This window comes from Gallinula chloropus (assembly GCF_964237585.1).
Source record: "Gallinula chloropus genome assembly, chromosome: 8".
Classification (NCBI taxonomy): Eukaryota; Metazoa; Chordata; class Aves; order Gruiformes; family Rallidae; genus Gallinula; species Gallinula chloropus.
The window spans coordinates 6,990,961-7,063,049 of record NC_140093.1 but is presented as its reverse complement, the minus strand read 5'-3'; the positions used below and the strand labels follow the sequence as shown (position 1 = coordinate 7,063,049).

At 39.4% G+C, this 72,089-nt stretch overlaps 2 protein-coding genes across 2 annotated transcripts; one reads left to right on the top strand and one right to left on the bottom strand.

Annotated features, from left to right (window-relative positions):
- Window positions 1–29,581: 29,581 nt before the first annotated feature.
- On the top strand, window positions 29,582–37,576 carry SLC16A14 (solute carrier family 16 member 14; the record flags this gene model as incomplete). Its single annotated transcript, XM_084267452.1, has 4 exons — window positions 29,582–29,843; window positions 30,766–30,909; window positions 34,818–35,810; window positions 37,428–37,576. 4 exons carry the CDS (start codon window positions 29,582–29,584, stop codon window positions 37,574–37,576), a joined length of 1,548 nt encoding a protein of 515 aa, XP_084123578.1.
- A 3,590-nt stretch (window positions 37,577–41,166) lies between these two features.
- FBXO36 (F-box protein 36) lies at window positions 41,167–67,320 on the bottom strand (the record flags this gene model as incomplete). The annotated part of the gene is given in 6 exon segments (XM_084267178.1): window positions 41,167–41,232; window positions 41,236–41,376; window positions 45,217–45,282; window positions 45,286–45,389; window positions 50,074–50,182; window positions 67,225–67,320. Coding segments are annotated over 6 exon segments (582 nt in total).
- Between the last annotated feature and the right edge of the window lie 4,769 nt (window positions 67,321–72,089).

Here is a 72,089-nt window from a genome sequence, read left to right as displayed (position 1 = left end):
TTTAAGCTTTGTTATAATCCAAGCACAAATGATGACTTGGTGTTTCAATGAGTGCACCAATGGTAAATATTGCAAAGGCCAACATATGCAGCAAGACACTGGTTGAGTGTCATCAAAGTTCTTCTCCTACTTACTGTTTGTACTCTAAAAATTACAAACTGTGGAGTTCTTACATCAAGTACTTTTACTGTATAACAGATAGCACCCAGGTTACAGAAGAAGGAACAAAGGTGATGGCACCAGAGAAAATACTGAACTCTTCTCTTCATTTGAAAGCATTTTGAAACTATCTTTGGAATTAGCAAACTAACTGAAGCAATAAAATTTAAATCAACTGTATAAAGAGGTGTTTTTTACTATATTTTGTATATGCAGTGATACTGACCATTTCCCATCTGATATTTTACTGAACATATTCATGATCTTTAAAGCCAGCTCCCAAGTCCTGTAAAAAAAAAATAACAACAAAACCCCATATATATAATAATTTGTACAGTGACCTCAATGCTATTTTTCCCCACAACCACAAGCACAGTTAGCAGCCATTCACCATAAGAGAGCTCTGTCTGCACGTATTTGTGAGCTGATTTTCCCATAACCTTTAGATGTGATATAGTGGTTTTCATGGCTGAAAGAACATAATACCAGAACCTGTAAAGCATATCCTTAACTGTCTCCTTTTGATGGCCATTTAGCAAAAGATGAATATAGAGGGTATGGAAATGAAAAGTATCCTCATCAGAAAAAGCTATATAATTAATTTGATGCTGTTTGATAGGTCAAAGCAAGGAACAAATAGGAACACAGAATAAGCTGCTCTCTGAGCCTTCTTGATGTTCCCTCAGCTGGCAGACGGGTAGTGCAGGGACATGTGCTGGCAATACAATAACCCTAATAGCTAAAATATTTCAGCCTCCAAACGATGATTTTAGAACCCTTTACAAATACTATATTTTCTAGAAAAATAAGTTACATTAATGATAGTATCTCTCTAACACTTAGCATGACATAATCTGCTCTGAATGATTGCTTTCAAATGCCAAAATAGACAACTGTTCTGAACAGTATTTCAGATAAAAGTTTTGTCAGTAGGATATGATTTTTCATTTAAAGAAAATATGGCTTTGCCAATTGTCACTAGCACTTGGCTTTATTTACCAACGTAACCCCCCACACAGACACATATAAATATATATATAAATGTTATGTGCAGAGTCTTTAAAACTCTTCTCTTGTAAACATGGGTGCTCCACTAAAGTTTAGATGTCTCAGAGTCTTGTATTTCTAATATTTCAATGCTTCCCCAACCTCTGATATTTTCTTAATTTTATTTAAATGTAGAATCTTCTAAATGCAGTCTGAAATGCTGAGTTTCCTTGAGATAGCTTGCAGTTTATTTTATGTTTGATTTTTGGGCATCTTCAATAGATGCTCCTTGCATTTATCCGAAGTACACATTACTGAGAAGACTGAATTTCAAACTTGAGAACAGAGACAAGTGCTCAAAGAAAGATATTTCAGAGGCAAGGAGCACACTGTAAATGATCTGAGGAGTCTCAGCTTTTTCCGTGTGGTTGTCAGTTAGAAAATATGTTATGTATGCAAATAACTACAATTGAAGCATTTCCAAAGCAGTTGGGTAACTTCAGAGCATAAGTCCTGTTTGCAAAAGTCACATAATAACTTGGATGCAAGCTTTCATTTTGCTCACAGCCAGTTCAACTGTCAGCTGTAGGTTTACCACAGCAAGCCGGTTTCCAGGCTAATATGGCTGAGAAGACTGGCCTAATTTTTATTACATCTTTGACCACCCTGTGGTTGGTTGTTAGATAACAGCAAGCCATAAACACAAGTACCACATATCATTTCTGACCTGACAAAAACAGCATAGCTAGATTTTATGTAATTCACCTGTAGTTATCTTCTTTGAGGATACTTCTGAATACAGAGTGTGTACAGGTGGGACACAGTCAGCACGTCCTCGCTGAGTCTGCGTGGTTCCTGAGCGACACACGGTCTCCGTAGATATATGTGGCCTTTGAGCACATGAAGAGATAAGCGTGCTTTAAAATGATCTGCACATGCTGCAGAAAGTTTTGGGAAAAACAGAGAGTACAGGAAGTTTATTCATATCAGGGACAGACATGGCATGTGTACTTGATTTTTGCAAAAAGAGAAACATTAGTATTTTTTCTTTTATTTAAGCAAAAGCGAAAGCAGTGGCCAGCAGTGGCCTCGCAGGAGGCATACTCATCTCTTCTGGTAACACTAATGCATCACTTCAGAGTTATGGCTCCAGAGCACCTAACTACTCCACACAGGCCAGCTTCTGTTCTAACTGGGGCTCTGTGCAGTCATACAGCTTCAGTTCGACAGTGTCAGCACAGGCCTCGGGAGCTATTTTTGAAATGCCCTGCACTGTCACAAATCAGCCTCCTGGGCTGCTAGTATAATCTCTTTAGCAAGAGGAGCATTTAGATGCTTCAGCCATAAATAAATAAACAAGCAAATAAATAAATAAATAAATATACAGTAGGCACCCTATCTTCCATTTATTGTGGAGAATGCCAAACTCATTGAAAGTATGCACTAAATAAGCAGAAAACTGCTATTCTTTTTGCTAGGTTATGCAGAATAAACATAGTAAAGTTAAACTACTGCCTCCTGTGGTTGTCAGGGGTCCTCCAATGTCAATTTTATATGTGCATAACTAATGAGTGCTTTGTTTTGTTGTTCATCTATCAGTTGGTCATTTCCTACATATGGGCAAAAGGAAACAGTAGCCTTAAGCATGTTATCTGTCTCTGAGATCTATGTGCTGATTTAGATCAGTTTGCAGGTATATTGTAAAATTTCAATTTATGAATTTTTGTAGCTCCTGTAAGGGAGTCATGGGGCCTGTTCACACACGTCTTTACCCACAACACACTCAGGCATGGATTCATGCCCAGTGTGGCCAGCAGCTCCAGGCTTGCCAGCAGTGTTCCTGGTTGGCATTTAACAGGAACCTCAGTTCTGTGCTTACATGTAAGATGGCTCTTAGAGGTAGTCTGCACACTCACAGGATCTTTAGCAGGGAATGATCAAAATCAGTGTGTCTTACTGCAGTGAATCTTTTGTGAATGACACAAACTGGTTCACACAGACACTCAGCATTATCATATTACAGTAAAACTTTGACACACTATATATCCTTATACTACTTGTCCAGTTAGATCCTCAGAGTGTATTTTTATCTACTGTATATATGTCACACTTTGCAAAAGTATTTTTTGTTTGTTTGTTTAAAACATGCAAGATTAAATGCATCATCTGGGATGGCATAGCTTTCTCTGATATAGCCTGTCAGAGCATCCCCAGAATTTTTGCTGGAATCTTGAGAGTTGAGGCACTGGGATAGACATACTTATTTTTTAATCTGCCAGGGAGGAAATCACTGCCTGTTCCTCTTACTTTGACTAGACAGGCTTTACACTAGTGTGACTACATATAGCTATTATGCTATATTAGGTTACTAGTAATTATGTGTGGTTAAGAATATAGTAAGAAAGCCCCAGAGTTTAATGTGTCTGGCCAAAGAAACAGGATTTCTGAGATGCCAAAGTTTTAAAGCACCTTTGAGCTGTCCTCATTTGTTAGACTCTGCAACAAGCAAAATAACCAAAAGCAGCATTGGAGCCTCCTGGCAGACTCCAAGAGATAGATTACCTTAATTTAGCAGTTCTTCTACCATGTCATGGGTTTCACCACAATTCCAGGATATCTAGTAAGGTCTAGATTGCATATCACTCAATGCCACACCAATATCTTTCTAGGATATTCTAGGATTTTTTTCTAGGAATATTTATGTTCTGGGAAATTTTCTGTAACCCTCTGCCATAGTTGAAGTGGTTTCTTGGATAGAACAGAATCTTCATCTTGCAGATTTTCCATTATAAAATCTTAAAAATGTTTAACACTGAATGAAATAGGAAATGAAATCTGTGCATCAGCAATGTTTATACACGAAGCTAAAGCTTTGTTTTAAAAGCATCACAGATTTCATTTGGAGTTTTGACTATCTATAGAAGTAAAAACTCTTCCAGTTTGGGACTTAGGCAAAATAATAAACTTGTAATATGTTAGTTGCATTGTATCAGGCAGTATTAATGTACATTAGAGTGATATTACACTGGTACATGAATTAGGAAAGATTTAAAGGAAATTAAAATCCGATTACCACTCTGATCTGTCTCGTGCTCTCTTTTAAAATCACTTTCTCTATCAACTTTCAAAATTCCATCCTAATCATGTTTGCAGATTTTTCACAATCTGAATAACTGAAAATCTGAAAGCAATGTTTGGTCACTGTGGAAATAAAAAGCTTTGTAATACTTACATATTTAGCTGCTGAAGTGGCTTGGTATGCCAAATCAAAAAGAACACACTCCCAGCAGAAGGAAACTCCACCCTCCCAAGAGGGGAAGGCCAATCTGACATTCAGGATCTACTGTTCACTGTTCAGCCAGTATCATGGTGAAGCGTCTGTGTCTGAGGAGACTGTGTGGTTCTTCCTGCAGCTGGTGATCCTTCTAATGTGACGTGAGTCTCAACAGTGGTGGTAGCTCTGATGGTACTGACTCTGCTCCATCTTCCTGCTGACAGTACGGAGGCAATTTCACCTATCTAAAAACAAGTAGCTACAGAGCATCCCACCTTTCAACCACTTCATGCTCCAGAGGAATCAGGGACAGCCCCATATGGATGTCTTAGGCTAAAATAATGGGCTCTCTTCCACTAAAGCAAAAGGGTAATGCTGGTTTCAGTGGGATAGGACTGGATCAAGATGCTAATGTGGGAACTGGTGCTGGATGCTTTCTACTTTGTGTCCCAGTTTTATTGATTCATGACAAAGAATCTTGTAAACTATAGGTAAAAATCTATGAAGATGGGAAACATTCAAAAGTATTTTGGTTTTGTACCAATAATCTATTCTGAAATTTAGGAATGTCATTTGGAAAAGTTTCACTATACAAAAAAAATTATAGGAACACTGCAAAGTTAAATTATGAGAATGCTGAACTAAAAATAATTCACAAATAGGAAAAATTGGTAAGTTTGAGAAGTTTGAACCTACAACAGCAATTTTTAAAGACATGTAATCTAATCTTAGGGAAAAGAGTCACTGAAGAATATCAAGAGATTTTCAAATATATCCTGTAGAGTTTAAATATAAAAGTATACTTTCTAGAAATAGTTTTTCTTACTACTGAGAATAATCTGGTGTATTCCCATTCTTCTGAAGTTTATGGTATTGGATACAGTTTTATTCTTTCAGTGCCACAGAAACTGAAGTCTTAAATTCATCCTTTTATTCTTACGACTTCCATCTAGAGAATGTCCAAGCTTTTATTTGGTAAACATGAATTTTAAAAGGAAATAATATCCATTTCAGCAGTAATTTATGTGGATCAACATGTGATAATTAAACTAGTATGATGTAACTTGACTGTGAATTCGAAAAATTTAACCTACCTTGTATTTTGTCTCTGTTGAAACTGGTCATTCATGCTTCTGTTTCCTTCTCTGCACTGTTAAAATACTGCTTATTTCAACAGAAGAAATAAAAGAAGTTAAAGAGAATCTAAAATAAAGAAGTTAGTTTAAAACCCAAATTCTCCAGTATATCTTATATATTTAGAGTGAGTCTTTCTGTAGGAGTGTATAGTGTTTTTATGCCACCATAGACTCGACAAAACAGTAACAGCAAGAGGTACAAATATTGTAATAAATATATTAACCTCACAGCTACAACAGATTTACTGTGGTTGTCTGAAATTTTATAAAAACGGGAAAAGTAACAAAACTCAGATCTTTTTACTTAGAATGTAATTCTCTTAGTAAGAAATAAGAAATAAATCCTCTTAAATAACAGAATATTAGAAGTAATATGAGAAGTCAGAGGAAAAAGACTAGCCCATGGGAAATCAGTTGAGTGATTCTTACAAGGTCATGGCACTCAGTAAGGTAAGTATAGATGAGCAAGATGAAAGGTGTGATTGAGCAAGCATACCTCTTTCTACATCAGCACTACTCACTCTCACTGCTTATTACTCAGTTCTGCATCTGAGATGGGATCACTCTTGTTTTTATGGAGTACTATAACCTTCCATTTATCCAGAGAGGTTCAGGAGAGCATCTGTAAAGTGCTGTAGAAATAAATATGTAGAGAGAACGATATTGCTGAAAAATTAACTCACCTTTAATGAAAATTCTTTCCTAGGACTCTCTTTTTGAGAATCTCAAATGTACAGTTATTTTTAACTGTGGAATATAAAACACATGTGGCCTAGAAAATCTGTGTGAGACTTGTTACAGTGTAATCAGATGTAAAATGTGATATGAATCAGGTTACCATGCTGCCGTGCAAGTCTTGTGTAGCCCTACCCCTTCTGGTCTAAGGGGCAAGAAATATCTAAATAATGAACCTTTGTCTGATAAGTAAGTTGTGATTGTTAAAAACTGAAGTTTAACTGATGTATTACTAGTGCAGTCAGTAAACCATGAAGAACCATTTAGACTTGCCAAAAGAAACGGGAAACTAAGGGAAAGGTCATTCCAGCAAGGGGAATTGCAACCACCACCTTATGGACCACCTACCCCAATTATACTACCCACTCAAAAGTTAAAGATGGAGAAAAGAACTGAGCCTACATTCTAGTTTACATGCTAGGCAAAGAAATCTAAACCAATACTTTCATGGAAAAACAAGGTATATCTCTTATAAAGTTGAATGTGTTAATGGTTTATGTATAAATAACCATTGATTTCGAGCTTTGGATGTGGTGACTTAGGACAGACACCCATTACTGTGAAAATATGCAATAAAATACCTCTGCTCTGTTTGTATATTAGTGTATTGCACACTGACTAAACAAAACCCAAGTCCTGGGACAACAAAACAACCTTAAGACCTCTGTATTTTTTATCCAAATTTTGGTTCCAAGTCTTAGAATGGCAACAGCCTGTCCCTAAAAGAATGGAAGTCTTAAAGTTATCCTGTGTATCCTGTGTAGAAAACAGCATTTGGCACCAGAATATTTCGTATAATGAGATGTGCACTGGGTAAAGCATGTCTACCATATTCTCTGACTTGCCCCTTAAAGCTCGTCCTTTGCTCTAGCCACCACAGATTTGCAGACAGAATTTTCTTCTGCTGGTTCCTCATGCTGAGTACCTTGTGGGTATCTCCATGCACAGTATATGCTGAATCTGATTTACATTATGACAATGCACTACATTTTTGTTGATACTTGAAAGGGGCTGCAACATGGTTACAGCAAGACACCTGCACTTGCCTGCTTTAGGATTTTCTGGTTGATGGAACTGATGGAACACATCTGAGAATCAGGTTTATTGCTATTTCTCAGGAAAAACCGGTTAGGCAATATACTGCCTATTACCACCACAAGTGGTATTGCAATTACTCATATTCCACTTATCAATATCAAAAGGTAAGGGCAGAGAGGATGGGGGCGTTACATATGTCAAGTTACTGTCCAGCTGAAGATTATCATGGATCTACAAGCTGTCCTTTCTGGGTGACAGTGAGCAAAAGTTGCAAAACTGGTAGGAAAGCCAACACCACAAAGTCTTCTTTCACCTTCCTTCTTACAAGAAGCTGCTACCAATATTAAACTAGCAATGAGAAGCAACACCAAGTTCGGTATGTGCTGAGACCATGAGCAGGCCTTTTCACAGCATAGTGCATTTGGGGTTGCTGTAATTGAGGTTTGCTAGGTGTGCTGCAAAGGCAGGAAGTGCAATTTGCACCTCCTTGTGCCAGAAACTGAATGAGTCAGATACTTCAAGCTTCTGTGTTAGCTTTACTTCTGTGTTCTCATTGTTCTGACTAATACGATGCTATCAGAGCAAGCTAAGTATGGTAAAAACAGCTCCACAGCCTCTACGTTAGAGCACAGCCAGACTCATGTTAGTGTCAAAGCTGAAAAACACCCACAGTGGAGCTTTGCAGGCCACTCCAGCTCACTGTAAGCAAAGAACCTATTAACTGAACTAAGAAGCACATAAATCAACATTCATTTAACAATACAACACACTGTACTGCTATCAAAGCATCAGAAATCATCAGTATGTCAATTTTCAGGCGTCACATTTGAAACATCTTAAGCCAGAAGGAGCTAAGCAGATTGATATAAAGACTTCTAAAATATTAAAAAACTAATAACCCCACAAAACAGGAGATTAAAATAGGCAGCAACTTGAAATCCAAATCTTGCTCTGTATACACAATGGGGAAAGGTATCCAGAAAAACATTCTGCATCGTTTAGGCCCCTGATGTGCAAATTGGAGCATCAGTGTCATACGTATTAAGACATTATAGACTTGGTCCAGTGTAATAGCAATAATGAAACCTCTGCCTTTCCTGAGACTCTCTATATAAAGACTGGCAATTTTCAGTCAGTGTACACATTTACAGAATCCAGGCTTCTTTGCAATTTATTCCATTATTTACTATAAATAAAGTATTTAATAAAACATTTTTATATCAGTGGGTAGTACTTCTGTTTCCCTTCTATTTTTAAATGATCTTTAATAAGTGATGAATGAAACTGGGGAGGAAATCAGTTAAAATAATTTAATGCTTGAAATATTTAGTAACAGTTTTATTTCCCTGTGCTCTCCCACTGAAACCATGACTTGGCAATCGAGTGATGACTGTTCTCCCTTTTGATCTTGTGTAAGTGAAAACCTCAATCTGACAAATGATATGGCAAGAACAGTTATCTAAAACTGCCTGGACACACTCTCTGGCAGAATCAGGCCAAGGGACTTGATGCTAACTCTACTAAAGGTAATGAAGGTTTGCAGTTGGCTGTTGACAGCCTAAGTTAGATTTGATTCTGTAAAGCTTCTCTAATTTGGGGAAGTGAACATCATTTAGTCTTACTAGTTAATCCACAATGATTTGGGTTTTTTTCAAAATTGAGAATAAGGTCAATGGTGAGACCCAGAAGCTTCCCCACCTCCCCATAAGAACAGCAGGGAGAAAGACTAGGGTAATTTAACTTTGACACAGAGGTCAGGCAAATACTTTCTGTACTATATTCTGTGCTCTCAGAATACTGCAGCTGACTGCAAGGAACCCTCCCTCCTAACAGATGTCAGGAGTATTTCAATAAATACTGAAACCATGGATAGTTTTCTGAGCCTGACATGAACACCAGAGATTTTAGGGTTTACCGCACACCATTTCTAATCTTAGCTGCTGAGGATTATCAGCCTTACACACCTATCAAGCACTGCCCGCTTTTTTGGGTCAGAGTCATCAAAATGGGGTCAGAGGACATGCTCATTATTTCCAGTCTTCTCAGCAGTCTGCCCCGAGTTTGTCTCTTGCCTCCTCCATGACGTAAATGGCATTGTTTGTGAAACAATATGTTTATAATGAATTGTGCATACTGAAGATACTCCACAAGCACTAACAGCTGTTACTTAGTGCAACAAACCTTTATAGAATTCCAAGGATATAGACTAATTATTTGTTGAACAATATGCCACATTTTCTATAATGGCGTTACTTAGATGTCAAAACTTCAAGAAATTTGCAACCGCTCTACTACAGGAATTAAAATACATAATTTAATTTGCTACATCTGGACCTTTCAGAAGGATTTTGGTTAAAATAAATATTAAAACCAGTGTCTCATTATTTTCAGAAACCACAGCATGTCTGATTTCAATGTGGCCTGCGGATTTAACTGGTCTTACACCGATTCACACCATCACCTGCTTGTGACATACGTTACTGAGCTGATGCTTCTACCCGTGACAAAACAAGGCTAAAGACGTGCGAAATACTATTTTGTACAGAACAAAGCAAGCAGCCGCGAAATTAAAAACCTCTCGCCACAACCAAGCTCCGCCACAAGCAGCTCGGGCCCACCCCGCGGGTCACGCAGGCCGCCCAGGCCCGCCGGGCCGCGCTAACAGCCCCCCCTGGTGTGGCGGGAGGGGGCCGCCATTGGAGCCGGCGCTCGTTCTCCTGCTGTGGCGGCCACCCGGGCCTGGCGGGGCTGCGGGGGCGGGAGGCAGCGGAGGAGCCATCGCTCCGACAGCAGCAACGAGAGGAACCCGCTGCAGCCAGCCCCTTCGGAGCAGCGGTGTCCCCACCTGTGTGTCGGGGGAAAGGGGCAACCGGATGCGCTGAAACCTTGCAGGTTCTAGGGACAGTGAAACGTTGTGGTGCTGTTCGTGCCAGGACGCCTCATTAATACTAAATATAGCTTCTCATTACAGTCTCATTACATTGCTGTTAGGAAGTAAATTAAAAAAGACTGACTCGGGGAACTGTCAGGTCAGTAATGAACTGGGCCGGGGAAAGTTTTTAAAGAGAAGCCGGTCTGCAGTGTTTACTCTTGGAAACAAAGCCTGCACACCTGAACATACCAGGAGGCTGAAACAACCTCATCTCAAAGTTAATTTGTTGAAAAAACGTTTCAGAACACGAAGAAAATGTGCTTCCAAAATTACGCTTATAAAGGTTAACAATAATTCCCTTTCCTAACACATCAAAACCAAAGCATTACAATCATAGTTGCATTACCTATTAGTGCAACTCCACCGATGAGCAACTGATTTAGAGCAGAGTACATTTAACAAGGCTCTTTTTCCTTTTTCTTCCCATGTGTTCGGTGCCACTTAGCAGTACCCATCACAGCAGCAGTAGGGGCATCTCCAAACAGCTGCCAGGTCCTTCAAAATGACCGACTACTAAGGCTCAAGACTCCATTTTGAAGCCAGGGAAACGTTAACAAACAGCTCTGAATTCCCCTGCAGCCGGCACACACTCTCTCACAAATAATAATGTTTATTATATTCTTATCAATAGAGGAAAGGAATACAGTGCTAAACTAGAATTCAGTACAAATAGTATGATAGAATAAGGCAATTAGTTATGTAGGAATAGGCTTAATAACAAGGTACTTAAAACTGTGTATCAGAGGTGTTTAAACAAAAAGTTATAACCATACCAAGCTGCCCATGTCCCGTGTATAGCCCTTTCCATGGCTGAACTAATCCTCAGCTGAGTTAATCAGCAGATAGTTATAAATGAAGGCTTGACAAGGGTAAATGCACAAATACATTAAAAGTAATTGAAAAAAGTATTTTTTTAGTTTAAGAGAAAAATAAGTTATTTTATGGTTGAGTTCTAAGAATTTAGATGTTTAACATAGAACACTGAGACCTTTTCTAAGAAAGGATGAAGACGAGACAGTGACTCCAAGATGGATCAGCAGAATCTAAGATCCAAAGCAGAACCGAGACTGAGTAATCAGCGACACCCAAAGAAAAGAAGATGTAGAAAATTTATGGACTGTTAGCCAACCAAATGAAGAACTGGGTAGAAATTTTCAGGGGGCTTTGTCTATTGCATTATTGTGTTAAAAGAGTATATAAGATCATAAACACAGCACCTGGGATGCCAGTCACTGAAGTGATGGCCCAACTCTGAGTTGTTAATAAAAGCAAACCTAGAGTAACCTAAAGTCTAGTGAAATTCTTTAACAGAAATTGGTGACCTAGATGGGACTTTAGGACACAAGAGACAGAGATCCAGACATCCTTCTGGAAAAGACGATTGCCAATATTCAGTTTGCCAGCATCAGGACAGGTGAGTCCGAGAGACTTAGGAACGAGTAGTTCCAGACAGATTTGTACTGTGAAAACTCTTGTATTTAAATTTGCAGAGGAAAAGAAAAAGGAAAAGGAATGGGAACTGCACCCAGCATAGGAAGGGGCATGTCCCTTGCTGAGGTTCTGGAAAACTGGGGAAAGATACCTCTGGCACAGACATTGTGAAAGAAAAGATTAACACTGTTGTGCCACAAGGAATGGCCGTTCCTATCAAGAACTAGAGGATGAGGACCAATGGATACTTTGCCTCCCAAACGTACCTTTGATTCACATAAACAAAAGTTTCTATGAATTATTTCGAATGATTCCAGTAATCAAGACATTATTGGTATATTTGGTATAACTGGGCACATCAAAGAAAAAAACCTCTAGAACTGGCTAATGATGGGGATCATACATTTCCCTCTGCCCCTAGGGCCAAGGAATCTGGATCCACCCAAAAGGTGTAGGCATGTATCCTCTGCATCTGGAGTACATCCCTAATCCAGGAGCAGGACCTGGAGCCCTGCCAGATGTTCCAGCTGTAGTTCCTGCTGTAGTGAGAGGTGAACCTTGGAAACAAGGAGGTTTAGTAACCTGGCAAGCAAAAATGCCACGGTTGAGAGATGACACAGACAAAAGTGTGCAATTACTTTCTGGCATCATAACCGATTATTTCCCTAATTTGAATGAAAATTTTATTGCAGGGATTGTTTCAATATGAAGAAAGGGAAAAGATTTTTCAAAAGGATCAGGAAATTGCTCAAAGAGGACAAGGGTTAACTCCCTGGCCCAGACAAAAACCTGAATGGGGCATAACAGCCACTGAGGGAAGGAGATCTTACCAGGCTGCTGTCCAACAGTTAGTGGAAGCAGTCGGACAAGAAGAAGAAAGAGTGACTAATTGGACTAAAGTCTTGGAATGTAGACAAAAGCCAGATGAACACCTGAGTGATTATTGGGGAAAGGTTAAAATACCTTATTAAAATATGGGGGAATGACTCATGAAAATTTTCAAGAACCTTTAGCTGTTAGTGTTTTTGTGTAACAGTCTGCACCTGATAAACACCTCAGGGTGGCAAGGAGAAACTGTCAAAAATCTTGAGTATAGCCACATTCATGTTTGATGGAAGAACTGAAGAAAAACAAAAAGAAGAAAGGGAGATTGAAAGGAAAATGAAAGGGAAATTAGCTTGTTAGCAGCCATTATAACTCAGAATTTCAGTCAAAGAGGAAGAGATGGGCTTTCCCTGTAGAGGGTTAAGAGGTAGAAGACACAGAAGGAAGAGGCATTTCTGTTCGTTCTTATTTTAAGTCACTTGAATGTTTTTGTTGTGGTAATTTGGGACATTTGCAGTGGGAGTGTCCACTTAGACTTGTTGCATCGGGAAGAAGAGATCCTGTGGAGAGACCACTGAGACCTCATTCTCAATAGAAGGAATAAGTACTGGACTCCCTGGGTCATGGATTTGGCTGGAATCAAGGTAGATTGTAGTGATCAAATTACTGCACTGGTGTATTTGCTGATTTTTTAATAGATACGGGAGCTACTTTATCTTTATTAAATTTTAATGTACTCAAATTTCCACTGAAACTGTGGTTGTAAATGGGGTAGTGGGGAGGAAAGAACTATGCCTCTCCCTTCCATTACCGGTGGTATTAGATGGACAATTAATTTGGGGAAGATTTGTTATCTCCCCTGATTCCCCCTGTATCCTTGATGGGTAGAGACCTATTGTAAGAATTTGGCACTTGCATCTCCTTGGCTCCTTGGGGAATCTGGTTAGTAATAATTGGGTCTCAACTAATAGAAATTAAGGAAAAAGGCAAAGAAACTGTGATACCAAAAGAATTAGATGATATCCCCAAAGAATTGTGGAGTATATCAGGAGATTAAATTGGATTATTAAAATCAGCAGAACCAGTGATGATCCAAAGAAAAGGAGGGTCACCCCTTCAATTTGTCAATATCCTATTGTGGCTGAAAGTATACCAAGCATAAAGAAGCAAATTGAGAAATTTTTGCAGGAGGGAATTTTGAAGGAGTGCAGAAGTCTTTATAATACACCAATTCTACCTGTTAGTAAACATCAGTTGGATAAGGGAATCTGCAATATAGATTTGTCCAGGATTTAAGAGTGGTTAAGGAGCATGTGATCTTTCCTCACCCTGTGGTGCCTGATCCAAGCTTGATTCTGACCCAAGTACCATCATGGGGACAATATTATACTGTCTTGGATTTAACGGGAGCTTTCTTTAGTATAACAATTGCTGAAGAAAGCCAACTGGTGTTTGCCTTCACATGGCAAGGGAAACAATGAACTTGGACTGGACTGCCACAGGGATTTACTAGCTCACTGACCGATTTCTCTCAGATTTTGAAAAACAATTTATGTGATCTTGAATTTCCTTGTGCATCTATATTGGTACAATATGTGGATGATTTATTGCTCACTAGTAAGACTGGTGAGGATTGTATATGTGATACTAAATATTTGTGTAAACAATTGGCACAGAAGGGTCACCAGATCTCTCCATGTAAGTTGCAATTTTGTCAACAAAAGGTGAAATGCCTAGGATTTCTTGAGTCCTGGGAAAAGAGAAGTAGACCCAGAAAGAATCAAAATGATACAGGAAATGCCAAGACCTACCACAAAGAAACAGCTGAGGGGATTTCTTGGACAGGTTGTTTTTTGTAGACCATGGATCCATGGGTTTAGTGAAATTGCGAGATCCCTACATGAGGCTACTCGGAATGAGGAAGCAGAACCCCTTGTCTGGTGTCCCAGAAGAGAACAGGCTTTTTGGACTTTAAAAACAGCCTTACTTAATGCACCAGCTCTGAGGCTTTCTGATTATACTAAACCTTTTAAATTCTGTTGTGATGAGACAAAAGGAACATCTAGAGGAGTTTTAGTACAAACATTAGGACCACATGAAAGACCTGTAGCCTATTTTTCTTCTTCTTTAGATACTGCTTTTAAGGGAACACCCTGTTGTATTAGAGTGACTGCAGCTGCTGCAGAAATGGTAGAAAAATCTAGGTCCATAGTCCTAGGCCATGCACTAACTGTATGCATAACTCATGAAGTGGAAATTTTATTGAAACAATATGTTGAGAAGTCACTTTCGCCTCAAAGGGCACATCGCTATGAGATAGTTTTGTTATTAGCAGATAATTTGAAATTAGTAAGGTGCAATATGTTAAATCCTGCTGCCTTGTTACCATTACATTCTGATGGAGAGAAAGATAATCATGACTGTGTGCAAGTTTTAAATTTCACCAGTAAACCACGTGATGACTTGAGGGATCAACCTGTAGATAACCCTGACTTAAACCTCTTCACCAATGGCCCAACTCTGAGTTGTTAATGAAAGCAAGCCTAGAGTAACCTAAAGTCTAGTGAAATTCTTTAGCATACAGTGTTCAGGAAAACATAACCAACACATACAGGCTGGTATGTGATGACATTGCTACATTATCCTGGCCAGCCATCTATTACCACTCTCTTCCCATTTGATGTTATGAACATCCAGTGGACAAATGTCCCTTTCACACTTCACTCGTCTGTTTTTTGCTCTCTGTCACCCTACCTAAAATGCTGCACAAACTAACTAAGCTGTAAACAGTTTGTCAGATTCCAGAGCCCAGAACGTGTTTATGCCAGTGGATCTCTATTGGGATGGAAGTGCAGAGCTGCTGCAGTAGTCATGAAAGCACTGTCTCTCACATCCCTCTGTCCCTCCATTACCTCTCTTCATGCTGGAGGAGATTATGAAGTACAGAAACAGCCAGGAGGCCATACCAGCATTTCTGAAGAACATTCCACGATCTCTTCTGTACTGTCTCTTAGTGCACTGTTTCACCTCACTCTTTAAGTTTCTGTGCTACTTACAGCAATTGCAACTTGAGTGACTCATTGCACCGCAGTCCTTGGAGTCACTCCCCTGTACAAGAAAATAAAAGCTTTTCCTCTTTGCTAGGAGATCTACTTTCTGCTGGTACTTGAGTGGCAACCCAGAACTGTCAGCCAACACTTCTTGTTAAGTAGTTTTATTAGCCTTTAGTGACTTAGTAAGTAAAACAAATACACAAACTCAAATTAATTTGAACTGAAATGCTCACAGTGACACACTCAGTGCAAGGCAGTGATGTGCAGGTAGAGAAAGCCCCTTGTCCTAAAAGCTGAAGGCTGTGAAGGTACCTGCATGCACATCGTCTTTCAGATTCCCTTGGACTGACAGCTTCTCCACCTACCTGTGTGAAATTCTGCATGGCAACAAGGAAGGGGAAAAAAATACTAATAAAGAAATACCCTGAAAAGCAGCACAGCAGCAGAATAAGAAAACTATCTTTCCACTGAAAACAGTAACAGGAAGCTAGCCAAGAAACAATGGTCCTGTTATATTTTGGAAGCCAAAAGTAATTATAGGCACATCTTGTTTAATCAGAATACACAAGAAGTATTTTCTACTACCCTAATTATGGACTTACACCTGCAAATCAGTACTTACATAAGCAGTTTGTACTTAGAAGGACTACTAAATGTTTGGAAGATGTTTATGCTTTTCTTTAAAAATTTGTTTAATAATAGACTGAAACAAACCAGCAGATTATACCACCTAATTTTGAAAAAGACATGGATAAACATTGCATCCTAGTATTGTGGCAGTTTCCTCTTTCTCTTAAGGTGAACAGCACGAATACTGAAAAAATTTGGATTAAAAGAAAAAAATTATCATTTAGGCACATGCGTTTTAAACTGAGGATCAATCTGGTAAATGCCAACATGCAAGCTGCTCCTGTGTTCAACAGTAAGCACACTGTACTCTACTGTGAGATCTGGAGTTATTTTTAATCTTAACTGCCAGGTCTTTATTATTATTAAACGTGTCTAGACACTTGTAAATATTTGCACACATAAATATTTTACAATTCATATAATTAAGGGTCACTTTAAAAAAAGTATACTTGAGAAAAAAAATAATATGAAAATATCTCTTATTAAACTGCAATTCATAAAACATTTATGTTCTACATTAAACACAAATTATGATATATTCTTGTTCAGAAAAGCTTTCAACGTCTGATAGTATTATTTGATACCCATGCAAAAACGGAACGAAAACTATTTTATTATCCTCCACTAGGTGGAGAGAGAGCATCTTTTTTGTTGCTAGGCAGATTCTGAAAACAATTTAATTCTACATCATTTAAAGAAATAATGTCAAATTTACGCAAAAAAAAGAGAACAATTTAGTCCATTATGTTACCAAATACGAAGTGATTTCTAAAATATTAAAGTCCTGAAATCTAAAATCTCATTACTGCTAGGTTCCTTTCTGCAATTATTAGGACTGCATGTTGAACACAGACAATCTAATTTCAACCACAGCTCAATTAATGCGATTTAATTCTCTTGACCATCAACACCATGTTGATTTCTTTAGACATGGATGCTAACATATGGATAAAAAAAATTAAAACAAATAGTAAAAGTAGAAGAAATGGTAATATTTTAAAACAGTGACTAAGTTGGCAGTGAAGCAAAATGATCTGTATTGTTCTTCCCATTCTGTATGGAATGGGAACCATTCTTATCAGCATGGCATGGTTTTCACTGGTTACTTAGAAGATGAATGCAGGCCTTCCACCCAACAGGTCTAAGCTCAGAAGCTTAGAGAAGTCCAAACTCCCCAAAGACATTTTTGATAGTAACTGCTCAGAATTTGTGGATGTTTCCTTTCCGTATAAACCCCCTCATGATCCAGACCATGCATCCACACACACAATCCATCTCTTTTACTCCTATGGACCATCGATCCTGTTGGTTTGCAGTTTGTCAGGTAGTAAGAAAACAAGCGATGGTGATCTGTGTGCCCCACACAGCGTGGGGGAACTGCTCTGGCTTGTGAAAGCATAAAACTGTTGGTCTAGTTTTAGAAACTACTGAACAAAATCAAATTTCAGATGCATGTAATGTCTTTTGGAAAGCAGATGTGGGATGCCTAGTGCCTGTGGGACTATCATGTACAAGATTTAATCAAGGGTTAAAATGTTGTCTTCACTTAGAGCTTGCTGGAGAAATACACTGCAGAAAAGGCAAGAAGAAATGTTCTGGGAGGAGCTCATATGTAGTCTGGCATTGCAATAATGTAGCACTGGAAGTTTAATTGATTTTGAAAAGTTGCAAATATTCTTTATATACTGAGATACGGACAAACTTCGCACAAGGCAACAATTGTTTAGTTTGTGCTTGTATTGATTTCAAAGGAAGCACTCTGCTGCTCAAGAATGAAAACCTAACAAGGTATCAAAACTCAAGCCTTAATATAAATGTTTTCATTTCATTTTGATGTTTACAAAATGCTAACAACAAAAAAATGGAGCCCAAAACACATCTTTATTCTGCATTCCTATCTGTATGTATTTCAATTTTCTAAAGATCTTGAGGCAGTTTAATAAAGATTGATAAATGATGGTCCCAGGAGTACATTGAAAGGGGCAACCAGGCTGGTGAGCAAATCTTAGGAGGAGCAGCTGAGGGCACTGGGGTTGTTTAGCCTGGAGAAGAGGAGACTGAGGGGAGACCTTATCACCACCTACAGTTACCTGAAAGGAGGTTGTAGAGAGGTGGCCGATGGTCTCTTCACCCAAGTGACAGGTGATGGGATGAGAGAATGGACTCAAGCTGCTCCAGGGCACGTTCAGATTAGACATAAGGAAAAAATTCTTCACCAAAAGGGTTATCAGGCAGTGGAACACGCTGCCCAGGGAGGCGGTTGAGTCACCGACCCTGGATGTATTTAGAAGATGGTAGAAGAGGTGCTCAGGGATATAGTTTAGTAGAGAACAGGTATCGTTCGACTTGATGATCTCAGAGGTCTTTTCTAACCTAGTGATTCTGTGATTCCTGTTCCTTATCTCTGTTTAGGGAAAACTGTGGCTGTTGAAAATATGAGTGCTACATAGACACAGATTTAAAAAAGGCCACAAAACAAGCAAGTGACATCAGAACAGTTACTGAGAAGGAAGGAATGAGTCTATCTTGGAAACATAATGTCAGCTTTTGTACAAGTAGTTCTGGCTGAACTCTTCACAGTGATCTCTGTTACAGGATCTCTGGGTTTTGTTGGCCTAATACAGATCAGTCACACTCCAGCCCTCCAAAATGTGCCCTGAAGCTTTGGAGAGTATAACAGCAGCAAAGTCCAGGAACAGTGAGAACACCCTGGCAGTTTCACAGAATCTGGGAATATCTAGTTCAAGTACTGATACGACCTAATGAAATTTGACCTAGTAATTGCACAATGCAATTCAGCTGCAAACTGAATAAGTCACCTACTGTAACTTGGCTAAAATATTTACAGCTCTCGTTCCAGTGGAGGACAGTGTACTTCTCCTGTCACTAATCATTGTTTACTTGCTCTGTTCTCAGGGATTGTATTATTGCAATTCTTGTGTTTAAAGAATACCTCTTCTGAAAAGATACTGCTTTGGGATTTTATACCCATCAAGTTATTAACATTTTTATAATAGTGTTTCATAAAAGCTATGATATTTTATGAACTGTTTGTAAAATAAATGCAGTACTTTGGCAGTGGTGCTACAGAGAGTAAAAAGAGAAAGAAAAGAAAATCACATGGTTCAAATCCATCTCAGAAGAAAAAGTTTACAAGCACAAATACTCTTTTATATCAAAATGTTTACAGATCAGGAGATTCTTTTGACCTGAGAGTTTGTTTAAGATAAGCATAAAGCAAGTTACAGAACAAAGCTAGCAAAACATTTTAAAAACTATACTTAATCTGCAGTAAAACCAAATGTATCGGTTTAGACCAGACATATGCAAAACATGTACCTTTACCCACTGGAATAAAATATTTCAAGACAATAAATTTAGAAAGCTACTGCACACAGATTAATACTGCAATTTGAATGCTACAGACTGAGGGACTAGACCCTGGTACCACTGAAATCAATACTTTACATTAACTAGATGAGTCCTAATTTGACTTTACTGGAATTTGCAGTTATTCTGGTATATTTGTGACAGGTGCAACCCATGACCAAGTCATACAGTTGTCACTGAACGCTCAGAGATTTCTTACACTCACAGATTTGACCCAGAGGAGGAAATGTCTGCGGCACAGCTGTGAGTCATATCAGAGGGCCTCCGAGTTCTCGCTCCTAGTACAGTACTTCTGATGTTTAACCAGCTGCAACCACACCCTTATGCTCACAGGATTTAAACCAGAAAAGCAAGATATCAGCCTGTGCAAAACATGTTGCGTGTTACAATAGCACTAATAGGATTTGTTGATAAGGCAGTTTGTTTTACCTTCTCAATATGCATCTTGGATTGCTGATCTACAGGACTGAAATTAAGTAACGCTGCAAAGAAGGACTGTTGTGTGAGCAAGTGCCATTTCTCCTGTGCTGTGACTTTCTGAAGCAAGGAAATACCTATAAGGAGTTGCAGAACATCAATTTTCCCACTGGCTGCTTCATCCTGGAAACTCAGGTTTGCTGCTGTTGTAGGCCCCTGAAAGACTTAAAAGTATGTGGGTGGCAGCTCTCAGTTTAGAAGCAGAAGGTTCTATACATACTCCTACCCATCCAACATCTCCTGCCAGCTCTCTAGACTTGTCCAGCTCAGTTTCCTTTTCCTTCAGTGTCCTGTTCTCCTCAGTGTCACTTTCCCTCTTCATTCTTGATGCACTCCCCTTTTCTGTGGGAGGAAGAACCTGGCCACAACTCCTCCTCACATGTGGAATAGCAATATTCAGCTTTACTGGGGGAATCTTTAATGTGAATCTTGACAAGACACTGATTAAACAGCCACACCAGCCTGAGGCAGGATTGCTAACCTCTTCAGCATCCCCATCTGCTGAGGAAGATCCTTTTGGCCTTTTATTAATATAGTCAGGGAAACTTTCACATCTTTCATAGGTTTCCCATAATAGTTTTTTGGATGTAGTGTCCAAGAAGGATCTGATCTCCTGATCCCTCCCATATCTGTAGATGCTATAATGCATCAACTCCTGGAGAGGCAAGAAAAAGACAAGTAGTTAGTATCCAAGTAGAATCTCCATGCCAGCAATCATAAAAATGTTGCTTTTTCTTCCACTTTTGGATTCCATTCCCATGGTCTATCCTCATTCTTGGGTGAACTTCAAGATAGTTTGAAGATAACTTGAACTAGTTCACTCTCTCCCATTTGAGTAAAACTCTGCAGCTGTCATGGGAGGAGGCAGGGGAATTGCTGAAAATGTTCATACTTGCTTGGGTTATTCTTTGAGGATGTTGGTTTGTGGTAAATGCACCAAATATATCAAGGATTCTGTTCAGAAAGGCAGCAGGAAAAACAATTATGCATTATTTCTGTTTGGAATTGCCAAAATTAAGAGGAACCGCATATTTCTAGGGTGTCATAAGAAATCTGTATTACTGTGCAATCTCTATGTGAAATTAAAATATTAAGTTTGACTTGTTTTCCTTTTTGTTTTTTGTTTTGGTTTGGTTTGCTTTGTTTTTTCTAAACCTATAGATCTTCCAAATATTGACAATTCTTCAGTAACCCAAAGAGACTACTGAAGGAGGAGGTAAATTATTTAATACCATAAATGATCTTTACTTCTAACAACAACTGTGTAGCAAGAAGTGGCCAGGTTATTTGGTGATACTTTGCACTGGGTAAAGGTTCAGAGAACTAACAAGTCTGGGAGCAAGATGTTTTGCCAGTTCTGTATTGTGATGCTGCAGCAACCATGCTATTATTTCAAACCTTTATCAATCACTGCAGTACTACCGTTTCATGGGAATTAGGGTGGAGACTAAATAAGAGCTTTAAGGAAGAGAGTAATAAGCACTGCAGCACTAGCAAAGTGCTGGGAAGCTGAATCAGCACTTTGTATTTTCATCAATACACCTTTTCAGGGGGCTGAACAGTCTGTAAGCTCTTCAGCACAGCTGCCGTTCTGAGCACCAGGGATTAAGGAAGTGGTTAAAGCCCAAGGTGAGGAAAAAGCGAAGGGTATGGTCGGGATGAATGAACTGCTAGATGGATTGAAACTGGATGGATTGCTGGGCCTGCAGGGTGGTAATCAATGGGTTGATGTTTAGTTGGTGGCCAGTGCATGCAGAACGCTTTGGGGTCAATACTGGGGCCAGCATTGTTCATTGCTTTCCTTGTAACTTGGACGGTTGATGCAGGATGCACCTGCAGCTGATTTTCAGGCAATACTAACTTAGAAGGGGTGTTTCTCAAACCAGACAGTGGAGCTTCAGTTGGATTTTGAGAAACTTGAAAACTGGGTCAACAGAAGCCTCCTAAGTTTAACAAGGTGTGCGAAATTGTGTCAGGCATCAGTGCAGGCTGCCTGAGCAGTACCTCATCTGAAAAGCATGTGGCTGTCACAGTGAACACTAAGTTGAATATGAATCAACAGAGTTTTTTTATTGTGAATACAGTGAACCACAGACTGAGATACATTAGGAAGGGAGCATGGACAGCAGATGCATAGAAATTATTATCTGTCCTTATTCAGTGCTAGTGAGTCCACGCCAAGGATAATATGTCCTGTTTTGGCTTCCCCAGTTCAATAAGGGTGTCAAGAAACAGAAGAGGGTTATGCAGAGGGCTGATGAGATGGTGAGTGGCCTACAGCATAGGACTTGTAAAGGGATGTTGAAGAAGTTGGGCTTGGTTAACCTGGCAAAGAAGAAAATCAGGGGAGATCTGATCACAGTCTACAACTACTTGGAGGGGAGTGGCAAAGATAATTGAGCTGAGCTCTTTGCAATAGCAGCAAATGGTAAAACACATTGTGGCAAAGGCCACAAACTGAGTCACTGGAGTCATGACTGGATCAATGTGATTGTGCATGGGTGGTGCTGCACAGGAACATACTGCCTAGAAAGGCTATGGAGTCTTTATTCTTGAAGGCAGGTTAGGTGAAGCCATGGCTGACCTAAAATACCACAGATCACAACCCTGCTTCCAGTGGAAGGCTGGACTGGGTGGACCCCGGAGAACCATTCCAACTACCGCTTCTATGACTGTAGTAGTCTAAGCCACCACAGTGGCCCCCAGGCAGAAGACAAAATTGAGTTACCAGTTCCTCCTACTCCTGACTTCCTCCCTCTATTCCTACATTATATAATGATATGTAATTATGACATATAATTACCATCATGTTTAAGGGACTAGTAAAAAGTCCTTCCTTTTCAGTTGTTTGGTTCAGTTACTCCACTTGCCATCCAACCATTTCATAGTTATGATTTCTAAGGCACCAGGATCTGTCAGTCTGTATTTACATCTTACTTTACTGGATCAGGCACCTTATGCATCTTTGCTAAAAGCTGCAAACTTTTTCTGATACTATAGAATTGTCCTTCCCACTGTTGTTACAGAATGGACTTTCTCCCTTCCTGAACATAATTTGCATCCTCACTGCTAGACCTGCACAACTTAATAGTTAAAATTCAAACAGATCCATACGTACTCATTTTCCCCATGAGACAACATAAATCAAAGATTTGAGCCTAGAACCACAATGACATGTAAACCAGAACTGCTGAAGCAGTATGACACAGCTAAGTGAATTCTGCATCAGTTCAAACTGTAAAAACAGAATCTCTGTTAGCACAAGGATTTAAACACACAAGTGTCATCTCAAGTACTAGAGGGAACATGGGTTAACAGCCAGTCAAACTAACATATTTTTAATATTTTATGATTAGTCATCTCACAATTCCAAAAACTTAATGGCAAAGTTAAAACCTGGGATATGAATGCCATTCACTGTCACTGTTGGACAAGAGACTGCAAAAGACAAAGCAATCGGGAACATGTGTAATCTAGAATGACACACATTTGCAATGCAATTCCACAATCTTTTAAAATGGGAAATCTAGTTTTGTTTACAAAAGAGAAGTAAATGAACCCAATCACAGGTTTATGACACTGACTTGTTTATTCTAGAAAAGGATTACCTTTTTAAGACTACAATGCAAAGTAGTGTGAGATTTATGTACAGATTGAAGCCACAGCAATAGCCCATAGTCTGCCACACACCTGAACCAAAACCAGATGCAAGTGTTTCATATTGATATATTTGATAGAGTAGCTACATCATGGAACAAACTTTTATGGAAAAATAGATGAAAGTTGGGTGTGCAAATGGCGCATAAGCTAAAGAGTGCAGTCAAATAAAAATACAGAAAAATAATATAAAAAGCCCCCAAACCAATTCTCTCTTAGTAGATTCTGAACCACCACGCTATGCATGTAGACTGCTTGTAGAACATTAAAACATTCCTGTTGGTGTCTCCTCATTTTGTCTTCTCTTAAACTACTTCTTAAATCTTCTTGAAAATCTATCACTTATGCTACTCAGTGCACTGCCTTAGGACACCACAATTCTCTGATGGTCAAAGTTTTGTACAGTGGCATACCATTACTTCAGCCTGGGTGTCCCTGCAAACACTTAAAACAATGCATTGCAGAATGTGTATCTTTTTAATGTCAGATTATTCAGAAAGATACATCTGAGGTCCAGATACTGCTTTGAAAAAGTGGGAGTTTGTTTCTGCAACTCTCTTAAGGGAGAAATAGTTTGGATGCTTATTTATTGCACAAATAAGGTACTATATAATGAAGCTTTCAAGCTTCCTTTTTAGGGTGGTTTGGCTACATAAATTCAACTGGCCTCTCTGAAGTCACCATAATCCAACTGCCATTAAAATCTTGGTACTGGCTATTTTTATTGGATTATATCCTCTAACTCAGACGTATATTTCCGGCGATAACCTGTGCAGCAGTAAACTTCATTCAGCCACAAGAGTGTGCATGTGAGAGGATTGCAAATCTCCTCCGCCAAACCAGAATTAGCCGGTATCGCAGGAATGAAAGAGCGTGGAGATTTGAAATTGCAGGGAATGAAGACAAGGCGGTGCAGAAGACGAGCGGCCTGGGGGGCAAAAGGACCACGACTGGTGCCAGACTTCTACAGAAAATAAGCCTGGGGCGGCGAGCAGGGACGAGGCTGAGCTGGCGAGGGGCGGCTGTGCGGAGCCGGGTGCAGGTGGACCCCGGAGCCTGCAGCAGCTCTCGGGGCGCGGAGCACCGCCGCGGCTTTGGCTGACGGCGGGGGCTCGGCGCCGTGGCGGGCTGCGGTGGCGGCGCTGACGGGACCCTGCACGGTGAGTACCTCGGGAGGAGCCGGGAGCACCCGCACGGCACCGGCGCGGGCAGGGGAACGCGCAGTAGCCGCGCCGCCTGCGGCAGAAGCGGGCTGGCCCGCAGCGGTGCAGCGCGGCCGCGGAGCGGGGATAGCCGGGGGACGGGGGGGAGGCGGCGGGAGGTGGCGGCAGCCCCTCCGCGTCGCGGCGGGCTGTGAGAGCCACCGCAGCGGGGTAACTAGCGGTCATCCTTTGTGCTCCGGCGGGCGGGCGGCGCCAGCAGCCGCCCCGTTCTCCCAAACGCCGCCCCGCCGCCCGGCCCCGTCGCCGCAGCCCCCGCGGGCAGGGGAGGTGGCTGCACCCGAGCCCCAGCCCCCGCCTCTGCGCCGCGAGCTCCACGGCGAGCTCTGCCCCCGTGGCAGCCCTGGGGCTCGGGGGATGGCAGCCCTCCGCGTCTCAGCGGTGCTTGCCTAGATGAGCTTAACTTACTGCTGGGGAGAGCGTACCATGTGCAGCTTCCAAATGTATTATCTGGGGAGGGGGAAGCGCATCCCCTGGCTTTGGGCTGCTCTAGGAACAGGCTGTAACCGTTTACGAAACAGAGGCACAGCGCCTGATGCAAGCTGTCCGCTCCCTTGGCACCAAGGGGAGAAAAGACGTGTACTATCGGAGCCTGTTCCCGCTGTCCCCGGGGACGCGGAACCAGTCGTGGGTCACGCTGAGGCAGAACCGCCCAGAGAGATCTCCCAGAGGGGTCCTCTGAGCAGGGCCTGGGAAACAGCCCTACGGGGCCGAAGGGCAGCTACCCGAGGCTGAAAATTGAACTGTCGCCGATTTAACGCCAGCTTGCGACCCTGGCAATTAGCTTAGCGTTCTGTGCGTTGATTTTACCTTCTTTTCTCGTTGTTGCTGGGCATGCACGGTTATGCACTGTGGCTCTGGTCTGCGGAAGTGGCTGGTATTAACAGCTCCAGTGGAGTCGCTGACAACAGAAGCACTCGATGTATTAACAAGTTGGACTGCCAAAATGTATGACGCCCACAACAAACTATGTTTTTAACAATGTTTTTTCTGCCTGTCTTTTTGAAGACAGGCAGAAAAAACCCACTGTGTGCTACATGTCTCATGGAAATGCTGGGAGGCAAAGCTCATTACTAGTTTGATGTATTTATGTGTTATCCATTGAAAATGCCTTTAAAGTATGGTTTTATTTTATACTTTTTAACATGGAGGCAATCGGGTACTGGAAGAAGTTAACAATATATATGTAAATTATTCATCACGTGGACTTCTTATCAAGATCAGATGGTTTTTGATGATCCAGTTCAACTACAAGCTAGAGAGCCATAGCTCCACTGATGGTACAGAGGGCTTGGGTGCTTTGCTTCTAACTTTGGTATTATTACAGCACCTGCATTTGTCCCTAAAATAGCTCATGAGTCAGCTTTTCAAAGAAGCTCAGCATCTTTGTGGGCATTAACATTTGGGCCAGTTTTCTAAGAGCTCTCCATACTGTGTGTGCATACAATATAAAAAGCTTTTCTGAAGGAAAATCTAGTCCTTCTCCAGCTGATCAAATGCAAATCCAGATTCTCCTGCCTTTAAGTGTAGTCCCTTGTGAGGGACTGCATTCAGACACTTAATGTGAGTGGGCCTTCACTACCTCACTCCTTGGGGAAGAATGGCTGGCTTTGCAAATCAGCTGCTGTCATTTCCATTGCAGTTTCTCTAGGATTTCGCAATTGCAAAGAGCCCCTTGGGCTGCTCTCCCCTCTGTGATACTGTGTTCTTGGCAGTGCTGTGGTGTAGGAAGAAGGCTGAGGGCAGGTAAGCATGCTTTGCAGTGTAACAGGCCATGGGAAGATGAGTTAAAGTGGGGAGAGGATCCAGACATCCAGTCCTTGCTTGATCCAGAGCCTGAGAGTTTGTGCAGTTATTGGAAATGACCTGCCCTGCTTTTGAGTATATTCCCTCTGAGCTTGTGATGTTAGTGGAAAGTTAGTAGTATAAAAGCAATAAGCAAAAATCTATCTCAAAGGGAAAATATATCCATTTTCTGAAGATTTGGAGAGGTTAGCTTACATCTACTCAATCTAAGCCTGACATGTCAGTATTACAAAGATGGGTGTCATATTTTTGCATCTTAAGGTCAATTATTTTTGCCTTAAATTATTGACGATCTTTGAGGTCCCTTCCAACCCAAACTATTCTATGATTCTGTGATTTAAAATATATAAAAGACATGTTTATTTCCTGCCCAAAGAAGAAGAGTTTTGTAGCTTGTATCAGTATTTAGGTGCACACAACACCAATCAAAAGCATGAAGAAGAAAGGTGAGGTTCCACATTTAATCCTGACTCTGAATCTTTGGTTACATCATTTTGTATTTCATTATATAGGATGTACTGTAATACCCATCATACATTTTCTTTAATCTTATACAGAACATTTTTAACACCTTGCAATTTTCCTTCATTCTGCTACTTGCATTATTTCCCATTAGCATGGTTATTCACTATCTTTATTACCTTTGTGCAGTTACTATTTCTCTCTCCTGTGAGTGGGCTGAATCCTCCATAAGTAGTCATATAAACTACCTCATTGGGGGAATCTCGCTCCAAGTGCATTAATAGGGAAGAGCTGAGATGTCCCTTTAAGACCTACCTTCTGTAGAGGAAGGATGAAGTATAATTTTAACTGAGGCTGTCCCAGGCTATTCTCCTATGTTAAGAAAAAAGTCTGCACCAGAGCATGGCTCTGACTTGTTCCTCTGCTTCCCTTCCTCTCACCATGTATACAGTACTGCCTAAAAGACCCTGGAGGATCTCTAGAAAGACTTCTAAGCGTAATCCCTCTTCTGTCTGTCTCTTGATTTGGAGTGGAAAAGCCAGTAAATAATTTCAGTGTTTCCACTGGCATCCAGGAGGGGATTCATCAAGTGGTCCCAGTTTATCTGCTTGTGCAGCATGTTTTAAATGTGCATTGTTCTTGTTCCTCACTGTGTCACCAGACCTTCCATGGCCATGTTAGGGCTACTGACAACTTAGTCCATACAGAGGATCCATCTATGAAAAAACTGATACCAGGAATACAGCATATTTTACCTCTGATTCACTGTCTGAGGCAAATCAGTGTGCTCTTGGAGGAGCCTTTGAGGTCAAGCTGTCCTTAGCTATACATAAGGAGTTACCTATACTACAAGTAACGGGTATGTGCCACTTAACTACAAAGGTAACTTACCTAACAGCCAGTCTGGAGAGGTTACATCTATCAGCAGGTTTTCACTGTTGTCTGTGAAAGAACCCATAGCTTTGGCCAATCAGCTCTGACTCCGTCTACACGAAATACTTCAAGGCCTTCTCTGCATGTTTGTCTAACAATAAGAAAAAAGTAAAATAGTTTGGAAAGGTAATAACACTTGAGAAGCAAAATATACTCATGTATTTCAAGACAACAGCCCAGATTTTCAGTTAGCACAGAATCTGTGTTAGACTGCAAGTTTTTAGTAGTGAGGAGCTAGCCCTGAGGCACACCTTCCTTCTGAGGGCTCACAGAATACTTAAGGAGCTTTTTTGAAACAATTTTTGATAACTTTCTTCTCTCTTTTGATTGTTGGGAAGCTGATGGCTCTTTTTATTTCTCTGGAGAAGAAAAGAAGATGAAAAATTACCATCTCTGGTAATTTGTATCATTACATTTCTAGTCTCCATGGAAACCTATGTGGTGCTCCACAGTCAGGTAACATTTCAATATGTTGCAACAGAAATCAGATGGAGGGAAGACTGGGTTCCACACCTTGCCTGCTAATCAATTAAAAATGGGTTTGAAATTATTTACATATTGGGTTGCAATTGGCACTTTGACTAACAATAGAAGAAATCAAAGTAATCAAATTAAACTATTATGGCCTGATCCTACATACACCTATGCACATAACACTGCCACTCAGTTTGATTCTGATAGGCACTGACATTAATTTGGAAGAATTCTTTGGGTTTAGTAAGATTATGTGGATTAATGCTATGGAAACTGAAAGCATAATAGCACAGTGTTTGTCAAGTTGACTCTAATAAAAAGCTTGCCAGAGAAGTAGTAATAATCCCCTTGTTGTAATTTATGTAAGTAAAGCATTTTGAAAATCAAGAACCTTAAATCTTTATCTTTCTCTGTCTTCACTCCTGTTCTTCTACTACCAAGCAAGAAATACATCTCAAAACTGTTTTCCTCTGAGAAGATACAGTAACTTCATCTACCTGCCTCTTCAGGATTTCCTTTTTTTTATTCCAAGCTTTATCACCTTGAACACAAAGGCACAATCTTACTGGGACAGCAGAAGGTGATACAGAGAAGGAATATACAGGGAGATACCAGTATTAATTTGTCATCACAATCAACCCATGAAGAGTGAGTGCACTCATCCACCTGCAAGTAAGTATATAGCGATGGAAATAATGCAGCCTACTATCAATCTGTAAATACTTTTGCACAGCCAGCCATGATAATAACCTACACAAAGAAATACATTAATTACAGAATTTTCTAAGCATTTTACATTTGAACTATGAAAAACCAGTATTCACTTTAAAACTGCAGTAAACCACAATGGTGAAATACAGAAGTGATTTATGGTATTTACTCTAACAAATCTACAAAATCTGATATTTTTGTATGTATTTTGAAGGTATTCACTGCATTTGTTTCAGAATACTGTGGAGAAAATGTATGCTAGCAGAGAGGACATAGGATATGATTTTGGAGATGACTCGAAAGTTGGAAGTAAGCCAATTAAGCCTAATCCAAACATTGATGGAGGATGGGCTTGGATGATTGTACTTTCCTCTTTCCTTGTGCACATCCTTATCATGGGGTCCCAAATGGCCCTTGGAATACTCAACATGGAATGGCTTGAAGAATTTAATCAAAGTCGTGGCTTGACAGCGTGGGTTAGCTCCCTCAGCATGGGCATTACCCTTATTGTAGGTATGTTCCAGCATAATTTATTTCAAAACTACATCGATTTTTAAAATATGTTCACCACTTATCCCTCAAGTATTTTCTCACAGTTTTCCATTTTACTAGGACCACTGCCCAAGTTCTCCTGAGTTGCCTTTTTAAAGCCACCAGCACAGATTTTACAACTTAGAGGGAGAAAGGGAACAAGAGGGAAGATGATAGAGAAGACAATTACTCCAGGAGACAGCATGAGCAGGAAAGGATGCCTGTGACTTCAAGGTCTCACTAGATTTAAGAAATCAGATGATCTGTGAAGCTTATGGTCTACTCCGTACTCTGTCTGAGAGGAGAAAATCTTGAATTCAGACAGTTTATATTCCAGTTTGGCAGCTGAACAAAAACCTATTTTTTTTATGTCTTGGTTGGATTAACCCAAAATAATATTTGAAGGGGTATGTTTGTGTATATATGTATACACACACTTCTGTCTCCCTAAATTAAGATTGAAAAAGTTGTGTTTAGGTTTGCCTAAAATATTCCACTGAAAACAAAATTTTTACTTTCTAGTTACTTGTGAAGAAGGCCTGCACTCACACAGCATTAGTATTGGGATTTTAGGGGGGTTGGACCTGATGATCTCTCAAGGTTCCTTCCAACCCCTATGATTCTGTGATTCTGTGATCAAAGGGTTAAAGTTTCTTCCTCTGTTTAAACTGTCCCTTTTTGATGAGGCAACTTTGATTTTGGGTCCTTTGAGTATTTGCTAAGTGTTGGTTGGTTGGTTGAATTTTTGTTTCCATGGTTTTAAGCAGTAGCAGGGAAAATATACTGAATTACATGAATAGCCTGATGTTTAACTTTTTATTTAAAAGAGTGAGAAACTTAATGTGAAAAATAATAAGGAATGTAGAGAGTTAAATAAACAACATTTTTCATGGTTTTTTAACAGGTCCTTTCATTGGCTTATTCATCAGCATGTGTGGGTGCCGCAAGACAGCTATTATTGGAGGGATATTGAATGCCCTAGGGTGGATTCTGAGTGCCTATGCCTCAAATGTGCACTACCTCTTCCTTACGTTTGGAGTGACAGCTGGTAAGAGCTGTATTAACATTTGAAAGTTCTTTCGATTATTTTTCATTCCTTTGAAGTTTATCTGGGAGAGTAAAGAAGGAAGTTAGACTGCAAAGTTATTCAAGCTTTTATTTCACACTCTTTAGAGATTGGTATCTTTTCAGAAAACTTAGTTATTTTCTCACTGGATTTGGCCCAGTGACTTTTGTTCTCATTTAAATCTGCCATGTGAAGATAGGATTTGTATCAGTTTCTCCCAAGTGAATATACTGGAGGACATTTTCAACTAAAAGAATTAATGTAATCCAAACTCTAGCAAGTGGAATTTAAAGATGTTACATTGTTAAACTGTTGAATTGTATATCTAGCTAACTTCTCTCTTTGTCACAGGAAGAAATAGCAGTTGTTGTTTTACATTAATAAAATACCAGGTTGTGATAACTATGTACTGCTTCAAAACCCATTCTAAAGGGTATTATGGGTTACTGCTGGTAGGCAGTTAAGCTTCACACAGCTGCGTGCTCACTCTCCCACAGAGGGATGGGGGAGAGAATCAGAAGGGTAAAAGTGAGATCAAGACAGTTTGATAAGTAAAGCAAAAGCTGCATGCACAAGCAAAGCAAAATATGGAATTAATTCACTACTTCCCATGGGCTGGCAGATGTTTAGTCACCTCCAGTAAAACAAGGCTTCATCATGTGTAACAGTTACTTGGGAAGATGAATGCCAGAAGTCCAGATGTCCCTCCTTCCTCCTTCTTTCCCCCCATTTTACTGCAGAGCACCATGTCATATGGTATGGGGATGTCCATTTGGTCAGTTGGGGTCTGCTGTGCCCCCTTCCAGCTTATTTTGCATCCCCAGCCCCCTCACTGGCAGGGCCGCATGGGAAACAGGAAAGGCCTTGATGCTGTGTGAGTATCAAGGCCTTTGTACAGACAAAACACCCCAGGATTATCAACAGTTTTTGAGTCACAAATCCAAAACATGCAAGCTACTGTGAAGAAAATGAACTCTATCCTAGTCTGAATTGGGACAATGCACATTCCATACATAGGATATTCAAGATTACATCAACAACCAGTAATAAAGAGCAACTAATTTTTAAGTGGTATTTTGTTACTGTTGTTTGAATTAGGCCTCTAGCAAACCTTTTGACAAATTGAAATATGAAAAGGTGTTTAGGCATCTTTCTTGAAAACAAATAGATCCTTAGTGACTGCATACTCAGTTTCTAACCAAACGCAGCTTCTTGTGAAAAAATTGGTTACTTTAAGAAAGTTATGTAGAAGAACCCAGTATTTTCTACTTAAAGCACTGTTCATTTCTGGAAAGAGAAACTGTTAATAGATAGGAAACAAAAATCTTAGTGTTGCAAGTGAGTGGATACAAAATTTGGCCTTTAATTATTTAAGCAATATTATTCACTCCATGGATAACATTGCCAGATGTTTGCAAACGAATCATGTTATCAATGTTGTACGTTACAGAAGTGTAATGAAAAAAATTGTTTGTAATACTACTAAAAGTTTCAGTACCCTCCATTCCCTTAAACTACCTTTTCACAGAATTTCACAGAAATCTGCAGAACTTCTCTACATAACTTATTGTCTAGCTCTCTGGATAGAAAAAAAATTGAAAATAGCAAGGATCACTGTGATATTCTTTATACCCTCATGCCATAGATTTCAGTAATGTTGTAAACTCCTGAACAAAGAACAATAATTACAGGCAAGGTTCTGCCTTTCTGGCAATTTCTCTTTCCATACATACTGAATATAATCAAGCAGACAAGAATTGGCACATGCTTTCTCTCAGCCCTTGTTGCGTTTCAGCATACCAAAATAGTAGACAAAAAGGCAGAGATTCAACAGGGAATTTAAAAGGGACGAAAAACATATTTTCAGAAAAAAATCTGAGGGAAATTTTTACATGAGGTAGAGAAGTGAGGTGCTATTGCAGGAATAGTTCTGGCCAGAAAACTAGTGACAGGTGCCTGAGATGTTTTCTCCACCTCCATTCACTCTCTGTCAACTCACTCTCTGTCCCCTCAGTCATCATCTCCTTAAGCACCATCTCCCCACACCATTTTGTCACCTCAGGGAAGTTTCTTTCATGTTATGGTCATTAGGTGTAAGACTGCTGTTGACTTACAGTGGTTGCCTCCTTGCACCATCACTTAACGGGCCTCCGTGCAATGCTTGTGGGCTTTACTCATAGCTTCTGTTCTCCCCGTTGGTGGCTTGCCATGCCAGATGCCATCATGCAGTCTGCCTCAGGTCCCATTCTCAAAGCACCACTCAACCTCAGCATGGTTTCCCTCCCCCAGCTCCTCACAGCATAGCCCTTCACACTCTGGCCACCAGCTTCACCCCAGTTCCACTGGACAGCAACAGTATGAGGGCACAGAGGAGCTCTCTCCCCTCACACAGGAACTGGGGACCCCCAGGTTGGGGACTTGGAGCTGCTGGCAGCAGTGAGTCCCTGTGGTTTGGGGGAGAAAAATGGCGTCTGAGGCACCACAGGTTGAGGGCGGAGCCAGCCTTGCCATTGCCATTGTGGTGCAGGGTGACAAATCTATGCAGAAAGGAGAGGCCTGCGGCCCTGTACTTACCAGAGAAGGTGGCATGCCTTTGCGTGTGGTTAGACTATGGTTTGCTGTGTAGCCCACAGGATGAAAAGATAAAAGTTTAACAATTTAGAAAATGTTTTATTTCTCAGGATGCCCAAGGAAGCACAGTAAACACTATCACAGGTACAAGCCTGGGCTGTTTTTTAACAGCAGTTCATGGCTGGCTAGACTGACAGGGCGGGGAGTCTTCTGGAAAAGAGCTTTCCTTAGAGCTTGTGGCTGGGTTTGGGGGGAAGAACTTGTGCAAAATAAAAACCTGACCAGGCATTTGCATAGCAAAGAAATAAATACTTCTAACAGGCAAACCAGGTCAGCTCTGACCGCAGCACACTGCCATGGTATTGAGGTGGATTTTTCAGGCATTGCTGGAATAACAGCTCTTTCTCTGATGTAGCTGTAGCTAGAACATGCTGCAGCTGCATGCAACTATGTTATGAGCTATTTAGGAAAACTTTTAAGCCCCAAACACTCTTGTAAATTATGAACACAGTGAATTTGGAAGCAAATGTATATACTTCTTTCAGTCCAAATTCCCTCTGTCAGGAATTTGCTGTGATAAAAGCTGGGCAACTCTTACCTTTAAAGAAGTATTTGTGCAACTCTGAAGACTTTCTGTTTGAAATTGGTACCATTAATATCCTGTTTTTTAACCACAAGTGAGGGAATTTCTGCAGAATTAGAGGATTGGTCTTTTAAGAATATGCCTGTGCAGCTTTGTGTGGGGCTCCCTTGAGTTCCCTGGACTGCAAAGAGAAATCTGGAAGCCAACACTACCGGGTAATCCCCCATGCTAACTCCTGAAATGTATCTTGGACATTGTGGTTCCACAGTTACAAAGCAAGGACAAAAACTCAGTCTGGATCTTTGTTGCTAGTGAACTTAGGCAAAAGTAACACAAAGAGACTTTTGGTCGGTGGACACAATTGGGTGCAAGTGTTAAAAACACAGATATTTCAAAGTAAGGTTTGTTTATATTTGCCCCCATGTTAACTGTCCCTGATTTATTGTGGTATGCTTGAGGCTTTCTGGTGGTGTCATGCTGAACTGAGGTAAAGGTTTTATCTTCCATGTGTTTAATTTTTTTTTCAGCAGTTTAATAACAGTATTGTATTCTCACTGGAATGAGTATTGCACATTTTGGAAACCACTACAACACAGAAATGAAAGTTAACATGAGAATTGAATAATTTTTTTTGTTTTGTTTTACTACTGTGCTTTAGGAATAAAACTGGTTTGTTTTTCATTTTTTACTCTTGTTGGCAAAAAGTTCAGATTGATTTTGGGGTTTATTTTCATAGGTGTTGGAAGCGGGATGGTTTATCTGCCTGCAGTGGTCATGGTAGGGCAGTATTTTCAGAAGAGGAGAGCACTTGCACAAGGACTCAGTACAACAGGAACAGGGTTTGGAGCTTTCCTAATGACTGCCTTACTGAAGTACCTCTGCACCGAATTTGGGTGGAGGAATGCCATGTTCATCCAGGGTGCCATCTCCCTGAACTTGTGTGTCTGCGGGGCGCTTATGAGACCACTCTCTCCCAAAGATGTTAGTGAAAAATATGTTGTGAGAAGTAATAGTGAAGATAATCAGGCAAAAGCTCTGTCCCAGTCTGCAGAGACTATAAAATCTAATGGAGTCCTCAGTGAAGAACCGGAAAAAAAGGAAGAGGCAGCAAATGAAGAAGTGCTTGAGAGTGTTCAGCACACAGAAATTGGAGGTAAATCTAAAAGTGGAAGGAAGATGTATGGACTGCGCATTCTTAAGAGAGTGAGCCAGCTGACGCTTACAGTCAGGAAAGGCTTTGCAATATGGTACTCCAGCTACTTTGGAGCTGCTTCACTGTTTACCAATAGAGTATTTGTGGCCTTTATAATTTGGGCTTTGTTTGCCTATAGCAGCTTTGTCATTCCCTTTATTCATCTTCCAGAAATAGTCAAGCAGTATAACTTATCTAGTCAGAACAATATATTTCCTTTGACATCCATTATAGCCATTGTGCATATTTTTGGTAAAGTGATCCTTGGAATCATCTCTGATCTCCCATGCATCAGCACGTGGAATGTCTTCCTCATGGCTAACTTTACCTTGGTCACCTGCATTCTTACTTTGCCACTAATGCAAACATACGTTAGCCTGGCTGTGGTTTGCGCTCTAATAGGATTTTCTAGCGGCTATTTTTCTCTAATGCCTGTTGTGACTGAAGATTTAGTTGGAACTAAACACCTTGCCAATGCCTATGGCATCATCATTTGTGCCAACGGAATATCTGCCTTGCTTGGACCACCTTTTGCAGGTAAAAAGTTCAAATTTCTATCCAACAGATGTTTGTATAATAAAAGTGTAACATATTATTAAGCTTTCTTATGTCATAAGCATGTGTATATAACAAAATTACAGCTGCTCCAGAATAGACTGTAACATCCAGCTATAAATTGTACAAATTTACAGATTGCATAGGTCACTATTCACACACTACAAATTACCATCCTTGGAAATAACCCCGAATATATTACAATCTATCCTTTCAGTGGTAAGTTTCCTTAAAATATTATCATATACTTTTTAAAGTGAGAAAGGTTTAAACTATTTTTATGTGCTCAGTGTAGTATATGCACTATACATACTCATGCCTCCATCTAGAATAAAAAAAAAATAACAGCTTCAGGGTAGGCAGGTGCTACCACAGTATTAACCCCAAGAACTATACAGTGTGTTTGAGTGTCACCACTTTAAGCTGCCAACGGATGTGTTGACTTAATGAACTTAGTCTTTCCTTCCTTCAGCCAGAAATACCTACTTGGGGAACTGTGGTGCCCATAACCTTTACTGCCATCCACAGTGGAAGCAGAAGTGTGTGTATGTGATCACTAGAGTTACTTAGCTTCAAACAAACATTCATTACCAATCTTCTCATAGAAAGGCAGGGAAGTTCAGGAGAGATACAGGTACTGGTTGTCAATATACAGCCAAGCTGCAGTTATCCCTTACAGAGATACACAAGCCAGATGAAAGCAGTAAGAAACACTGAGAGCAGTGGCCATCATCAGCCAGGGCTATGGCACTAGGCACAAGCAACCCAGAAAAGCGAGAATGCTCTCACCTTCTCTCCCCACCGCTGAGTGAGCTGACACGAGTTAGAAGAAAGCTTGTTTAGTGCCCTTTGAAAAGAACCCATATTTTACTGTACCACATATTCTTTCAGCGCTTCACAATCTGTGCTGAACGTGTCTTTGTATTTGGTCAGTAGTAACAAAGCAAATAGGACACAATTAGTTGGTTTTAAAAAAAGCTTCTGATTTTCATGTTTCATCGCAATGCCACCAGCATGACATGAGGGAATTTGTTATTTTGGGTTCTCAAACCTTTCTGAAGTAATTTTAATGTGTTTTTTGCAAAAGAGTTGAGGTTGGAATAAGATTCGTTGCGGTACTGTAAAGTCCCTTTATCAGTGTGTGAGCCTTTGAAAAAGCTGTTAGGAATGTGTTTGGATTTGAACTAGCCTGCATTATCGGGCATTTTACAAATAAAATAGTCAGGTGGAATCCAAAATGTTTATTTTAACGACAGAACTGTGATACTTCATTTGAAACATGCAGTTTTAGAGAGAAGGTTGCCTGGCTTCTTGGGATGACACATGCCTTGAATCCCATTTTAAGATTTCCATCATAGTTAAATGAGGGGGTAGGTTTTGCCCTAGTTTGGGTTTTCAAGAATGAACAAAAGATTTTGTTAATACATTTACATTTGTAGCATCTAGAGGAGGAGACAATTACCATCTCTTTTTTCCTCAAAACATCTATGTATTTCACTGAAATGTCTAAGAGAAATGTGCAGTATTTTTCATATTTTCTCATGCACTAAACCTTGTTATCAAGCTCTTTAACAAACATATCTTGTCCTTATTTTGCAGGTTGGATCTATGACATCACACATAAATACGATTTTTCTTTTTATATATCTGGCTTGCTATACATGGTGGGAATAATATTTTTATTTATACAACCTTGTATCCAAAAGAAACAACCACGAGAAAAATCTACAGAACAGGCACAAGTATAGAACAAATTCCAGAAGTTTTTTACAGAATTTGTTTGTTTCATGTTTCTTTCGTATGACAGTATGAAGCTGTTTTTCTTATGGAACCAACCACATTGAGCTGTACTTAAGTAAAAAGCAAATGTGTTCCAAAAATGCTAATAAATTAATAGAAATATGCTTTTAAAATGACTTAAGATCTTTGACTTTAGAACTAACAAATACAGCCATTAAAAGCATCCTCCTAGTCTTTTAAAACTGGACCAATGCTAGGAGCCTTTACCCTTGCTTCTCTTCTAACTTTTCACCGCTAACCATTGGTGAAACCCCATTGACTGCAGTGCAGTTACTCCTGATTTACACTAGTCCTACACAAGAATCTTATCAGGATATGAATGATTTGTAAAAGTCCTTCCTACTATGTATTCTGTCTGATAAAAGATTATTACTGGGTATGAGAAAATCATTGTATTTCTTAACTGGTTAGTCAAGTACTATTGAAGTGCTAGTACAATAAGTTAATCCAGTGTACTAGATTTACTATTTCTGTGATGCAAAACTAAAAAGAAAAGTTCTTATATTTTGCTGAAATGACTCTCTACTTCAAGGATTACTGATTTATTTTTTTAAAGCATCAACTGCATGAAGAAGCTGTCCTCAATACACAGGCTGCATTATAAACATGCCACTTAATGCACCTGAAGTAAAACAAACATAAAACCAAAACCACACAATAGATGAAAAAATATTATTACTATTATTCACAAACTGCAAAATGTTTCTGGAAACAGTTTGACATTTCTGGGTGCTGTACTTCATTAGAAGTATTGCAGAACTTTGTAACTGACTCCTGCAGTGGCACTTGTTTGTACTAAAGAAAGAGCTGGGCAACATTGGCCAAACACTGTCTCAGAAAGAACTGGATTAAAGCACACTAACTTAATTATGATTAGTTTAATAGCAAAACCTGTTACATTATGGTCACTCATGCTCATAATGTACACCTTGGAAATGTCTAAGACTGGTCACGATTGAGATGTTTGTTCAATAGAAAATTAGATTATAACAATGCATGAAATAGCTAAAAAGCATTTAAAATATTCAAACACATTTTCTTAAACAACGTTAAGCACCTGGTAATCAATGCAGAATGTTTTGTATGATGGTACAGGACACACTTTTTTCAGCTTTGAGAGGTGAGTCTGATACGAATTTTCTTACAAAAAAAAAATTCACTAGATTTTTAATGAAAGTTTCGTGACAATACAGATTCTTAATTTAGTACTGATACATGCTGCTGGAATTGTTTAACACTAATTGCCACTATTCAGTTGTACTGGGTAAGTTCAGTATGCAACAATATCATTATAAGAGATTTTTATAGCTGCAAGCTTGGTTAAAGAAAAAGGTTCTGAACCTCAACTTGTATTGTTCTGTATTGCAATTCACCAACTCCTCAGATTCACACTTCTACAACTGTTGGCAGGGACATACTTTAAAATAGATCACTGAAATAAACCAAGTTAAAAAAAGAGAAGTTAAAAGAAAACTCAAAACTACTTTAAGATTTAGAACAGTTCATTTATAGAGGATAGTTATGTTTGGCCTTCAAAGTTCCTATAAAAACCACTGAGTTGGCAGTGAGCTGCAACACTTGGTGTGAACACACAGTCAGCGATTTCTTAAAATCAGCTTTGTTGTTGGAGAAAATGTTGATGTAACCTACACTCTCACATCAGTTCTTGTATTACAAGTTTAACGTCTTCTTGGTGTGAATGCTGCTGCTAGCTTATTTTAAATGAGCTAACTTATTGTTGTTTTTTTTTTCTTTTTGAAAGATGCATAGCCTTTATACTTTGATCTTCATCTTTTGTCAAAATCAACTTTATTTGCATATTACTGTAATGAATAATATATTGTTTGCTTATGATACCTGCAATATAGCTTTCTATAGGAGTCCTTACTGGGTCATATGATGGGAATAAATTTACATGAACCCAAATTTCACTTTCTGTTCATTTACTAATTAAGTTAATTTTTTTAAGCTTAAACATGAAGATTCTCCTGCAAAATCATTACTCTTTTCTCAGAAGGGACAAGTACGTGGTTGATCAAGGGGAAGGGGAGTTGGGCTGACAAAATGGAGTTAAATTAGGATTTAAAAAGAATATTCACTCAGTCCTTATTGGCTAGGAGGGGTTCTGGTTTCCTAACCTGAAACTGCTTAAATCTGTTACGAGGGCACGAACTAAGAAAAAAAAATTAATTGGGGGTAAATTGACAGAAAGTGAGAAAGGAGAGTCTGGTTTAGTAGCCCTGCTCACATACCATAGTTTTAAAAATCATTGCTCTAAAGCAAAATTGTATTTTCTAGTGCTTTATTACACCGAACAGAAATTTTATGAGTACAGTATTTTATGCACATCACGAAATTTGTATTTGTCATTGTCCTAAAGGAAACAGTCACAAAGAGGAAAGAATATACTGAAGTGTTTCTTCATCTAAGGATCCACTGTTGCCAAGTGCTTCAAGAATAATGGCATATAGTTGTAGAACAAAATATTCTTTATCTAAATTAGCAAGTATCTTTTAAGAATTAAAATACTGCTTTATACAGTGATATTAAGAATATTTTTATTCAATTTATAAAACTCGAGCTTAATACTTGACAGGTTAAAAATTGTAAACCTAATGCACTCTTCAGATATTACACTATTATATCCAAATACTGCAATTTTTAATAGGTCTTTAGTCAACAGCACGTCATGTATATTAATCAGCTGGCACTTTCAGAGTAATATTTGGCCTCTTAATTACTGACATTGATCGCTGAAGTCAAGTCAGTAATGTCAGTAAGCACTGCCTTCATTTTACAACACTCTCAAGTAACCATTGTTAGAGTCTTAGAGGATAGCAGATGTCTCCTACCAAGTACACAGCTCAACAAATGTCAGTCAGTTACTTTCAGAAGTTCCCATATCAGCAACATCAGGGAGAAAATTTGCCCCTGTAGCATTCTGACAGAATGCCTCAAGTGTGATTTTGAGGGATCATCCAGGATGAGGACAATCACTTGATCCACACCATCAGTCACCAAAGAAGTTTCTTTTGGGTAACAAAATTATTACTGGCTTGAACTTTAGGGAATTAATTTAAAAGGCATTTTAACACACATCGAACTCTGGAACCAGCTAGATGTGAGTTGCCTATAAACATTGCTAATTTATCATGGACAGTATCCTCAGCATTCATCAGCAGTTTCTGTAATGAGACATGATAGATAGCTTCCTATAGAGGTAGTGATGACAATGCTGTAGCATCTGATAGAAGACATGGTGCATGTGCAGCATACATAGAGCATTAGAGAAGTGAATGAAGCACCAAAGAAGCCACAATACCTCCTCTGTTGCTAGAAACTGTTATGATGCTGACTATAATACAATTTTCAGGATGCCTAACATATTAAACTTTGTATTATTTACATGTTGCTCTGAGTGTGACAGATTTTGGTTTTACCCTTTTAATCCTTAAAATAATCTGCTTCCTCTAGTAAAGTAGGAACATCAGTATGTCTGCCTTGGTAAACAGCAAATCTACACCTTAACACTGCAGCTTCAGTGAAAAATGCATCTTTTTTCAGTTGGGATTTTGTTCTGAGCATCTTGCTTCTGCCTCCTCCTTCAGAGCTGCAGCTGTAGCTGAAGGCTGTTTGTGAAGAAGAATTGTTTCCAGCCCGTTTCCTGTGCAAGTTCTTTCATTTCAGGTGTGATTGTGTCACACAGGTTCTCCACAATGTTTTTCCATAGCTCGTTACTGTTACATACCTAGTTGTATGAGAAAGTAGAGACTTATAATTGGAATTGGCCTTACTTCTGATTATTTTACTACACAAAATGTGTTTACACATCAGACACCTTGCATGAAGGTCACTTGCAATTCAAGCTGCCCACCTATCTTGAAAGACACAGAATTAGTTAAAACTCCCCATGGCCTCTGTCAAAGTTTTCCCCAGGGTTGCCAGCACAAGATTCTGCCTGTTCTTTTGTGAAAATGTGAGAAGCTTCTTTTGGTGTGATACTAAAGGCCTTTCTACTGCAGTGAAAGCACTTATCATGCAACATACATTCCTGGTAAATCATACAGCCTCACAGAAATCAATGCAGCTGCATCAGATTACAGCAAGGAACTTGTCAGGATGTAGAAATCACATTACAAATACTAACTTGATTCCAAGGGAAGTAAAAGAAGTAAGTCAAAAGGCAATTTGCAACGGATAGGAAATTTAGGAAGACTGTAGAAGCACTGTAGGGATTAAGTCTGTTTTTCAGGAGGTATTCCTCTCACAATGACTCCATAAACAGAAACCAGTGGAAATATTATATTATAAAAAGGAAGAAAAAATGTAATTTTTTAGATGTCAGAACCATCACAAAGAAAGGAATTAGGAAGATAGCCTGTGTCATTGCGTATTCTCTGCCCCTTGTGAGTGACAGCAGAGCACAGCAACTCCGATTCTCCTCCCAAACATTCCACTTCTCTAAATGTGTCACTGGAGGGGCTGAAGCGGAGCGGGGCTGGATGACTCCAGAGCAAGCGGCTGGTGCGTGTGGCACAAGCAGCAACAGAAATAGAGAAGCAAAAGTCCTGCTGTAACTTCTGTTGCGTACTGCTGATTGCAGCTGCATGCTTGAGCTACTTAATTCAATGCCCCAGCAGTGTGTCTGTGTGTGTGTGGGGGGGTGTTTGTGTGTTGTGTGCTCCTGTTTTTGTTGTTAAACTGTGAGCCTGGCAGCGCCGCAGGCACACACACTCAGGCTGCCGTGCCTCAGCGAAGGGGAACCGGGGATTACTGGGAGGAAACAGCTGCGCGAGTTCTGAAATGTACTTAAATGGCCGCTCGCTCTCGGCCTCGAGCCGTGCTGCTGCTCCTGGGAAGGAGCGGGTACCGCTCAACTCAGAGGAGCGCAGGCTACTCGTGAATATCGGTTACTCGTGCTCGGAAAGCCGCTGTGCTGCTCCAGACCTGCCGCCAGAGCGGCCGATCCCCGTGACTCGGCGCCAGCAGCCGGTGGCGGGGGCCGGGCTCCCTCTGCCGGGAGCGGCTCTCCAGCTCCCGCAAAGCCGCGCCTTCCTCCCCCCCCCACGTTGTAATTTTGCCCGGTTTGGCTGTCTGAAGACCTCGTACCGAACGCGTCCTACCCGGAGCGTGCGATGGGAGACTTCCCAACGTAGCGGCTTGATGACAAGGCTCCTGGGCAGCTCGGCGCTGGAGCGGTGGTGTCTGGCTCAGGACTTGTGCACGTCGTTGCTTTTGAGAGGGAGTTTCTTTCGCAGTACTTAAAAATAGTACTCAGTGGGTATGTAAAGTGCTTTGGTACGTGTATGGAAAGCACTTGGATGCCCTGGAAAGCAGGATTTATGCTTGGAACCACAGAGTCAGAGAACTGCCACGCTTTGGGTATCGAAGGTACCTGCTTAGTTCAGCCAACGAGGATGCTTTGCACAGGGTGGGTGTACAGAGCCTTTCACGCTCTGCTTTTCAGTCCTGAGTGCAGGCTGCTCAGTGTTTCCCTATCTAAAATCCCGAATATGCTATTTTATAATCCCACATAGGGCAGCATTCCAGCCTATGCATAAATTAGTCTGGAAATGAAAATGAAGTATTGGGGCAAATAGTCTGGAAATACTATCAAGTATTGGGGCAACTTTTTAATTCCTTTAAAATACTGCTGACATTAGAGAGAGAGAGCATGGCATTACTAGTTGTAATAGGCTATTCTATTGTGACAAAATCTTATCTTTACTATTATGCAAGTTAATTCCTTCTATGACTTCCTTATACTCCAGAATATCTAAGACTTTGTGTTAAACTAATGAAAAGTTCACTGCCCTCCACAGTTCCTTATCCTACTCCACTTATGCTCTGCAAGTAATGGATGGATTCCAAATATACTAGTAAATAATTTCCTGATCTCCCTTCTATCCGTTCTCTTCCTCTCCTTTAGTTGTTTTCATTCTCTCATCCTCTACTGGGGATTTCCCAGTCACAATATAATCTGGTTTATCTTCAAACTGAAACAAAGCTCAGAACTCAGGAAGCTTATCTACTTCCATCTGCCCTTCATCTTCTCTTAAATTCATTACGTGCTCTATTTTGCTCACTCAGCGTTTTCTCATGTGCTTTCTTTATAACTGACTCTTGTTTATTGGTCCCATGTGACCTTGTTCTCACTAAAGCATCTATGTCTTTGTAGCCATGCCATAGGAACAACCATGTCCTCTTGAACCGTCAGCAGTCTTCCACAGAACTTTTTGTGAAATCTTGGGCCACATAGCCTCAAAATAACACAAACCCTGTGAGTAATCTCATCTTGATACAACTTGGAGATGTACTCTGTACCAGAGACATGTCCTGTTCTCCAATCTAAAAGGTTAATCTGTCTCTCTGAAGTCTTTCAAAATGTATCTAGCTGTCACATCAGACTCAAGATGGGTAAATTTGTTTTTATCCTCCTCCTGAATTCTTACCATTACTTATGTCTTCAGTAACCGTACAACCCATAACTCGACAGGCTTCATTCTAGGCTCCTATGGCACCTTTGGGTATAAGAATCAAGTTATTTTTTCTCTTTAATGTGCTTCTCTTCTTATTTTTGTAATCCAAATCCCTGAGTTAATGCAGCAGCCTTTTCTTAGGCTCTGACTAGGACAGAAAATGCAGTTTTGAGGTATTCAGAGCCCCCAAAACAAGCTTCCTAAACCACAGCTCTGAACACACTGTCTTTTCATCCTGCCAAGTACCTGACCCCCCCCAGATCAGGAAGCAGCAATAGATGACCTCTCAAAGACCTTTCCACCACAACCTACATTATCCTGTGACTTTTCTCTTTTTGCACCAACAGACTTGCCCTCGTTCTCTTGGGACTTCCAGGCAATCCTTCCCTAGCTGTCACCCCTCATTCAGCACCGAGAGGCTACCTGTAGCTCAAATCAGCCAATAGTGGCAACTTCTGTTATTCACTCATAAGGCTTCAATTCAACATGTTTATACTTATTTCCCATATTTTCCTGGTGGTTGGAATGAGGTTCCTAGCAAGCAAGCTAATGCCATCTCTTTCTCCTCCTGTGTTTCTTACAGTTCCTTGCTATGAGGTCTACAACAGTCTCAAAAAAAGAATCTCTTTCCTTGTGTTCCTGTTTTTTGTCCAAGACTTCAAGTGCAAGCTCTCCAGGAATGGCAGTGATCCCTAAGGGCATCCTGGTCTGTGGTTGAAGCTTCTAGACATCACAATAATACAAATGACAATGCAAAGCATGGGTTTTACATTTCAAATGCTTAATCCTGGAAGTAGTGCCTAACACCCAACCATGGGTTACTGTGGAATTATCTGGATCATTGTGGTTGTTATAGACAACAAATATTTGTAGGATAAGCACAGTCTCTCTAGTCTAGTGCTAGATCTTGCCTTTCTGAGATCTAGTTTTATTGCACCCATTCAGTTGCTTGTATACAGATGGTTTATTTACTGTTTCAAACGTTTAAGTAAAGCAGGCAGATTGATGACTGTATTAAACATGAAATTAATGAAAACCAACATGCAGCACACCAAAAATGATTTTTAAAAAATAATTTATAATTTATGTTAAAATATCTTTTCTTTTACCATTTCCAACCTGCGTGACACTTGAGAAAGCCTGGCACTATCCTCAAGCTCCAGAAAGGAAATGATCTACAGCAGCAAGGGGACAGGAAGCCGTTCCAGGAAGTCGTAGTTACCTCGGCACAGATTGAGGACATGTTCCAGAACTTTGGCACCAAACACTATAGCAATCTGAACTGTGATAGAACAAAACAAAACACCCAGGAGACAACAGATTTGGAAGAGCCTGAAATTTCTTTGCAGTAATCCCACATTATTCAGATACATCTGAAAAAATCCCAAACCAAAACCCAGAAAAATCAGCTAATTTAAAAAAAAAAAATGTTTTCTAGAGAAAAATAACATATAAGCTTTTATATTGAACAGTATCTTAAGAGTTGCTAGTGCCATCCAGGAAGCCTGACCAGTAAAACAAGACTGTAGCTAAAAAGACCAGTATACATTGTCCAGTATATGGCAGACTCCTGTCTCAGCTGAGGAACATTAAAACAGTTAAGCCGAGCTGAAATTTGTCCAGATCCTTTTTGTACACTCTTCCACATCCATCTATATTTATTTACATAAAGACTTTGCTATTTACTCAGGAGGAGGTTAGTAAAACAACTGAAAAAAGTACTGCATTCATATAGCCAATTATTGCTGCTTCAGCATCCAACTTGGAACATGCCCTTTTGAATTTAACAGTTTCTTCAGATCAATTATCTATTTGATCAAATTGCCACAGTAAAAATACCAATTCATTACAAAACAGGACCCTGAATTTAATTTGAATGATCAGTGGTAAATTTTGGAGCTGCATATTGTTTCCTAAGATCTGACAACATGAATGCAGTTGTACAGAATTGTAAAGGATATATTTTTTCCCTTCTCATATAGGGATACAGGGATAAAAAATTAAATTTAAAGCAGAATTACTATTTTTTGTATTTTGAAATTACTCAAATGCATTCAAAATGTTGGATTTTTTTTGGTTTTGTTTTATTTTGTTTGTGGACCTTTTGCTTTCACTTGTTTTTTAACAAACTAGAGACTTCTCATATATGTTAAAGTCATTGAAGGAGAGAGAAACAGTCATGGAAGTTGACACTATACTGTCTATAGGCAGTTAAGCACATCCAATTTTGAGGCAACAGTTTTCCTTTTTGTAAGACAAGTTACAAAACTCAAGCTTCTGTGAAGATATTTGAAGAAGCTTTTCAAATGACAAGATTTACAGTTAAGATGTTAAGACTTTTTTCTTCTCTTTTTGTCCCACATATTCCTAAGGTAATTATGTAGTAGGAAGGCATCATCTTATTTTCCTTCATGTCTTTGTGTAGATGGCCCAATCCTGTTCAAGCTTTCTTTTCTGTTGCTGTATCATCCTGCAAGCACAAATGTTTTGCTGTTGGTTCTCATTTGCTTTTTTTGCTTCCCAAGCATCTCAGTCCTATGTAGCTGGTAATTTTCCTCAAATTCCTTATGCAAGTACAAAAATGATCTACAGAGTCAACTAAAAATTGTCTGGCTGATCTAATTCAGGCTGGTATGTAAAAATGATCCAAATCTATGCATGCTAAAGGTGACGATGGTAATGTTTGTAGTGTGCATCTATTTTGTGTTGAATGATTAAGCAGGATACCACAGGAATATTTGCTGCTCCTTGAGCTTTTCTTGATTCTTTTTTTATTTCAAGAAACAATGATGTGACCTGGTTTGGCTATTTTAAAATATATTTAGCTGTACTTATCTTGTTCATAAATGTAGCTGCAACTAATGATGAACTAACTGTAAAAGCAAATTGAACTTCAGTATTTCTGTGAAATTTTTATCCTGTTGGTGCTGGTTACTACTAATGACTTGTACTATTTGTTCACTCATCCAAAAATGTCAAGAGACCTCTTCTCTTTTTGCATCTTGGTACAACTATAATGAAAATTTAGCCATATACAAAACCATGCTCTTCCCTGTCAGCTCTATTGAGATTATGAACAGAAACTGATGACACCTTATTTCACTGTTCAAAACCAAAAGAAAATGTTTCAAAAGAAACATGGATGTTTACAGCTGTACAGTAGTAGTAAAATGTTAATGTTTCTTATAAAATGCTTACATCTTCAGTTTTCTATTGAGAAAATGTTTCATTTGCAGGGGATTATTCTTCCTATGCTTATTAGTAATAATGTAGGAACCTTTTTATAAAAAAAAGAGCCCCTGTTTTTCTCTAAAAATCATAGGAAGAACAACTAGGAGATACACCAGGAAATACTAATACTTAGTAACATTGAGTTGGTAGGGGTGCACTAAATGTTTAGGAGAAAGCCATGGGTCTGATGAAGATTCTTTTATTTGAACCCTCATTTGGAAAAAAAATCAGTAAGGATAACTAGTATATTATTCCAGTATGTATATTTGTGGAGAATTATGGAAAAAAATATCCGTGAATACTTAGAAGAGCAGCAAAGCTCCTCTTACCAGGAGGTGAGAAGGAGGTGTAAAAACATCTGATTGTTTGGAACAGCAAGAGCTATGTACAGAAATAATATCAATATAACAATGCAAATTCTCACAAACATAGCAGTTTGTATTTCTAATGCTCCTATTTATGTTAGCATTTTTCTTGGGGGAAAAACTACATTCAACACAAAAAGCCAAACCAAACAAGCCCACTTTTATTTTATAGTAATTTTTTCTAAAACCTAGAGGAAAAACCCTATGTAGAATTTTCAAGATAATTTTAGAAGGAGGAAGAACTGACAAAATGTTAGGAAAGAATGGCAACTGTGGCAACAGCACTTCCTATGGGACAGGAAACCTCTCAACCACCACCACGTTTCAAGAAAAAGCAGGCAAATCTTATTTGCAACCTACAGAAACCACACAGCAATGTACCCAGCTGATGTTAACCAGATGTTTTATTGTGACATTATATTAATATCTAATGCCATATGAAAATCTTACAGTATAAGCAAAAAGGAAAAAAACCTGAAGCTAAAATCCTCACTGATTACGTTAACATATCAAATCTACTTTTAAGAGTAAATAAAAAAAAATTGAAATGAAATTTTGAAAATAAACCCACTAAACCCTATTGCTATAAATTCTGTACAATTCTTGGGGAAAAAAGTATAGAATATTATTTCTTTGAAAGCTCAAGTTTATAAAATATTGATAATCAATTTTGTAAAATTAAAAGGTAGTGTCTCTCTGGCTCAACTAATGGAGTGATTATAAACACCTTCTGCAACAAAACAATGGCATATTTAAAGGTTCCTTGACCACTAGCCAAATTCAACAGGCATTCAGTCCGTTTTCTGTTGGTTCATGGCATGTTCATTCCCCTTGTAGTCAAAACAAGTAGCAACAACTGGAATTAAAGATTTCTTTTGTTACCAACTGTGAGTGCTGATTGAAACTTTTCCCATGGTTTGTGCATGTGTCATCCGGCCACTTGAGCCCAGAGTGTGTGAAGTCTCTCCATCAATGCAGCACTAACAACAGGCCCCTGCAGTCTCCTTACCCGGCTGCCCACCAAAGTGTTTTATTCCAATCAAACTCAATTGAAATCAGGCAGTTGCAAAAGTTATAATGGGGTTCAGAAACACAAACCTAAACATAGAAATGGAGACCACACTAACTCACCAGGGCCAAAAATCTCTTGATTGTAGGAAGTGTTAGATTTTAATAAGCAAAGCGTAGGAAACATGTTGGCCTTATTTCAGACCCTAAATAAAGATACACTCAAGTTTACTCTTGAAAACAGGTATATCTTTTGAGCAAAGTTTTACCCTCTCCCCTACCATGTGAGAGATTCAAGTACTTCTTGGGAAAGCATATGTCCTCTGCCTAAGTATAAACAAAATGGTGTCCACCAAAGCTGCTGGTGAGGAAAACAGGACTTCATTTGGAAATTGTCTTTCAAGTTCTTCATAAAAATAGGAAAAATATGAAGTTACATTTGTCACTATTTTTTTTAATGTCTGTACAAGCTCAGAATACTAAAGCAACTTACTAAAAAATAAACAACCACAAAAACCCCTCACAAATGCAAGCTGTTTGACTGCTACAAAAACCACAGATCTCAGCCCAGTCCTTGTAGTTGAAGTTACGAAATTCTCCATTTTCAGACCAGGTCATAGCCCAGACCTCAGCTATTTGCTGCAGTTGCTGAATTAATTTATCTCTGGATTAGTATTTTCAGAAGACTGTTTCCTCTGTGAGCTATGACCAACCATAACTTGTGACATATTATCTCTTAAAACTAGTCCATCACTGAGAACTGAGATTATAAGAAAATGCAGAGCAATAACTGTATATTTTTTCCCCAGAGTTCCATGGGACTGTTATTTCAGATGTTCTCAGTGGCCAATCTGTCAGGAACAAGTTTGATCACAGCTCTACAAATCTATTTTTGAGGTTTATTTAGTGGCATCCCTATTGTCTTTCTTTTTCTGGCTGTATGCTCCCAAGGTCACGTTACACTTGTATAATCCCAAATACCTGTTGCACTTGGTGTTACTTATGTTAGTGCAGATTGGGAATCCAAATGTGGACTGGATTCCAAATGTGCTGGCACAGAGCATTCTAAGGACTGAGTTAATAGCAATAAAAATAATGCTTTTTGGCCTATTTTTGTTGCTAACAGCTGTCATTGTTTTATAATGAAACTGTCAATGTTGCTGGGATTTATGCTATATTTACATTCACTGTCACGTCTTTTTGTTTTCCCAGTATTCATACATTCATTGATATTAATAAATGCATATTAAAGAGCCTGTTAGCTGAAGCAATCATATTTTAATTAAAGTTATCACAAATCAATATTTCTAGATGATTCCATTATATGGCACAGCAAATTTGTATTTATTATTGTCACTTTACTATGAAGAGATGAATCATCCAAAAAGTCCTTCTGGGATTCTTTAATTTCTCCGGGCCTTGATTCAAGAAGTTCATTCCTAAGTGAGGTTTTCCACCACCTAAAAATTACCTGCAATTGTGGAAGAAGAAAAGGAAAAAGAGAAAAGGAAGAAGAAATGAATAACCAGTATCAGGAGAAAAATACATTGCTAAGAATCAGGACTCAGGTTGTGCAAAAATTACTACATTCCCAAAACAAAGTTATCATAAACAATCAGACCGCAGTCGCGTTACCAGTGGCCCCACAACACGCTTCAAGGGACAATAAACACCCCGCAATGCACTCAGACAGGAATGAAATGTTCTTGCATACAAAGAAAATGTTCCCAAACACTGCATGCAAATTGCTTGCAGAAATGAAAACACATTTAGTGACATCTCCACTCGCCAAACTACAAACGTTATCTTTGTTTCTCATTCAGTCGCAGAAGCAGAGTTCACCAGGCATTAAATTACGCGGTTAAGTAGAAATACCTAATGAACTGCTCAGGCATTCAAACGCAGCAGCACTGGAAGTTAAACTGCCATTTGAACATTTTGTTGAAATCAAAACTAATAGGACAGTTCAAAGCTCAGCCCTTAGACTGTAGGAAAACTCTGGAAAAAGCTCCCCAGAAGTCCAGGTTCAACTCACCTTTCTGGAGTCAGAAGAAGAAGAGACAGCCTGCATTGCAAAGCCTGCAGCTGAGACTAAAGACCAGTATGAGCAGTAAACTGCGTGGCTATGAAATGAGGGTGAAGTGGCCCTGGCTACCAGCACTTCTCCCAGAGTTCTCTTAAGACATTACAAATGTGCTTGAACAGCGTGTCAGCTTCTAATATTGACTTTTGTTTTGTTGCTGTCACAGCTGGATCTACAGGAGAGGAAAAGTCGAAATCCCATCTCCTCCTTCACACAAGTTGTTAGCAAAGATCACACTTCAAGCCAGAAGTAGAATTCAGTTGCTGTTGTAGGCAAGGTTAAAAAAAAAATCATCTTGTAATCTTACTGATGTTAATCTTTCTTTTTCCTCTTACCTTTCATAGAGAAAAGAGAGGATTTTACATTGTTACATATATATACATATAGGTGAATTCCTGAGACACTGAGTTTTAAAACTGACAAATGAGAATTAGTGAGGGGTGTGTCTATAAACACACACACATGTATATGAAAAATACACCCCACAGTGCTTTATTTCTTCTACTGGCATGTAGAAAAGCAAAATTAAAAGCCAGCCTTACTGTCAACAAGCCACAGACAACTACTCACATATACTGAGTGAAGAACACACTTAAATTTACCACTAGACATTTTCCAGCAGCGGCCTACATCTCTCAAGACGAAATCTAAAATCTCCATTTTGACACTGAAATACTGAAAATATCTCAAGTTAAAGTTGAGAAGAATTAAGTATTTGTAAGTCCCAATGAGTTGCAGTCACTTTCATCAGAAACTTTCAAATTAAAGCTTAGACTCCAGACCATCTGCTAAAGCAGGCCCACACCAATAATTTCTGTACAGACTTGCCTGTATCCTGTTGATATCTCTTATCCTGTAATTACAAATAAGTTTGAATAAAAGCTTTACCTCTGAATGTCAAATGTAGCTAGCTAAAATTTATCATTTTGCTTTTTATGGTGGCTAATAGGTCATTATAGGAGTAATTGGAATTACTAAATTGTATTTCTGACAGCATACATACAAAATAGCTTCAACTCTCAGACATACCTGCAGTAGTCTCTAGAATAACCCTTACTATGTGAATAAAAGAAAAAACATTGTGCTCAGTTGCGTAAATTCACCCATTTTTACTGTGACACACACTCTTTATCCCTTTGCAGTGAAACAGTTACCTCTTTGAAGGGATAACAGCCCACTCATCGAACCTGCATTCTAGAATTTAGTATATGAAAAATCAATTACACCACTGCAACATTTTATAATAGGAGAGTTAACATTTCTATAATGTACGTGGCCCAACACAGTGCTAAAGCACCACCACCTAATATACTATTGGTAATATGAATATTTAATGCAAAAAAGATTATAAACCACTTGTTATTTGGTGTCGATGATTCTAATACTTGGGAAGGCTTCAGAATGAGCATGTCTGTAGCCCACCGCAGGGATAATTGGACAGTGAATGCTGAACTGTGCTGTGCTTGCAAGAATTCCCCTTGTCTTGAGCAATGGAGGGTGAATCAGAATGTAAGGCTACAGCCATTCTTATCTGGGGAAGATGTGAGGTGAGAATAAGGTCAGAAGAAAACTGATGTACAAATGGAGAAAGAAAAGCCATTTCTACATGCTCCTCAACTTGCCTACCCTTCCAAATGGCACGCAAGAATACAGTATATTACAAGGGAAAAAAATCATCATTAAAGGAGAAAAGCAGCCTGGTGAATATGCTTCCTTTTGGTCTTTCCATGTTACTGTTGGAAGTGACATTTCTTAAGAAAAAAACCCAAACAGAAACCAAGGAACATTTCTTGATATGGAAATGCCAAGTGTAACTGAGAAAGAAAATAGCCACCTGCCTGCAAAAACACACACCAAAAATTATTAATGACAACTGCTGCTTGTCATATTTTGAACTTTAATACCTAACTGCATTCTTGAAATTAATTTCCTGTGTAACTTCATGGATTTAAATATACATATAACATACACAGTCCAATAAAATTAAGGGGATACACATAGCAGATGCTCACCCAAATTCTGCTCTGGTGTAAGCAAGATGAACTTTTCACATTAAGTATTCTATGTATTCTTTCATTTAGTATTTTGAGGGTATGAGTGTGTTTCTCTGTAACATATGTTTATGCATACACATATTTAATCCAAACACTACAATGTCCATATGTGTGCATAGATGCTGGGAAAAAGATTTTATCTTTATCTAGTCCACCCAACCCTAAAATGGAACACTAAATCAATAATCTACAACCAAAACACCTCTCAGATTTTTAAAGAAATTACAGTAGATGTTTTAACATGGTTATAAACATTTACTTTCTTGCAGTATTGTTGTCCAAAGCATTTGAATACTGTAAAAACTTCAAAAAACTACAGAAATACATATTTCAGTAATCTTTCCTCATCTTGTTATACTAGGAAGCACACTGCCACAGAGCTTTCTGCCAGAATGGGAAGATCAGCCCAATGTTCAGGGGCACGGGAAAAGTAAAATGTTCAAGTCATTATGTTAAATGCCAGTGTGTATTTTTTAAACATTGTTCTTTGATTTACAATGGAACAAATGCTATTCCATTTCAAAACTTCCTTATGTACAAATACCCAGGACAAACTACAGTTACCTTGGTAATTTGTTAGCATATGGTTACTTGAAAGGAAAATATTACATAGATTTTTTAATACCTATATTTTTTGCATAGATTAAGAAGATGAAGAATGGAAAGTATAACAAGTGCATCCTGGTTGCCATGGACACATTTCCTTCTTGACGTTATTTGGAGGTGCAAGTGTTAAAGCAATTCACTACCACATTTCTTACTCCATTGGCATTTCTTCATGAAAAAAAGAGAGAGGAGGATAAGGAGAACCAAATCTAAACAGCAGGAACCAGCCAAAGCTTTGAATAGAATGTCATAGCTTTTTTAAAAATAAAACAACTAAAATATTTAAGTGAAAATTAGCAACAGAGAAACTATTTAAGAAGTAGCTATTGGAAAAATTAATGTGGACTATAGATTACCAAAAGCATAGTACTATTTACATTTTATGAGAAAATAATATTTGAAGCTTGTCATATGGTAAGCCATCTTTTAAGGATGCTGGGCTAAACAGTCCCTTAATTTAATCTATTTCGGAAGTTACAGAGCTAGAGACAAGTCTCACATGACAGACTCAGGCTGTATAAAGAGAAACCTGGGGGAAGCTGAATAAAGTGTGACTTGTGAAGCCCTGTTATAAAGGCACATATGATAAACTGCTTCCTTCTCCAATACACAATTTTAGGATTTCAACATTCTCAAGACTTAGTTTTCTGCTTTGCTTAAAGCTTGTACCTCAAAATGTCATTTTTCAGATTACAGGTTGTTTGGAGATTAATTTTCCCTATTTTTCTCTTAAATTGTTCTACTTTAAATAGATAAACCTTCATCGGAGGAGGAAAGTGGTTCCAGAATCTAGCAAATACTACTAGCTGAGATTTATATCTAGATCCAAATATTTTTCTCAGTCCCAGGTGAATGGCCTAAATCCCCAGTCTTTCTTTTTGCCCTTGGATTTGTCACCTCTCATTCCCCTCTGCTGTGAAGGAGCCGTTGTGTCTGCCTCTGGAAAAAGCAGTCACGTTCTCAGTCTTCATGACTTCATCTCTACCAAATCTCTTCTCCCAGACTGTTTTATCCCATATTCTATTACTTTTCCACACACTTAAAAAAACCATAAATCTCTGCTTTTCACTAGGTTTTGTGAGATGGAGCAGACTGTAAAATTTTCTGTTGCCTTACTATTTGATGTCAAAATTAGGGTACTCAAATGCTCCTGTGCCTTATTTTGTCTCATTTTCTTTTGCAGAATACTGTTGCATTTTTGTGACAGTTTCAAGTGAACCTATTATTTTTAAAGCATTCAATTTTCATGCTGCTCAGTATAAAACCCACCCATTGCACCCTCACATAAATCTTTATGAAATAGAAATGGAATAAATATCAGCACATCTTCAAGGAGATAACTGCAAGATAGATGCTTCTAAAGCTACAGTCTGTATACCTGTGTATCTTTCAGTTAATTGATTGCTTTACGCCAGTATCAGCTAATCTGTTGCCTAAGAGTTTGTTACCCGAAGATCAATTTCCAAGCCAGGGAGTTGAATGCCTTCACTAGATATTTTTTTTAAAATTCTGAAATTAATTAGCAGAGTGAAAACCACCAGCTTACCTCCTTCCTTCATCTTTGCAGTCCCTTAGTGTAGACACAGTTTTACTCATGCAAAAGCACTCCTCCTGCTCTTACTCATGACGTTGTCACATCTGACTGAGAAGCAGATACTACAGTACTGTTTCCTCCATGCAGTTGCAGGTACATCCATACTACAGGTTTGAGTGTGTAAGTAATAAAGGAAAACTTCAACAGGACAATCTTTAGCTTAGACAGATCTGTGCTCGTTCTCCAGCAAGAGAAGCTGGAGGCTTCTACGTCACTTCACACACACAAAAAAGCAAATGTACCTTAAATTTTACTCACTTGTCATCAAGAAGTGGCAGCCACGTATCACAGCGAAAATATGGAACTAAGTAGCACTAACAATGCACAGGTATTTGCAAAAGAACTAAAATAAAGCGTTAAATAACTTTATGAAGAACTAGAGTGAGGCTATCCTCATGCACTGACACTGATGCAGCTGAGGTAAATGCTAGCTTGGTACCTGTGGGATAAACTGTTGGAGAATGGTAACACTAGTGTACAATTATTACATGTAAAGTGACCCATGGCATATTGTGATTATTTTACAACCAAGAATGCTGATCTGGAACAGAAAAATCTGTTGTCTCCTTTTTTTCCCACCTGCCTCCCAAACCAGTCAGATTCTTGGCATTGAAAAGATATCCTTTGTTTAAAGTGTCCCCACTGTGTCTTCTTACAGCATAACAAGTAAACTACAGGTATCTCACAAGAAGTTGTGAAGTAGTTAAAGAAACTGATAGTTACACTGATGACAATTAACAAATATTACCAAATATTTATAACCTGACTTTGATACAGTTACATGGCAACTTTTTGTCCTAATAATTTACTTACTGTCTCTACAGAAAAGAAAATGGCATCACTCTCATATTTAAGGTAATTAATGATGGCTACAGAAACATCTTGCAAAAATTAACCAGCTCTTTCATATCCATTGCTTGCAGTAAGTTTTTCCATCAACATCTCAATCTGTGAACACTGAAGTTTCTCTTTTGTGGCCTGCTACTTGACTTTTCAGAGCCTTGCTATCATGTTGTACAGCTTTTTGGCAGCTATGAGACAAGATAAATGCTCAGCTGTCTATTTCAGTCTTTTGTAAATATAAGAATATGGAGAAGAGCCAGCAGAGGATAGGGAGGGATGGCATACTGTACACCACCATCACCTCACAGCATTTAGCTTGACACAGAGTGTAAAAAAAAAAAAAGAGAATTCACAAGGAATTCACTGTCCATCAGGAAAAGGAGTTATTTTCAGTATCCTTATTCCACATAAGAGTGAGCTTTAAAAAACAAAACCCAAACAAAACTCAAACCATCTTTTTAAATCTACCTTATTTTGGAGACTTTGGGTTGCTGGACTAAGCATCAGAGATGAAAAGCAGTTGCAGTCAACCGATATGGCTGTGAAAATGTTATAACTGAAGGGGATAAAATAGAGTAAGTTAAACAACCAAACAAGCAAGACCATTCTCTCTCCTAATTTTACTGCATCAATCTAAAGATTTAATGCATTCACCAACTAAAGTAAGGCTCCAACTGTGCCTGGCTAGTGAGCTGGCAAGCTTTTATTGCTGCTATACAGTCATTTCTTAAATATTCTTTTACTTTCTGACCAGCTACTCAAGGACAATGCCCCACCTGTCCCCTGACTAATTAAGTAGTATCAGTACTGTTACTTGTATATATTTGTGCCTCCTGCCATGTAAAACAGGTTTTTGTAAAAAAAAAAGAAGTCAGCACTTAGAGAATTAGAGAGCAATCAATAAACACAAGCATACATAAATATGGATGTTAATATTTGCCTAAGAAAAGTGGTTCTTATAAGTTAGCAGCAATTTAAAGAGAAGACTAGTTTATCAGGATTAAACAACCATTATTTCTTCTCCTTGAGATTCTGAAATTCACATGTAATAAACCTCTTCAGTTTATTGAAGTATATAGCATGCACTTGAGTTAAAATCAGAAAATTTATGATGCACTTAAAACTTAAGACCCACTTAAATGACTTTTAGAGTTAATCTGAAGGCAGTGAGGAGTAGTCACATAATGCTGTTAAGGTACAACATGTACCAACTGCAGATCCCTGTGCTTCTTTGGAAAGATCTAGAAAGTATCAATGTCTCACTGCCTTTATAATTTACAGAAGTAACAAACCAGCCCTACTACTTCCAATGCAATTGTCTTCTTAAACACCCAGTGGGTTTAGTTACAAACTCCACAAACTATTTCGTAACTACTACAATACACAACACATTTCCTTTGGTTTTGGAGAAAGAGAGATTCAGGAAGGGTTGTGTGAAGAAAACAGTTGATTGTTATGACTGCTTTGACTTTGTAAATTTTTTTTTAAATAAAGCCTTTATTTTTCTGCTTGATTTTGAGCATTTGCAAATTACTCTTGAGGATCAGAGTCTTCAATTATGAGTATGATACTTGCCATTTATTAAAGTGATTAAACAGGCAGACCTAGAGAAGACTGCTACAAAGAGATTATTCCACTCTTTAACAGAACAAAGGAGGCTAGCTATGTGCAAGACATAACATTCCTTTCTAGCTGAAACCGTTTCTTTTAGTTTCGTCCTCCTTATCTCAGTTTCAAGGTCTCCTTGCTACGATTTCAGGTCTAGTCTATGCTTTAATCCCTTTGTTTTGGTATTTCAGTTGTTTTTTTATTTCATCAGAGTACAATAGAACAGTCAGATTCCCTGCTATGTGTATAAAAGGTCCTAAAGTACAGCAGTGTTACAAAGGGAAGTCCTTATGTAGGGAATCTGCATCTCCCTTACTGGACTATGTGCATATTAACTGGCAGTCCTTTTGATTACAGGTGAAGTTTTAGTTCAATCATCCTACTGCTCCTTCTAGGATACTTATCATCATCCTGATGGTCCTCCATGGGCTGCAGGTGGAATACCCCCCATCCCATCATCCTCCATGGGCTGCAGGTGGAATACCCCCCATCCCATCATCCTCCATGGGCTGCAGGGGCACTGCCTGCCTCTACCATATTCTCCTCCACCATCTGCAGGGGAATCTGTGCTCCAATGTCTGGAACAACTCTTGCCCCTCCCTCCTCACTGTCCTTGGTGGTGTCTGTAGGGTTGTTTCTCTCACTTTCTTCAGCTGCAGTTGTGCAGTTTTTAACCTTCCCAAACACATTATCTAAGAGGCCCGAGCACTGTTGCTGATAGGCCTGGCCTTAGCTGATGGCAGGTCCGTAACACTAACCAACTGACATTGGCTTTATCAAACACCGGGGAAGCTTCTAACAGCTTCTCACAGCTCTGTAGCCTCTGCAGCCTCCCCCTCACCTTGCCACACAAACCCAATACAGCCCTTTTTGTCGATTAGATATCAATAGTTATCAGTACTACAGCTAGCATACTCTCTGAAAAAGTGTTTTGTTTTTTCCTTCTCTTTCTTCCCATGCCAGTTTTGGCCAAACCAGTTTTAATTACTTGTTTTACATTAAACTTCAGATTTGTTACTTGTAGGTTTCAGTCTCATTGCAAACTGCAAAGGAGGGAACAACTGTACAATTCAGCTGCAGCACCAATTCAGGGAATGCTGAAATCTAACCTTTCAATACCAATTGTCATGATAATTTGATGTGCATATATATTAAAAACATACAGTGCATTTTCTGTCACAAGTATCTTCTTGCTCATTTGATGCTTTCCAGTTACACAGCTTTTGCCTGCAGTCCCCATCTGTTGCCATTCCTTTACCTCTATTGTTCACCATCAACTTACTAAGTTATTTAGAACTCCAACTTCAGCCACTCTCTGAGCCTTCTGCTTCTACAATATAATTTTGCCTTTTAAATAAATTATTTTGATTATTTTACTGTGCACTAGCATTCTTTCTTCAAGTTACTACACTTCTCCAGACAATTTGTGTAAATCAGTGTAAATGACATTTACACTGGTTTCACCCTGTGCACATTTTTACTCTAATTTAGCAAAGTCCATCCAAAAGCTGCAGGAACTTTTACTTTGGTTTAGTTTAGGCTTATTTCAGTTTAACACATTGATTTAATTTATACAGAATCAAAAATAAGGAAATCTTTACAGTAACCATCCACAGAGCAATTTAGAGCAGCTTTAGGAAGTTTTTTTTAAAAAACTGTTTCTAATTTACATGAGTGAATCTTTAGGTAAGACCTCTCATAGACTAGCATTACTTGAGATAAAAAGCCTGATCCTTTGCAAGTTTTGCCTTCTACTCTTTTTTCGTTTTTCCTTTCTTTGAACACATTATTGAGTGTATGTAATTCATTTTTTGTAAATGAAAGAAGCATAAATATACAGCACTCCTCCTCAAGTAAACATATGTTTTATCACGATGAACGCTGCTGCATATGTAGAAAATGAAATAATGAAAATTGCTCTGAGTTAATAAAGGCACAGAAAAGAAGAAAGAATTCTTTTCCTAACACTGAAGCAGCAAGAACAGAAACAAGACAACAGGTAGGAACACAAACTTACCTTTGGTAACACAAAAGTAGAATTACTCCTGAGGTTTCCCAAGACAGAGAGCAACAGGGATAAGAGATGTACTACCTACAGTAAGGCAAGTGAAGAAGAAATCTTTCTCTGGAAGAAAAAGCAATGACAATAATGAACATGTAAACAACAGACACTCAGGTACAGTAGGAAACATTTACTTAATTAAGCATAAGATAGTGGTGATTGCTTACCTTGAGAAACTATTATGCTTTCACGACCTGATAATCACTCTTGGCAGGTAGAACTAGATCAAGCATGACACCTTTGAAGAAAGCCACAAATATTAAAGCCATGCAGGAACCTCAAAATTAAATGGGAGCTTAAACATTGCAACACAGTGTGATACTGCTGTTTGTATACTAAAGACCAGTCACAAGTGGACAAAAATCAGTGTAGTCAAAAGAAAAAAATTAATCTCTAAGCTACCAGTGATACAGAAAACCAGATTAATAGCAAATAATGGTAACAGAGAATTAAATAAACTATTATCTTTAACATACCTTAACAGAAATTGATATGAGAATATTCCAATACATATTCAAACAACAGCTCAACCACTATTGAAAAAGGAATTTTGTAAGCCCACATGACAGTACTAAATTACTGTAGGCTCACAAACAACTGAACTTCAGAAGTAACAACCACTTTATGACACAGCATCGGTTATAACTCTAATTTCAAATTCATTAGATAATGTTTCCAAGGGTTAAGCATCTAGTAATGTTTGTGGGGGAAAAAACCCAAGATGAGATAATTGAGTCTCTTGGAGAAAGAAAAAAATAAACCCACCACTTATATTGCTGGATGTGATACCTTCTGCAGTGAAACCTTAATCCACCAATAAGGAAAGCTTTGTAACACATCATAAATTGCATTTCAGTGGTTAGAAGTTCAAACTTTTCTATGTCAGTTGGGTTATAATGCTGGATTAGATCTTCAGTATTGCAAGTATGACTAAATAATTCCCAAATCTCCCCCAAAATGTTATGGATAAGATCTAGCAATCGCATACATTCAGAGGCAGCACATTATGGAAGAAGTGAGAGATACCATAAGGCATCCAAACTACAACACAACATCACAGAAGTGCTAAACCAATGTATTTTAGCTTCAGACAGAAACACCTGACAATATTAATGTTTTTCCAATACAGCATTATTCCACCAGAGAAACTCTCCATTTTCTAAGCAGCTTCACTGTTCAGATAGAGAGAGTGAAAAACCAAAATAGATTTCTCTATGTATTTTAGGCTTAACAAACATTCACATAATAATAATTAATACTGTGTGATACCATTAACATGAAAGTGTTAAATTGTTTTGAAAATATCCATTTTCAGCATAACAGCATTTCCTAAGCTGGAACAAAATGTCTTCCTTCTAAAGTCATCAAACTACCTTTGAAGCGATTCCCATTTAAACAACAAGTTATTAGTTTTATGCAGTTGAAGTATTCTATACAAACAGCCCATAACAAAAGTACCATTTTCCAAATCCTCTTTAGAGAAATTTCTGCACTCTTTGTTTGTTGAAAACTTAAATTCTCTCTCTGAAATGTCACAGAAGGGACTTGAATAGGATTGGTCCAGCTAGGTAAAAACTGGTTATGGTATCCTTCAGGTTTCAGATGCAAATAAAACAGCATGATTCTGAAAAAAGTTCATTTCCTACAGATATTGACTTAAAATCAGACCTATCTTGCCAAAAATTGTTTCATATAACATCAAATTTTACCTTGATTACTGCAATAATATCGTTGATTTTTTTTCTCCCAAATCCATCTGGCCTAGGCACTTCAAATGGCCATCTTGTGTCTATCAAATAGATTATATATTATGTGTCATCATTAAGACTTAAAAACAAGCCCAAGATACAAAGGCAACACTTCAGTTAACTCTATAGCACCATTTTTCAAAATGAAGGAACTGTTCTTGCAGGTTTCAATAGAGCCTGAACATGTAACAGAAAAATCAACCAGCCCACAACCAGTAAAACAATCAGTGATTAATGTTTCCTAAAATAAAAATTTTACTGAAAATACTAAGATTTTTTTTTTTTAAACTTAGGGTTTATAGAGATCTGACATGGAATCAGGCTGTTTATTGAAAAGGGTTTTTTAAAAATGATTTTATTAAGATTTGAATGCCGCAGGTTCAGAATTTTTACTTACTTTAAAAACCCCAAACAAAACAACAAAACTACTTTATTTTTAAAATTAAAACTATTACAGAATCCCTTAAGAAAACATTGTCTTTTTAATATACAAAATAATACCCTGTGCTCAGAATATATGAATTTAATCAGAAACTATTGAAGATGTAGAAGTGAACACTAAACAATAGGAGCAATGATGGGTACAGAACAAGAACAGGCACCGTAACTACTTGTCTAGTTACTTACACTATTTGCTCATCTAGATGTCCTGTATATATTTGTTAGGCAATCTAGTGGATGAGCTCTGACAAAACACACAATTCTGCAGTTCTATATTTGATAAAATTCAGTTATCCCAACTGTCATATGAGCAGATCATATGTGGAATATTGTGCAGCCTGACGTTAGCTTTGCATACATATGATGCCTGCCTTTTATGGGTAAGTAGCTAAACATTTTACTAACATGACAAAATCCTCTGATTAGTGCAGCATTCATTAAATGGTGACAGATGCTAGTATTAATTACATGTTGACTGGATCATTTTCCCATCATGTTTCTTTTGTTTCTAGCCTCATCTTTCTAGTCATCATCCTATAAGCAGATTAAGCACCAGACTTTTTTTTTTGGGGGGGGTGGGGGTGGGGGGAAGGAGGTGGGGGTGAGGCTGTATCTATATTCCTTTTTTGACAAAAATGAGTGGCTAATCTTTTCAACACCACACCACCATCTGGATTCCTCTCTTGCACTTTTCAAAACCTGTCCTGCTACTGTGTTAGACAGTTTATAATAAATTTCATTTTGAAATATTATTTGTGTGGCCATCTCAAGCCATCTTATGTTTAATGCTGCAAGCTATACAATTTATTGTTTGCTTTGAACAAACAGATAATGTCTATTATTGCTTGTGCCAAACCTTGCCAAATTATAACTGGTATTGATTTGGCATTTCAAGAGTGATTGAAAAGCACGTACAATGAAAGGTAGATGGAAAAGGCATATGTTAAACAAGTCAGCACCCTTGATGTCAGTCTTGAGAAAAAAAAGATTCACATTCTGTGTAATATTTACATACACTCACAGAAAACAAAAACTACCCCCTGTTCCCATGAATTCTAGTAGAATTACCATACACATTTTAACATCAAGCATGTTTTTCTATTTAGAAATATGCACCAACCAATTTTTAACAACAAAAAAGAGATTGAGAAGTACAAATGGCAAAGTCATTCATCTAGAAATAATTTCTGCCATAAATCAAAAGGTTAGAAATTGAAAGTTGACAGAGAAGAAAGCCATAACTGGAATAATAACTGATCAAAGAATTATCAAGACTCACTAATGTGATTTTCATAGAAAAACTTAAATATAGTGTTAAAATTTAAAGCACACAAGATTTTCCAGGAGACAACAGGAAGTGACACAACACTCATAAGATTTATACTATTAAGAACAAAAGTTCTAATGGGAAGAAATGCAGCAAAAAGATACTAAAGTGACTGGGAAGGAGATTGTCTGTTTCAGATAGGGAGACTGAAAAAAACCCCAAGCCAAACCCTAACAAGAGGGCATGTTTATTAAATATTTATAACATATTTATATATATATTCACACACATGAACACAGCTATAGGACAGTGTTACCTGTACACTAGACAGTATTTGAGCTAAAAGACATCCACATGCAAAATAAATTAGTCTATAGGACTACATTTCTAACCATTAGAGAAGTAATGAACTAGAGCAGCTCTGTGTGAAGTAGCAAGGCAAAAAAAAAAGCCTCACTGCTTTTTAAACACATTAAGTACCATTTATGCTATGAACATCTATGACATGGCTGGATGAAACAGCAAGGCCCAGGACTTGACTACCTGAAGTCGTCTCTTTCAGTCTGCAGTGGGACTAGTGGATGCCCACACAGGGGAAATATGTGGGATAGTTTCCCTGCATTTGTAAAGTCACGATTGCAGCCTTAAAATAGCTACTTGAAAACAAATTCTTTCCTGTGATGGTTCAAAACATCTCTCCCTCTGCACAATCCAACTGGTTGAATACTAACACATCTGTACCTCTCTATGCAGTCTACTTTTGGGAAGAGTTATTTGCAGTGAGTTACAAAGCTCTCCCCTTCTCCTTATGCTTCCTCCTTGAAGTAGCTTATACAAAACTAGTTGGTAATCTTCCCTTCCTAACTTCTCTATGGAAGTGCATGCTTGCTATGAGATAGTCAATACCTATGTTGATAAAGTCCTGATTAACGCCTCTAATTTTGAAATGTAATTGAAATTCATTGTGTATGTGTCTCCTTGTCACATTTTGGACACAAATACATCCTCACAGACAAGTGGGTATATTTGTAGCTATTTTTTTTTGTTTTCCAACTACTGCTGCACTTGGCTGAAGAGTTCTAAGTAGCCTCTGCTTTTGTCTGCTTCCTGTATCTTGTTTGCCATGAGCAGGCCCTGCTTTCCTTTCCCCAAATGTCCTAGTTCCTCTAGATTTCAGTTAAACAAGCACGCTGAAGTACACCTTGGTTATTACAACTGACAATACTGGAAGTAACAAGTAAATGTTTTCCAATTTATTTTTGCAGTAATAAAATAATTCACATGCTTACAAGCTGAGGACGTGTGCCCCTGTGGCATCACAATCCAGTTACTGTCCTATACTATAGCTTCAACAAACTTCTTTGTGTGTGTTTAACTCTGCTCTGGGAGACATCTTTTCTTTTAATTTACAGCAATTCCAGTTCATTTATTTTCTGTTTTACAATCTACAATAGTTTGGGCCTACAGTACTATCTTGAGGCAGCAGCAGTCTTCAAAAATGCCTTTTGCTGTACATGCCTAACGTATCAGGTTGCATGATGGAAGAAAGATGTCAATTCCTTAGAATGAGGGAAAAATCGAAACAAAAGCCACAGTCGCTTCACATGACTTGTTTGAATACAAAGCCTGCTGCTATGGACTTATTTCCACTACCCCCCACCCCCCCCCCCCCACCCCCCCCCCACCCCAGATAAGGCCTCCTTGTCCAACCACATTTTTTTCCCTAACACATTGTTAAGAACGTCTGTATTTGTACAGGATTTCTGGTGCTATGACAGAGTGGCTTGATAGACAGCTGATACCTGGAAATCCTGTCCATGACCACAGATACACACACTCTGGAGCTCTACAAGACATGTCCTTAATTAGTAACTTTTTCCTTAAGGCGTTGAATTTACTGCTCAAGTAAAGCCCAAGCAAAGCACTCAACTTCGAGCAACACCAACAGAAACATGGGAGCCTTCATACAAATCCACCAGGCAGCCACAAACTCCCTTTTTGTTTTTAAAGAAAAACAATGGACTGTTTTGAAACCACTGACTTCGAAGAATGGGACTATTCAGAGTAGCAAATTTCAGCATTCATGTAACTATGTGCAAGGTTGGAGGCTCTAGACTGTAAGGTCTTTCAGGCAATAACTTATTTATTAGGAGACTGCGAAATAACGTACTGGGAATGAGAACCAACAATGAGGCCTCCTAGATGCTAACACAGGATGGCTAAAAATATTTTACATGATACATAACTTGTTGTATCAGTGATGCATACACTGTCAGTTACTATTTTTGACGTAGGAATCTCTTCTTAGGAGATTCCATACACCGACAGAATGATTTTAACTTACTTCCACTGACAGTTGCAAGGCTTTTTTTGCACAGTTACTAACTGACTTCTGTTTGTTTTATGGATATATTTGAGCAGCTGAAAACAAACCCAAAAATAGATATCTGAAGTGCCTGACAGGAAACCAATATGAGAAGCAAAAAAATGACAATAATAATAAGCAACAGCTTATTTTTATTATCTGAGTACAAAATTTAATTGTAAGAAACTCAAAACACTCAATTAGATATTCCATGAACAAGGATGGTGGACAGCACTGGTATGATTCCCATGAGTCCATGGGACAGGCCCATTACAACACTTGTGCAGCACTGCAATTGTGCTCAATTTTGGTGGAACCCAAAAACTCCTTAAGGCTGCTTGTCAGTTCTACCAGAATGCCTTTTCTTGGGGTTTTTTGGGGGGGTTTTTTTGGTTTTTTTTTTAAGGAGAATGAAACCTAAATGCCTTCTGAAACTGTTGAAGACACTAGTGATTTACAATTTTGGCACAAGAGAGACCAAAAGAACATACAATATACAGAACACAGATCACTTGGAACTGTAGCTGAACTTCAGTTTGTCACTGTAATTTCTCAATTACAAACCTGACAATTCCCTTACCCCTGGAAGAAATTATGTTCACTAATTTAGTTTACTTTGGGAAAATAAACAAAAAAAAAAAATCCACAGTTTCAAAACATGCTCCTCTTTGTTCCAGTAAGACATTTTAAAATTATTCTCAGAAAAAAAAATTTGAAACTTCAAAACTTCTATCGCACTTTGTCCAGTCTGAGACAAGCATCTATGTTCATCTCTCATACATACATACAGTCAAGCCAGTCAAAACCAGGTAAAAATGAAACAAAAATTATAAAATATTTAAACTTTTATTTCATAACCTTGTAAACTCATGTCTTCTTTGTTTACTGTCAAATATTCCTCATCGATGATTACTATTAGATTATCCCGAAAAATGTTCGTAGAGCACATCTTGCAGCAGATTTCAATAAAAGTTCAGAAAAATATATTCCATAATTCTTAGTACTGCTTATTTTCCTGATTGGAAAACCAGTTCTGTACAGAGCCCTAAGGCAGGACATGAAACATCCTATGACACAATGTGGAAAATAGACAGTCTTCCCATTCCCCGATGGGCAGTTTAATTCTATTTCCCTGGAACAAGATATCAGATTGTTGTTCCCCTGCTGCTTGAGATGGAGTTAACTAGAAACTAAACCTGTCTTCCCCTAGGAGAAATACTATAACACTACTCTGGGATGTGTTATTTAAATAGTAGCATCTCATTTATTTGGTAAGCATTTCTGCAAGTAGACTTAAGCGTGTTTTAAGGTTACAAAATCACAGAGGTTGATATATTTCTTCACAAGGTGAGTAACCGTTTCAAAGGCTCTTCTCCTGCCACTTCCTCTGGTCCTCACCCAGAGCACCTTCCCACAGGCTTGGGATACTCTACGTAGAAAAAACCTCCTGCACAGAAAGGTTCCTCATCCGGACACTCTCACTCACGCTAGGAAATATATCCCTTTTTGGTAGCAAAGCCTTACCAGCTCCCCTGTTACTTACCGGCACCACATCCCCAGGCAAGGCGTTCCCAGCCCTCGGGAGGCCGAGATGGCAGCTTTTACCGCCGGCGTCAATAGGCGACCCCCGCCCTTCCCCGACAAGGCGCTGCGAGCCCCTCTGTTCCTCACCGGGCCTTCCTCAGGCACGAGCCCTCGCTAAAGCCGCCGCTGCCTCGGGACCTGGGCCAGGCCCCAGATGCCTTCCTTCAGTGGCAGAGGAAGAGGCGGCGATTATAAGGCGAGTGGAAGAGATCTGAGGGGCAGAGGCCGCTGCCCGCCCGCGGGCAGCGGGGCACCCACCTCCCGCCAGGTGACGAGCAGCTGGCAGAAGTCCTTGCTAGGGGCCGGGGCCTGCCCGCACCGCTCGAATATCTCCTCCCGCAGCAGCGACGCCATTTTGGGACGCTGGAAGGCGGTATCCATGGCAACCAGGAAGAGGCGGACATCACGCGGGGTCACCGAGAGCCCAGCCCCTTCTTAAAGGAGCAGGGCCGGTAGTAACGCGGCGGCTGGACAGGTCTTCGTCCCCGTCTCTGGCAGAGCCCCGCTCCTGTACCGCCTCCAACTCCGTCCCGCACCCCCCGCCCTCACCCGAAGGGAGACACTTGCGCGGACCCAGGGGTGACGACCCCGGCGGAGGGATACTGACCGCCGAGCGCCGACCCCACCGAGCACCGAAAGCGGGACCCGCACACGGCCGCGGCGGAGGCTGCGTGGGGGGCGGCAGCTGGGGTAGGGGCCGCCCGTCAGGCCAGGGGGTGCGCAGGCCTCGGCGGGGCCCCGGCGCCGGGAGAAAGTAGTCCCCCGGCCTCCCCCTTGCGCCGCTGGAAGGGGTTCGGCGGAGGAGGCGGCGGCGGACGAGGCGCTGCTCGGTGCTTCGGCTTCAGCTGATAATTGAAGGGAAGAGAGGCGGCTGCTGCCGGGAGGAGGGGAAGCACGGAGCGTCTGCGGAGGCCGCATCGGGACAAACTAGGTACCCGGGGCCCCTCCGCTCTTTTAGGGGGCGCCGGGGAGGCGAGCGTGGGGCGGCGTGGCGCTGGGCCCCTTGCAGCCTGCGGGCCGGGCCTGTTGTGTCATCCCTGGCGTTAGCCGAGCTGCCCTTCCCGGCGGCCCGGGGCAGGGGGAGGGGAGCAGCGCCATCCCGGAGCATTGTTGGGGATGGGGGGGTGAGGGGGGAAGACGGGAACGACGCGACGCCTCGCCGGTGAGTGTGTGTGTGTGGGGGCTCGGAGGTGTGTAATGGGGCGAGGGAAGGGGTGGAAACGGAGCTGACAAAATGGCCAGGCGGTCACCGGAGCTCGCTCGGGGAACATCCCCTCTCCCCTCGGCGCCTCGCCTCGCACGGCCTGCCCGGCGTTGTGGGGGGAGCGTGGCCTCCCCTCCCCGGGCCCCGTGTAGCTGCTGATACAAAAGGGCAGTGTCAGTGTTGACACTGCCGTACCGATTTGTATGCCCTTCCCCGTCTTCTCCCTCCCCCACTCCGGTTGCCCCCCTTTCCCTCATGGCTCTTTCTTCTTGTTTTTCTTTTTTACCTTGATTTTTTTTTTTACGAAGGAGCTATCGAGTATCTTAAAGGGAAAAAATAGCAACTCCTCTCTCCTTTCCTCTTGCTTGGCTCGATAAAAATGCTAAATAATCGGCCGACGTCCATATTTCACAAGCTTTTGGAAGCGGGGGGGGAGGTGGGAGGAAGAAGGTGGGAAGAGAATGGAGGCGCCCGCAGGGTCGGAGTTACAGTGCTGGCTACCCACAAGAGGGGATATTTTAGCAGTTAATGGTTTAGACCTGGTGTTTTTTGTTGCTTTCAGTCAAGAAGCAAGTTGCCTGCTTCTCGCTTTTGCTTGCATAATGCGTCGTACTTGGAGGCTGATCAAACGCTTTTCCTGCCTGGCTCTTCCTCCTTCCCCCTTCCCCGGCGGGCTGGGGGTGTGGGGGGAGGGTGTGGGGGTGTGTGTGTGTGTGCTGGGGAGTGGGAGAAGTTTTGAGGTGATGGTAGCCCTGGCGCCGACCTCTTCATAGTCACTGCTCCGGTTCTCTGGGGCTGGAAAACAAACCGACACCGGGGCTTTCGCCAGACCTGTAGGCCCGTCTTCCTGCTGTTCAACTTTTTTATTGTTCCCCCTTCCCCCCCTTCCTAGTGCACTGGCTTTCTCGGCAGCCAGGGGTTTTCACAGAACGGGAGTCCGAAAGTCTAGACTGTGAACCGGAAAATAATAGGGGAAAGAATGGAAAGTTATGTCAAGGGCTTTGGGGGGAAAAACATCGACGTATCGAACAAAGGTCCTGCCTGTATTGGAGAGGGAGGCCTGCATGTGAGGCCTGATTGTGTCGCATTTACACACGGGGAAGAAACGAGTGCTTGGTACTGGCCTACATTTATTCTGTGAGTCTGGCGTGCGACTTGGGAACCTTCTGAAGAGTGTGTGCAGTTTGTTTGGGGGGTGGTTTTATTATGTGTAGCAATCCAATAATAATTTTAATTTGAATCTTTTTTTTTTCTTTCCCCCAAAAAGGCTGTTTAGCTTTCTTGTTTCTTTCTTCCTTGTTCAGCAGAAATAATATTGATCCAAGGGTTCTAATGCCTTAACACAAAAACTTACCAAGACAAGGGAACTTACACACAGCACAGACAATGTAGATTTTGAATATTGAGCATCCTGGTGCTTTAAAGGTTGTCAGAAAGAGGAGTTGAGTAGTTAACACCCACAACTATGAAGTATATCCTTCGTAATGAGAAAGAGGAGGATTTTAATCACTTAAAGGAATTTTACAAGCTTTTTTTTTTAAGGGGAATTATCAGTGTGGCTATACTTTCTTTGTAAGGCTTTAAAAGCTAGCAAACACTGCTTTGATTACTTCTGTTTATCTTTGGTATATTCTTTTCTCTCCAGTTTTCTCCCTTGTTCTCTCTTCCCTCACAACCCCAAGACTAGACTTCTAACTGTGTGTTAGAACTCAACACAAACACTTTTGTGAAGCTTTAAAGCTTTTTATTAAGCTAAAAGTTTTAAGATACAATTATAAATACATATAAAAATATGCCTAATGAATACAAAAGCAGTATTTGAAAAATAACTGTGTAGTCTTCTACTGCTTGGTAGTGAATTTATGAAATTGATAGGAATGAAATGTATTTATGAAAATATTAGTATTTCAGTTTTTGCAGCTAATATTTTAACAGTGTTATTTTTGAAATAAGTTTAAAAGTTGTGCTCTGGTGAGTAAATACTGTAAATCATACTTTTCAGAAACTTACATGACTTGAACTTGTAACAGTTTCTGTATTTGTAAAATGTAGTTGATTATACAGAACCAAGCTGTTCACATACATTGTTTTTGATCTTAAAATGGAAGGATATTTTTAGTTTTTATTGTTTGGTGTATCCTGTTGTGTGAGAAATACAGGTAATTGATCCCCCCCGCCCCCATCCCACACACACACTCTCCTAGGGTCTCATTGAAAAAATAGGAGTATTAAGCTTGAATTGACAGCTTGAAAGTCTGAATGTTCTTCAGTCTCCAGATGGCTCCATAGGTAGGAGCCTAAACAGGTCTTAGCTGTTACCAGGAAAAATTGTAGGTCACCCACAGTGTGGCATTACTACTTATTAATATAGCAGATCTACTTCAGTAGGAGTGCCGACCTGTTGAGTAAGAGGCTTATGAAAATGGAGTCTTTTGATGTCTTACAAAAGTTCTTCAGGCCAAAGTGACCATTAGGGAAAGAACCTGTGTCTACTTAGTGAATTATCAGAGTTGTCATTCTCAATCAGGAGTAATGCACAAGTTAATTTTTTATTTTTGTTTTTATATTGCATTTTGACTGTTTGTCTTCAAACCCAGAATGCAAACACTGTATTAAAAAGAAATGGCAGACTTGGTCTTAAAAAATCGTTCCTAAATTTGAAGCCCAAAGCTGTAGGCAACAAAGACACTGTTTATGGAGCAGTTTAGCAAAAATAATACAGTTGACTTTGCATGAATGAAGCCATGGTGTTATTTTGTGGGGGTCCTTACATCACTGATGAGTACAGTTATTTAGTTTGAGACAAACCGGGAACATGACCTGACTAAATTCCTTTTGTTTCTATGCATTGAAGCTGAAGCCTGAGTAGGAAAGTTATTGTTTGACTAAATAACAATGTTTGTACTTAATTTGCAGCATAAGTGAATCTCAGAATTATCTGTGTTTAGTTTTTATTTACATGCCATGCTATATTTTCCAACTAGCTAATTAGTAAGTGTCATGAAGAACACTTCTGATCATGGGTCTGTCTTCTGTCACACTGAGACTAAATTATTGTGACAAGGTGTAATCAAATCTCAAAGATGTAAATCATGGTGTGCTATCACATTGTAAATAACTTAACCTGGAATGTTTCTGGGATCTCCCATTGTCCTGTTGGATGCTCATCACCTGCCAAGTTAGTAACACTCCCTATAAAACACATTGTGGACTCTGACTTTTTTAATAGTGGAAACTTTTCATCTCGGTGGCGCTGCCCCATTTAGTACTGACTTTGAGGCAATAATATATCTGAATATGGGTGGGTTTTTTTGGTAGGATTACAGATTACTTTTGGCTAAGTGGGCTTGTTCTTGTGAAGTAATCCTTACTTTGAATTTGCTGTTAATATTTTAATCTATATATAGTATAGCAGATTTATTATGGTATATGAACCAGCTTCTTGCTGATCTTTTTTTATAGCTAAGTTTTAATTTGGGATGTGAGGTTGGTAACTGCAAAACAGTCACATTAACTCTTTTTCTTCCTGGTATTTTTCAGTGTATGTGCAGTAACACATTTCTCAAGGAACAAAACTATTTTCAGACTTCTCACTGGCCATCAAGCATGACAAAGTGCTTGTATATAACTGCTTGTTCCAGGATGTCTTTTTTTTTTTTTGGTAGCGAAATGATTAACTTTGAAACATATTCTGTGGTCTCAAGTACAGTCAGTGTGAAAGACAGCCCTAAGTCAACTAGCTTTTCTTCTGCATGCATTCAGATACAAGTGATGGTTCCTTTAACATGAATGTAAGTTTTGAAGAGCAGTTGTTCTCCTGATCCTGCTGTGTGATACATTTTTTTTTTTGCATCAAGTTGGTAGAATCTAACTGTGTGAATATGCAGTCATATTCTCCTTTAATTCTGTCTGGCAGCCA